We start from the raw sequence: 72,089 nt of genomic DNA on the forward strand, positions 1-72,089 counted from the left end.
CCTCTCCCCGATGTTATTCAATCTGTATATTGAGCAAGCAATGAAAGAAACAAAAGAGAAATTCGAAGTAGGTATTAAAATCCATGGGGAAGAAATAAAAACTTTGATGTTCGCCGATGACATTGTAATTCTGTCACAGACAGCAAAGGACTTGGAGGAGCAGTTGAACGAAATGGACTGGGTCTTGAAAGGAGGATATAAGATGAACATCAACAAAAGCAAAACGAGGATAATGGAATGTAGTCGAATTAAGTCAGGTGATGCTGAGTGTATTAGATTAGGAAATGAGACACTTAAAGTTGTAAAGAAGTTTTGCTGTTTGGGGAGCAAAATAACAGATGATGGTCGAAGTAGAGAGGATATAAAAAGTAGACTGGCAATGGCTAGGACAGCGTTTTTGAAGAAGAGAAACTTGTTAACATCGAGTATAGATTTGAGTGTCAGGAAGTGGTTTCTGAAAGTATTTGTATGGAGTGTAGCCATATGTGGAAGTGAAGCATGGACGATAAACAGTTTAGACAAGAAGAGAATAGAAGCTTTCGAAATGTGGTGCTACTGAAGACTGCTGAAGATTAGGTGGGTATATCACATAACTAATGAGGAGATATTGAATAGAATTGGGGAGAAGAGGATTGTGTGGCACAACTTGACCAGAAGAAGGGATCGGTTGGTAGGACATGTTCTGAGGCATCAAGGCATCACCAATTTAGTATTGGAGGGCAGCGTGGAGGGTGAAAATTGTAGAGGAAGACCAATAGATGAAATCACCAAGCAGATTCAGAAGGATGTAGGTTGCAGTAGGTAATGGGAGATGAAGAAGCTTGCACAGGATGGAGTAGCATGGAGAGCTGCATCAAACCAGTCTCAGGATTGAAGACCACAACAACAACAACAACAACGTTGACAATTTCGCAGAGAGTATTCCAGTCAGCATAGTCAAAACCTATCTTTATGCCTACAAATGCTATAAACGTAGGTTTGTCTTACCTTAACCTATATTCTTAGATAAGCTGTAGAGTCAATATTGCCTCGCGTGTTCCTACATTCCTCCGGATTCCAAACTGATCCACCCCAAGGTCGGCTTCTGCCAGTTTTTCCACCTTTCTGCAAAGAATTCGTGTTAGTATTTTGCAAACATGTTGCGTTGAACTGATAGTTCAGTAATATTTACATCTGTCAGCACCTGCTTTCTTTTGATTTGGAATTATATTCTTCTTGAAGTCAGAGTGTATTTCGTCTGGCTCACACATCCTGCTCACCAGGTGGGAGAGTTTTGTCATTGTTGATTTTCCCAAGGCTATCAGTATTTCTGACGAAATGTCGTGTAGTCCAGGGGTTTTGATTATGAGCTAAAAGCCTATATTACGAATTTTTAGTTTTATATTTTATTCATTTTGTTGTTTGTATGCAGGTGCACGACTGCAGTTTTCCCACACTTCGGATCTCCCTGCACCCGGCGGAGGTCCAAGTCCTCCCTCGGGCATTGGTGTGTGTGTTTGTCCTTAGGATAATTTAGGTTAAGTAGTGTGTAAGCTTAGGGACTGATGACCTTAGCAGTTAAGACCCATAAGGTGTCACACACATTTGAACATTTTCGCAGCACCACAGTGCTCCAGCATTCCGTTAGAGAAGACAAAGGCTAGTGGCTCAGAGCACTGATAAAGTAACGTGCAGTAATTCGTTTTGACCATTCAAAGGAAAACAACCCTGCAAAAATCCGTGCTGACTTGGTGGAAATGCACTACAACAATGCACATAAATATGACGCACATATTGCGTAGACGCTCCCAGTGTGGTCTGAAGACTCTCATTGGTGAAAAACATAGTGGAAAACCGTTTGTCTGTGAGGAACCGGTAACAACAAGAGAACCACGGTATCAGAATCGAGGTAGTGTTGGAAGAAATGCTTCATTTGGACATCTTGAACGAGACTGCGAACAACACAAAGGTAACCGCCCACTGTGTTCCGCGACTAATGACTCCCAGTCAAAACACTAGCCGCATCGAGTCAACAGCGGAAATATTAGGACTCTTTAAAACGGTCTTCAGAGCAACACACGTTTATTATACACTCATGCTCATAAGTAAACGATAATTGCAGAATGTGATGCCACACAACGTGGCACTGCACAAAACTGACGCTAATAGCATAGGCACATAGGGAGCACACACGACACAGATCTGAAAGTCCACGGTATTGGTGATGAGAAAAGCGTCCCGAAACACATGTGCTACGAAACGCCACTTTATCTGCGCATGCAACCCGACATCAATATGGGATATGATCACCATGCACATGTACACAGGCCGCACAATGGGTTGGCATACTCTGGATCAGGTAGTCGAGCAGCTGCTGGGGTAGAGCCATTCTTGCACCAGTGCCTGTTTGAAGACATGCAGCGATATGTCAACCGAGAGCATCCCAGACGAGCTCGATGGAGTTTAGGTCTGGAGAACAGGCAGGCCACTACATTCGCCTGATATAAGGTACTCCTCCGCGATGCAGCTCGGTGGCCTCGTGCGTTATCATCCATCAGGAGGAAGGTGCGACCCACTGCATCTCTGAAAAGGGGGACATTACTTGTGCAAAATGACGTCACGATACGGCTGACCTGTTTCAGTTCCTCTGTCAAAGACATGCTGGGGTGTACGTACACCAATCATAATCCTACCCCACACCATCAAACCACGACCTCCATACAGGTCCCTTTCAAGGACATTAACGGGTTGGTATCTGGTTCCTGGTTCACGCCAAATGAAGACCCGGCGAGAATCACTGTTCAGATAATATCTGGACTCTTCCATGAACATAACCTGGGACCACTGTTCCAATGTCCATGTACTGTGTTCTTGACACCAGCCTTTACGTGCTCTCCTGTGTGTAGGAGCCAGTGGAATGCACTTTACAGGTCTCCAGGCGAATAAACCATGTCTGTTCAGTCGTCTGGAGACAACTGATCCACTGGCTGCGGTAAGGTCCCGTGCAAGGCGACCTGCAGTACTCCGTGGACGTCTGCGGGTACTGATGGTGTGATATCGGTCTCCTTGTGGTGTTGTACATTTTGGACGTCCCGTACTGTAGCGCCTGGACACGTTTCCTCTCTGCTGGAATCGTTGCCATAATCTTGAGGTCACACTTTGTGGCACACGGAGGGCCCATGCTGCTACCAGCTGTGTTTGAACAGCCTCCAATCGCCTTAGTATTGTACCCCGCATACAGTCATCAATATGTGTTCTTTGAGCCATTTTCAACACACAGTCACCATTAGCACGTCTGAAAACGTCTGCACACTTACTCGCTGCACCGTACTCTGACATGCACCAACGCACCTCTGCGTATGTGGACTGCTGTCAGCGCCACCGTGCGACGACCGCAGGTCAAAAGCACCGAATGGTCATACCCCGAGGTGATTTAAGCCGCAAACCGCCCACCAGAGCGTTGTTTCACCATGTATCAGCGTTATCCATAATTTATGAGCATGAGTGTAGTTGGCAACCAATTTCAGTCTATAATTTAAATCATCTTCAGTCCGTAAGCACTGCCACACAATAATAATACATATACCAAGGGTTTATGTACAAATGTAAAATGTGTCATCTAGAATAGAAGCTGCTATAATTACAATATAAGACGGTATATTCATGACGTCCGCTGGAGGTGGCGGACGGTGCAAGATCAATGAGAACGAGGTCAACAGCTGAATAAGGCACAATTACTTGAGAAAATATACTGCAAGCTTTGCCATCTCGTCCGGTATTGCATCACTGACAGACAATCGTGTTATTATGAAGGGAGGTATGTTACACTAAACGGTTGGAATTTAGAAGAAAAATGGATACACGCGAAAAATACGTACATATCTACATTACACTCCGCAAATCACACTCACGTGCCTGGCACATTAATTCTCCAATATTGCATTCTCGATCAGCGCGTGGAGGAAACGAACACCTAAATCTTTTCGTTGGCGCTCTGATTTCCCTTATTCTATTATGATAATTATTTTGCATTTTGGTGAATGATATTTCATGAGAAGATTCCGCCGAAACGAAAAAGTCTTTCTTTTATTGTTGCGCCGGCCGGAGTGGCCGTGCGGTTCTAGACGCTACAGTCTGGAGCCGAGCGGCCGCTACGGTCGCGGGTTCGAATCCTGCCTCGGGCATGGATGTGCGACTGATGACCTCAGAAGTTAAGTCGCATAGTGCTCAGAGCCATTTGAACCGTTTAATGTTGCCCATCCCAAATCCCGTTTCATGCCCGTGATACTCTCTCCCCTGCTTTGGGATAATACGAAACGTGTTGCTCTTCTTTGGACTTGCTCGATGTTCCGCGTTAATCCTATCTGGTATGGATCCAAGACCGCGCACCAGTACTCCAAAAGAGGACGGACAAGCGTGGTGTAGACTAGGCAGTCTCTTTAGTAGATCTGTTCCGTTTCCTACGTGTTCTGACAAAGAACACACTCTTTGGTTTCCCTTCCCCGCAACATTTCCTATGTTTTCTTTCAAATTTGTTCGTAATTGAATTCCTAGGTATTCAGTCGAATTTACGACCTTTAGATGCACTGATCGTGTGACCGAACTTTAGAAGGTTCCTTTTAGAACTAACGTGTATGACTTCATCCTCTTCATGATTTAGGGGCAAGTGTCAATTTACGTACCGTTCAGATACCTTTTATAAATCGTTTTGCAATTTGTTTCGATCTTCTGATGAGTTTACGAGACATTAAAGGACAATATCATCTGCAAACAATCTATGACGGTTGCTCGGACAGTCTCCTAAATTGTTTATATAGATAAGGAACAGCAAAATGCTTATAACATCATGTTAGGGAACGCCTGAATTCACTTCTGTTCTACGCGATGACTTTCCGTCAATTTCTACGAACTGTAAACCCTCTGACAGGAAATCACGAATTCAGTCACATAACTGAGATGATGTTCCTTAAGTATACAAGTTCACTACAAGCTGCTTATGTGGTACAGTGTTAAGAGCCTTTTGGAAACCTAGAAATATGGAATCAATCTGAAGTCCCTCGTCTGTAGCACTCAACACTCTTTGTATGTGAAGAGCTAGTTGTCATTCATGCAAACGATGTTTTATAAACCCATGTCGACTGTGACTCAATAGACCGTTTTTTTTTCTTTTTGAGGCAATTCGTATTGTTCGAAGATAATACATGTTCCAAAATCCTGCTGCTTAACGACGTTAAAGATATGGTCCTGTAATTTTGTGCATTATTCATATTACTTTTCTCGAATATTTGGTGCGATCTGTGCAGTTTTCCAGTAGCTGGGTACGGATCTTTCGTCGAGCGAGCTGTTGTGTGTGGTAAATATGGAGCTATTGCATCAGCATTCTCTGAAAGGAATGTAAATGATATACAGTCGTTACCAGAAGACTTGCCTTTATTATGTGATTTAAGTTGCTTCACTACTCCGAGGACCTATACTTCTAAGCTACTCATGTTGGCAGTTATTCTTGATTCGAATTCTAATTGCTCACAGCAAGCCCTATCATAATCTACTTTGAAATAACGAAAGACAGTAACACACGATTTGTGCAGTTTCATGTGTAGACTCCGCTCTATTTGCATGTGTGTGAACTCGTGCAAAGTATTCGCCCCATAGATGATGTTATTGGTTGGAATAGCCGTGGCATGCCGATATCTGTAATCACGCTCCAGCGAGATCCTCCAGAGACATCGTGATAAGAAACTGAACGCCGAGGCGGCGGTGGCTATACATTGGCTTGGAAGTCGATAGTCTTGATTTCCATGTGATAGACGAGAGTTGCGCAGGAACTGACTAACACAATTCGGCTTACAGTCGTCAGAAAAAATAACTGGAGCGATCACTTGCAGATTCTGCACACTACTGCCGAAGAATGTGATTTCAAAGGGTTTACATAGATGCCCACAGAGGGCAGTCTACGTATAAAACTGTACAAATCATGTGCGTTATTACGTTTCATTACTTCAAGTAGATTGTCACTGGATTTATTGTGAGCAATGGCGTATGTATTTTTCCTATTTATCCACTTTCTTTCTAAGTTTCAACGATGCCATTTAGTGTAATATACCTCGTTTCATAGATACATGGTTGGTTGTCGATGATGTAATACCGCACGCGATGCTAGAGCTTGCAGTATATTTTCTCGAATAATTCTGCCCTGACGTTCGTGTTCTTACTAATCTTACTCCGTCCACTGTCACCAGTCAGCAGCGTGGGTACAACATATTATTTTGTCATAATAAATTAAAAGCACGTACTGAAAAAGTAAAAATTGAACAGTAAATAAGTAGCAATGGAGTAGACAGGATAACCTTTAACACAAAATAGGAACAGCATGCCTATATTACAGTCTCTATTGACAAATAAAACCAATAAAATAAAATAAAATTAGTGCTAGACAAGGCTACATCAGGAGGTACGAAACATGGAGAGTAATACACAAACCAATGAAAAGAAGACACGATTATAAATGTAACTATATGATACATAAGGAACTTAAGAAATATCAGTAAGATAAACAGGAATAAATAAAAGCACGAACATGGAGACGTTTGAGGGAACACACAGTAAATACAATCTTTGAAAGTACGGGGTGTACTGTATTTTAACATTAACATTATATTCAAAACAGTGGCTATGTAACAGTTTGCTTTAAATAAATGAACAAAGTACGAACAATATTTGATGAGACCACTACAAAGAGGTGTTAAACACGGACAGTAATGCAAGTACCGGTTAAAAGAAAGCCTTGACTATTGAAACTACATTCTATATAGAATACAAAGACAACTTATACCTGCTGGCTTTCAGAGTTTTGGCTACAGTCTATGATACCTCACCTAGAAATGATAGTGTACACCATTTCTTGCAAACAGTGGACGAGGAAGCAGGTGGGGCATAGAGGAGGGGTATAATTTTCCGTTTTTGTTTCCTGTGCAAGATGTGGTTAATAAAAACTAGACTGTAGCCATTGGCTGTGGAAATAAATTTTATAGTTTATTGTATCTAACTCTCCTTTAGAGTCATCTCGGGACATGGGGATAGATATGAGACGGTGTAACAATTAGTGGAAAGCTGCATGTTTGTGAGCTATGGGGTGATGTGAGCAAGAAGGTATTACCGTGTCTGTAGCTGTAGTTTTTCTGTAGATTTGAAATAATGTGTGTGTGTACTGATGTCAAAGCTGAGATCTAAGTAGTTTATTTACTTTTTGCCAGTCTCCATTGTGAACTGGATACTTTTATGTTCACTGTTTAGGTTTTTCAAAAATGTGTTGTCTCGCAGTACCAGTACATCGTATGCATATCAAAAACAGTGTTTGATATTTGCACTCAAAAGTTCGTTTTTTAGAAAATTTTCTTCAAAATGGTTCAGTCAACAGTGGACTAAGAGGGGAACCCATAGCTATGCCATCTAATTGTGTTTAAAGAGTCCCTTGGAACTGGAAATAGTTCTGTACCAAGCATGTCTGAGTGGCCAGTGTCAAGTCATTCAGTTCCACAGGATTAACATTAGACTTGTGCATCAGCTATGTCAGAATTTCAATGCATTCTACCACTGGTATCTTAGAAAACAAACTGCAGACATCAAAGGATACTAATTTATCACTGCGTGTATTTCAAGCATGGTATTTCAAACTCCGTGGACCTAGTAAATAAGCTAAAAGGTATATCTGTCTCACAGTCCAGTTCTAATCCTAAATGACCAGACACAGCTCAACACTTCCCTTCTCCTAAACTTCATATAATCATATATATTGTTCACTGCTTGGCACACTGTCTGTTCCTACATACTCCCAATTTCATGTATTCATCAAGTTCTTTTGTTGCATTGAACTTGTCTTTGTATTCCATATAGACTGTAGTTTCAATAGTTAAGGCTTTCTTCTAACTGGTACTCTCTACAATTTTAAGCAGCGGAAATGATGCAGCGTCATCAAGCCTACCCAGATGAATTCTTTAGCCGCCCAATCATCTCGGACGTGTGGTTGATGTATCACTATGACCAGGAGTGAAAGGAATAAAGCAAGCGGAGGAATCATGTGGAATCGCCACCGCCAGACAGGATGATAGTGAGTGTAATTTAGGTTTGCTGTGATACCCTGCTAACAGGATACGCTCCTGATGGGCGAACCGTTACGGAAGTGTACTACCGAGATCTCCTGACGAGATTCTTCTGATCATCGACATAAAGAATTGCCTGAAAGTTGCCTACAAGTGATTTTTGTGCGTCACAAAAAGGCACCAGCTCATTCTGAACAGGCCAGATTTTCTCTTTCTGCTTGTTTTGGCTACCAAATTTTGCCTCACCTCCCCATATTCTGCTCACATGGCACCCGATGACATCTTCCTCTTTCCTCAAATGACGAGACTACTCAGTGAATTCGAACATCTACGGTCAGGAAAAACGGTTGGTATTGAAGAGTGAGTATGTACAGACCGACTGACAGTGTTATCAAGCTTCATGTTCGCAGCTTTTATCGAGATGATATTTAAAACCTTAGGACTAACTCTTACGACGACCCTCGCCTGTGTAAGGGGCAGCCAAGTGAGAAAAGAACACCCGCCACAACGGGACCATGGAATGGCTCCATTCGAAAGTAATCGCCAAACACGTTGAGACACTTATCCCACTGGCTACGAGACGACCAAATACTGTTTCGTAGAACGCGAACGGCCGCTGATGGACCCACAACTGATACCGACGACCATGCATGTCTTTCTTCAGGTTGTTCAAAAAAATGTTCAAATGTGTGTGAAATCTTATGGGACTTAACTGCTAAGGACATCAGTCCCTAAGCCTACACACTACTTAACCTAAATTATCCTAAGGACAAACACCCACACCCATGCCTGAGGGAGGACGCGAGCCTCCCCCGCGACGAGCCGCACAGTCCATGACTGCAGCGCCTTAGACCGCTCGGCTAACCCCGCGCTCTTAATGTTGTCAAAAATGTGAAATTCACATGGTGAAATATCTGGGCTGTACGGAGAATGTTGCAGTATTTCCCAACCAATCTGGTGAAGCGTAGCCACCGACCGATGGGCAATTTGGGGGCTGGTGTTATCGTTCAGGAGGATGATTCCGTCTGGCAGGATGTCGACAGTCCGAGGGCAAACGGCAAAGCCGTCAGTGGAAGCATCCCACATCTCCTCCACCAAAGAAATCCAAAGTTGTTCCCACAAGTTTCGGTAAAGTCACGATGATCTTCTAGATCGACTGAAAGGGTCCTTTGCTCATAGGATTCTTCGAGCGTGCAACCACAGTCTTTGCGTAACGCTACTGAGAAGTTTTTGCAGAAATCGTGGCGCAACATGAAGCCAAAATGCCCAGGAATGCTGTCTGAAGGAATCATCTCGTTGCACGATGACGCCAGCCCCGGTAGTGTCGATCGATAGAACGTTACACTTCAGCGATTTTGGTTGGGAAACACTGAAACATCCTCTGTACAGGTCGGATCTTTCAGCGTGTGTTCTTCACATCTTTGACAATCAAAATAAAGACGTGTGTAGATGTCGGTTTCATTCGGACGAGGAAGAGCAAGAATGTATGCTGCTGTGGATTCGTCAATGGCCGACTGTTCTCCAGAACAGGAATTAATTGTCTAGTCTTCAAGAGGGATAAATGTCTTAAAGGCAGATATAGGGCAAAATTGCGAAAAAATTCATATTTTATCGCCTTATTTATTAGACTGATTCTTTAAGAATAACATCGCAAAGTTCCATAATCGCAATTTGGCAAGAAATATGGTTTAGAAATGTTTGATTGGGCGCCTATGCCTGCCACGCCCTCTCCTATGCTGTTATCCACACCTTCTTTACGCTAGAAATTTTTTGTGCGTTAATGTGTCATTCACAGAATCGAAATGAGCAACAGATGAGACTAGAAAGCTGTTAGAAAGTTTATATTTCGTTGTTCCTTTGTTTACAACGTGTTTTTTGGAAGATGGGAAGTCACTGGTAGGTTTTAACAGATTGACATACAAGGAAATTCACACTTTACAAAGCCGGCCGGTGTGGCCGAGCGTTTCTAGCCGCTTCAGTCTGGAACCACGGGACCGCTACGGACGCAGGTTCGAATCTTGGCTCGGGCATGGATGTCTGTGGATGTCTTTAGGTTTAAGTAGTTCTGAGTTCTAGGGGACTGATGACCTCAGATGTTAAGTCGCATAGTGCTCAGAGCCACACTTTACAAATACATCATGTGAAATCCATCAGCAGTAACTTACATAGTGTGAAAACAATGCAGGAAGCCATGTGGGTAATATCCTTTCACAAACTTTCCACAGATGATAATGCTCAACATTGCCTTTGTGACATATCTTTGTGTAAACATCGTCAGGGAGAGGCCAGTGGAAAGCCATATGCTCACAAACATGTTTTGACACGTTTTGGATGTCATAAGACCAACCTTCAGGTACCTAGCTAATATTTAACTACTGAAAAAATGTGTGCATGAGAGAACACAAAATACAAATGAGAGCTGCGGCCACCTTAAATGGATGCACTGTCCTAAAACAGTATTTGTGTCATCGATAGTCGTGAAGACAGCTGTTTGTGATGCCTGTCTAGTGGTCAATAGTGGAAATGTTGGTAGGATTAAGTGCTTGCGGAGACCAGGCTTCCATCCAATCGCATTTACATTGAAAAGGAAGCAGCCAACTAGAGAAAGCTCAGGCAGCATATGAAGAAATGCAAACGTTTACTACGCTAAGTTGGTAGGGGAAGTTACTCCAGGAACACGAGGAAGAGAATAAGGATGATATCGATAGCATTAGTCACTATCGGTATGGAAACACTGTCAAAAACTCTAATAAAAACTTTAAATGCGAACTGCCGTAAACTGACTTTTTTGAGCTATAAATACCTTTCCTCAGGAACTATAAAATCCAGCATCCTGAAATTTGGTATAGCTCTTAAGAATTACCTACTGAAAATCCTGTGCAGGACTTTTCGGTTATCTTGTCTCTGAAAAACATTCTCATTTAAAATTTGAGAAAAATACAGCAGTCCCGGGTAACACAAAACTGAAAAGTTGATTTCAAAGCAACTATGACTTTAAAGACAAATCTGTTCCACAAGTTCTCTTCGCCTTGTATGCAGATGTAAACAGTGAAATTCAAGTTTTATTACTTGATTAGTTTACGAGGAAGGTACATTATAGAAATAATGGTAATTAAAAATTCACGTCATTATAAAATGTAACTCGACGCGCATTTTCAAGAAACAAAAATAAAAAAAATGCACAGAGTATCAAGCATTATGTTGTACATAATAGTCACAAGTTATAATGATTTAGATGTAATATTTTTGGAGATATTTAGCTTTAATTACAAGAATGGATTTGGCCCTCTGTCTATCCTTAACGTGTGTGATGATTACTTTGAAATGGAACCATTCCGTGATACTGTTGTAACGGGTGTTGGGTTTTTATTTGACTGCTTCATATATTACTGCATAAAACAATTAAATGTACGAGCATGAGAAAAGTTTTTAATTTTTATCTATATGTAGCGCACCGTTGTAGCATTCGCAGCGTTCGAGTAGGGCAGCCAAAATACCCATGAAAGAAGAATTTTATTCTTGTGGGTCCACGTGTTCGGTTAAGATTCTTTCTTCTGTTGATTTATTAGCTGCATTTCACATATATTAGTTTTCATGTTTTCATATTGTCTTCAGATTTAGGACCTCTTCGATATAGTCAGTCACAATCACTCCACAAATCAAAAATTTTGATTTGTATAAAAAAAAAACTGTACGTAAGTTAAAACATGCAGCAGTGCGTAATTACAGTCGCAGGTTTCACTATACAGAATCGGTGAAATTAATTTCCTAGCACAAGATCATGAAATTAAAACTGTTCAACATGGCACTATCCACCAACAACTACATCGCACTCTCGCAAATATAAGACTTCCAAGTACTTACGAAGGTCAACAAAGATTACACATGTATCTAAGAAATTTTTTATATTATAAATGAGGAACTTATCGATCCCCTTTTGTTTGAAGTCATTTTAAATGGTTTACTCAACCATTTTAATGTCGATGGCTTCAAATGCAAATAAAAATCGAATAAGCAAAGTTCGAAATAAACCCGATGCACAAAAAAGTAAATGTTTTCTGAAAAGTAATGAAAATTTATATTATTGTTATCAGATCCATAATCTGAACTCATATTTTGTACTCAAGTGGAAAAACCTATTTTATTTGTTTTATGAAACTTGTGCTGAATGTGAAATTGCAATTTTCGTATTGTCCGTAACGTCCACGGAATTTATGGGGTATATATATTATTCTCTTTCTTGAGCTGTACCGACTTTTTCTATACGTAAGGAAAGATGAGCTACTTATCACTACTGCGGCTCTCTCTAGTTCCAACGACTCGTCTCCTCCTATCACTTGTATCACTTTTCTTCGTAACTTTCTTTGTTGATTATTCGGATACATTGTTCTGGAGCGGTCATAAAACATTAAAATACTAGTACCTGAAACTATCAGTGAATTTCAACAGCACTTTCTGCTTATGTTTGTAAAATACCTGAACATTATGTACTAATTTAGTTACGTGTAAAATGATTCTAAAGTATCGCTAGACATTAATGTACGGTAGGTCTTACTGTCAGACAGGCGCTGCTTGATTGTGGTACCTATGGTCAACAAAGAGAGCCTCCACCAGAGGATGTAGACCATATCCTGCGGATATGATCACATGCTGGCCGAGTTTGAAGGAGAACCATTTACGAGTATTCCTTGACAGACATCTTTCGCCACAGAAACATGACGCTTAATGTTGTGCATTCCTCAGCTACCGAACATTGGCCTCTGAAGGCAAAGTCTCTGAAAACGGCACCCGCAGCGGGGTACGCACTCTGCGAGCATACGTTGTGGACCAGAAAATTCTCAAGAAGTGTACTGTGCCTTCACATTCACGTGTCGTATGAAGACTGTGGTGGAACACTTGAGACATGAAAAGCTTCGGTAGAGTCCAACACATAAAACATTGGGGCACACCATTTTAAAACTTCATAAAAGACGAAAATTTAGAATATAGCCACCATTTTTACAACACGAATAAGTAGTCCGAAAAGACAAGAATTCTATAATTGCAGTGTTTTTGTTGTAACTTCTCAAAGATCTATGTTAAGCAGACTGTTACGGTGTCTATGTATAGACGGAAAGGAGCACCATCAGCAGTGTGTACCCGATACCTGAAAGTTGAGGTTTCACGTGCTGTAATAATGACCACGTTCGTTTCCACATTTTACAACACAAGTGAAATTCATATCGTTACCTTACTTTGTTTTCCCTACAGTCCTCAGTCCCATGATTTCGAGTCTGTAGCACACACTTATTTTTCTTTCTTTTACTACTGCCTTTATCCCGTATTGTGATCAGGGTCGGCAGGGTTAAGTACGGAATTTGCATGGTTAATTTTAAGGATGGCCGGATGCCCTACCTGCCACCACCCCATACTCCTGGGACGGAAGTAGTGTACCCCAGCTGTCTGTGTCTAGTGTAAATCGTGATATAGTGTGAATGTGTTGCAAATGTCTGCGAGTCGTGTAACTGAGGAGCGACGTGAGGACCAGCCCATTATTCACCTAGTATGATGTGGGAAACCTAAAAACCACATCCAGACTGACCGGCACAATGGCAGTCGTCGTGAATCCGCCAGGCGGACTCGAACCGGGTCCGGCACCCCGAGTCTAAGAAGCAGTGCGTTAGTGCTCTCTGCTATCCTAGTGGATCTTATGCGTTTCATTTAGATGTACTGTAAATATTGATCTCTATACCGTTCATATATAGAACAACTATCTGAAGCAAGAGGTCATCAAAGTGCTTTGCTCATCAGTTGTGAAAAATAATTACTTTGCGGAATACATAAGATTACAAATAATTACGGAGGAATTTGAGATGGCACTTACGGAAATGAAATGCGCGAAAGCAAATGGTCTAGATAAGATTTTTATTGAACTTATCAGAGGCTTATGCCGAGGAAAGGTGAAAATACCGCATTTTTGTAATATCATTTATCAGAAAGGAGAGTAGTCAAAAGACTTCGCAGAAACAGTGACGTGCCAATAACGAAGAATGTACGGAATATAAGACAAGAAGGTTGTTTCATCATATAGTGAAATATCGATTTAGAATACTGAAGAGAAATGGACAAACAGTATCTCAGCTTCAAAAGGAAAAGTGTTAAAAGAGATACAATTTGACCGTAATGAATAAGTGGGGAAAGTTACCTGCCAGAGAACAGGGACTCTTTTGAAGTTTTTGCTGTTTTGAAAAAAATCTTCGACAGAGTTCAGAGGACTAAATCCGTTAAACACCGTGAAGAGGATCGAAGGAAAGGAAGCTGACATGGATTTTATATGTCACAAAGTATAAAAGTAGAAATACGAGAAGTGTTGACAGAAGGAATTTAAATTCTAAGCGGGGTCATACAAGGTTATTGCCTTTCACGTACTCCGTTTAACAACTATTTAGATAATTTAGTTAATCCTCCAACACTGTGCTGGTGTTTCACACACCCCAGCTAATGTACTTCTCAACATAGTCAGGAGATGGCACCTGCTTTCACCTTGAACACTTCGGTAGCTTACTGTTAAAATCTATAGATGGCATTACTGTACTTCACGAAGGTTTGCCTTCGTTTGTGGAGGAAGATAGACACGTTTTTGGTCACTGGGGTTTCTCAAAACCCACCACTGCACTCTGGTTTAACAATTACGGTAAGCTGAAGTTGTAATATAGATTGCTTTAATGTAGTCTATGAATTATTTATTACTCAGCTGTTGTGGTTTTACTATAAAGGTGTCTCACGAAGAACAAGAAGAACATGTCAGAAAATTACTGCAAGAGGTGGAGGAGGAAGGATTTGAATTAGAAGAAGAAGCAGATGACTGGCCTGATAGGAGCGCTAGTAGTCATGACAGTGATACAGAAGAGGAAGCTGAAGGTGAAATTTAATCGCGAAGTTGGTAACCAGTGTCTTTGTAAAATGTTTTAGGAAAATAGTTGAAATAACCAAATACGGCTGTGAGAATTCGAGCCCATACTGTAATTTCCCATTTGACTGGACTCAAAGGAAACGCAAAAAACGTGAAAACAATTTTGGAATAATTACTGTTATTTATCACCCAACCAGTGCTTGAGCATACCTGAAAACACAAATAAGTTTATTGAGCAAGAAGCCTTGAAATATGATTCACCTCACTAATAACCTGTGAAAAAAACTGAGTACGAGGAAATACGTGTTCTGCGCTGTTTGCTGTATCTAGGTGGCTTATATAAATCAAAAAGGCTGAACCTATCTATGGGCAACTGACGGAACTGGCATAGAAATTTTCGAGATGACAATCTCCCTCTTTCGTTTTCCCCTTTTACTTCAGTGTCTTCATTTTGACAATAAGGAAACTAGAACAGAAATAAAATGACAAACCGGCTCCTATAAGGCACTATTTTCAATATTATGTGTCTAAATGTCAAACACATTACTCTATCGGAAAAAGTGGCGTTAGATGAAAAACTCTTTAAGTTCCGTCGTCGATGTTCATTTTGGCAGCATATGCCTAATAAGCCAAGCAAATATGGATTAAAAATATTTTCTCTGGTACATTCTCAGATATTTTAAACAGCAAATCTGGAAATAAATGCAGGGGAAAAACACGTGGGCCCCTTCAAAGTGAATAATTCTCCTAGTGCAAAAAACAGTTCCTGCTATTTCTGGTATAACACGAAATATAACTGTGGATCATTGGTTTTCGAATTTTCTACTCTCCACTAATCCTTTAGAGCAATGTAAGTTGATGGTTGTTGCAACCTTGAGATAATACAAACCGAAAAGTCCAGAAGAGTTTGTTGAAACACAGAATAAATAAGTAGCTTCTTCGTTATTCAGATTCAAAGCTAACACCACATTAGTTTGGAAAAATGATGGAAATGAAGTCCCATGCTTCTTTACAGAGCGTAGGGGAACGATGCGGGAGACCCGCACCGCCTTACTAGGCAAGGTCCTAATGGAGGTGGTTTGCCGTTGCCTTCCTCCGACCGTAATGGGGATGAATGATGATGATGAAGACGACACAACAACACCCAGTCATCTCGAGGCAGGAAAAATCCCTGACCCCGCCGGGAATCGAATCCGGGACCCCGTGCTCGGGAAGCGAGAACGCTACCACGAGACCACGAGGGCGGACCCACATTACTTTACTAAGTCCCAAAAAAAAGGGTAACGTTGTCCTCATATTATCAACTATGCATCATAACAAGAAGTCAGATGAAGGTACAGGAGATGCCGAAAAAAATTTAAAAAAATAAATAAAGGGAAATCACAATCTTCTATAGCTTGACTAAAGGAGGATTCGATACAGTTGACGAAATGCGTTCAAACTATAATGTTTCAAGGAGCTGAAGGAGCAAACCATTAACAGTCCTCTTTTGAATAATAAATATTTCTGCAATGAATGCACAGGTGCTACTGTTTTCAAGCACTGGCTCTAATGTGAAGGATAGAGATTTTGTAATGAGTCTCGTAATTCAGGTGGTAGAAAGTTACATCAAACGCAAAGGAGAGTCATCAAGTAGACTGCCGAAAGTTCTCCAATGGAGGCTGAAAAGGAAACATAACACAAATTCCTATAGAACTCATCCCAAGGAAACATCATACTTTATTTCAAAACAGGAACAAAACTTTTAGCGGGCGCACGCGAGCCTGTGTGTATGTGTGTGTGTGTGTGTGTGTGTGTGTGTGGCTGAAACACCTCTCGGAGGGACACATTTATAGAATCACGGACGGTAATGCAGCAGCAATTACGAAGGAGAGATACGAGTGCTACCTCTGTAATTCAGTTGCCGCCTCCTTCCTCCGGAATACATTCCTCACGGCGAGAAACCTTTCGTTCTACGGCCTTTTCCTTCCCTTCCAAGTCCGTGCGTTGGACCGCGGTTTCCTCTCGCAGAAAGGAGTCGTAATTATCTGCTGTTCGCCCAGCGGAACAATGCTGCTGGTGGAATTGCCGTCTCATTTCCTCGCCACGCCTTCTCTCAGCCACGGCTTAAAAAATCCAGCACTCTCGGCAACGTTATGCTTTTACTACACATCGGTTTTACTGCCTCTCGAGTATCGATTGATATAATGGAAAGTTAGGTTTTTTTGCAAGATACATCTGTTGTGCGCAAATAATACAGAACCGGATTACTTCCTAATTTATTTCATATGAATTAGAAACCCAAACTGACAGAGATATAGCATGTATCGTTTAGTATTCAGAGCTCTGAATAAGTAAACAGAATCCAAGATAATCCTTCATACTTACGACTATAAGCAGCTTTTTTTTAAAACGTAACTGCAGTTTTGAACATCTCGACACCTGTATCAAAAGCTCTGAAACTGTTGTAGGAATGGTAGAGTATCTTATGGAACGGAGGACGAGTAAAAGGGAATAGAATTCACAACGGCAAACTGTTGTGGTGGAATAATTAATTGAGTTCAATCTGTTCAGCTAGGAAGGCACTCCGTCTTCAGGCTACAAGTGGCCCAGCGGGACCATCCGACCGCCGTGTCATCCTCAGCTGAGGACGCAGATAGGCGGGGCGTGTGGTCAGCACACCCCTCTCCCGGTCGTTATAATGGTTTTCTTTGACTGGAGCCGCTTCTGTTCGGTCGAGTAGCTCCTCAATTGTCATCACGAGGCTGGGTGCACCCCGAGAAATGGCAACAGCGCATGGCGGCCCGGATTGTCACACATCCAAGTGACGGCCACGCCTGACAGCACCTAACGCCGGTGATCTGTCGGGAACTGGTGTATCCACTGCGGCAAGGCAGTTTCTTGTGAACTGAGACTTTCCGTATATACTGTTTGAAGTGTGGTTGGGCGTTTGAAGGGTTCTTGGGTGCCCAGCAGCGTACCATCGTCGAATGCTCACGACATTTCGGCGAACAGCCGTGATGCCACAATCAGGTGGTGCTGATGCAATGGTCGTCCGCTCTCTGCCGCTAGTATTTATCCGGGTCCAGGTGCACTTCTGTACGTCGACAGGCGCACAGCATCGCAACTTGACCCACGAGGGCTAATTACTAGCGGCAGAGAACGGACGACGATTGCATAAGCGCCACCTGATGATGGAGGAAGGGTCATTCGCCGAAATATTGTGGGCATTCGACTATCGTATCCTGCTAGATACCCGAGAATCATTCAAACAATCTTAATGTATGGCTTAGGAGATTTGTATGAATCGCAAGAGAAATGATAAAGTTCAGAGGAGAATATTTTAAGGCATCATTCATGGGTACAGTACCTGCACGCTAGTGTAACACGGAGCGCGGTACCATACGGGACTGGAAACCGAACCAGACCCGGATCGTATCAACGGGCATAATCTAGAACCCCAACAAGTTTAAGTGGTTACCCACGCTGTTTTAAGCAAATGTTGGGCTAGGTCACAATACCCGCCTCAGTAAATACGGTACACAAACGGTTGAAATACGGTCGTACAAAGAACAAAAGTTTACTGAATTCGCAGGCAGTGGGTGAACTGGACTCCCCTACCTCAGGTAACTGACGGCTATGGCGAAAGAAAGGGAACCGGCTGCAAAGTCAAATAAAATAAATTTGCCGAATCGTGAATACAGCGGGTCCCGTAGTAGACGGTATTATCGGTAAGAAAAAGATTACTGGCCCGCACAACACCTTTTGTGTCGTCTTAGCCATACTGTAGACTGTGTAACCTGTCAACAAGAACTAGTCGCAAGGTTTTCCAGCATAACATTTGGTAATGAGTGCATTCCTTCACATCTGCGTAGAAGTAACATAGAGGACAAAACAATTTTATCTGCACTCACAATCTCGGAAAAAATTTAACAGCTATGACCGGATTTGACACTTTGTTCATTCTCTGATGGAGTACCGGACATAGAGAGAAATCATCACTGCTACACCTTCCAACATCAAGGATACAAGAAAATTTCTAAATCAAGATAACATACTACTACTAGGAGCGAGGATATACCTCAATCGCCTTATACAAACAAAAAAAGGGTCTTGTATCACCTCGGTTCCGAGAATTACAGAACCTGTACAGAAAATTGGAATAGTCATGATACAAACATCATTCCCGCACCCCTCCCCCTGCTTTTTTTCCCTTATCAAAACCACACATTGCTTGTTGTACCACCTTACAGCGAGAACTTCAGAGGTGGTGATCCGGACTGCTGTACACACTGGTACCTCTAATACCAAGTTGCACGTCATCTTTCATTGAAGCATGCCTGTATTCGGCGTGGCATACTATCCACACGTTCATCAAGGCACTGTAGGTCCAGATTGTCCCACACCGCAACGGCGATTCTGCGTAGATGCCTCAGAGTGGTTGCCGGGTCACGTCGCCCATAAAGAGCGTTTTTCAATCTATTCCAGGCATGTTCGATAGGGTTCATGACTGGAGAGCATGTTGGCCAATCTAGTCGAGCGATTTCGTTATCCTGAAGGATGTCATTCAACAAGGTGTTCAAGATGGGGGCGCGAATTGTCGTCCATGAAGACGAATGACTCGCCAGTGTGCTACCGATATGGTTGCACTATAGGTCGGAGGATAGCATTCACGTATCGTACAGCCGTTACGACGCCTTCCATGACCAGCATCGGCGTACGTCGGCCCCACATAATGTCACCCAAAAACAGCAGGGAAGCTCCTGTGATATCGATAGCTACGATGCCACGGCGTAGGTAAATGTTCTTAGATTGGCACTTCGACACTGACAACGACGATAGCGCCCTGTGGCCGGCGCTGTGCAGCTCTACGAGCGCCGCACCAGATTCAGCCCATTTTTATTCCCAGTAGACGACCAAGCAACGTTGTTTCTATTTCATAGTGGGCGAGCCACTATAGATTTTCCCTGTGTAACTTTTGTGAGCTTTGATACATTCGGCTTCGCACCTACGTGCTCCTCAGTGCAAAATTAGGTATTCACGTTATTATGTATTAAAGTTAATATTGTTGTGATGTAGTAAAACCATTTCTAAGGGCGGTACCGAGCGATGTTTACCTCACCTGCTCCTACTCGCTTCCCTCATTCGGCCAACCCTTCACTTTACAGGAGCAGACCAACGCGCCACCTTCCAGGCGGGATACAAAACCTCGACCTTGCTGCACTTGCTGAACAGTGTATCTAAGGCGTTCAGCCTATCTGGGTTGCCTCCAAATACGTCTCCGACGGTTGTCTGGTTGAAGGCATATGCGGCACTCGTCGGTGAAGAGAACGTGATGCCAGTCCTGAGCGGTCCATTCGGTATGCTGTTGGGCCCATCTGTACCGCGCTGCATGGTGTCGTGGTTGCAAAGATGTACCTCGCCATAGACGTCGGGAGTGAAGTTGTACCTCATGAAGCCTATTGCGCACTGTTTGAGTCGTAACACAACGTCCTGTGGCTGTACCCCCACATGGTGGCGTTACTGGCAGGGTTCCTCCGAGCCATAATCCGTAGGAAGCGGTCATACACTGCAGTAGCAACCCGTGGGCGGCCTGAGCGAGGCACGTGATCGACGGTTCCTGACTCTCTGTATCTCCTCTGTGTCCGGACAACATCGCTTTGGTTCACTCCGAGACGCCTGGACACTTCCCTTGTGGAGAGCCCTTCCTGGCACAAAGTAACAACACGGACGCGATCGAACCGCGGTATCTAGCCATGGTTGAACTACAGACAACATGATCGGTGTACCTCCTTCCTGGTGGAATGACTGGAACAGAGCGGCAGTCGGACCCCTCCCTTCTAATAGGGGCTCCTCATGCATGGTTGTTTACATCTTTGGGCGGGTCTGGTAACATCTCTGAACAGTCGAAGGGACTCTGTCTGTGATACAATATCTATAGCCAACGTCTATCTTCAGGAGCTCTGGGAACTGGGGTGATGCAAAACGTTTTTGATGTGTTTATCCTTTCTGTACTCCGTATGGTGGCTTGATCTGCTCTACTCTCCCACAAGCTCTCATGTAATGCACGTACGGCAATTAAGCCTAACAGATTTCATCCTTCCTTACATAATCTTCTACATGTTATCCATCATCATCAGCGTCATCATTACTAGCCAGGTACCATTCACTGTTAAATACAAGGTTTTTTTCTTAACTTCTCTATACATTACAATCATCAGCTTCTCAGATCCTCGTTTCTCCAGCGTGTTTCGTCAAGTCGCCAATGCAGCTTCCATTCTGTAGTCTTCTATGTCTTCTCTCATCAGCTCAAACCATTTTCCATCGTGTTGTCTGTCCCATCCACTTAAGTTTCGGTATCTTCCGCAGCTCCTGTCTTCCCTCTTATCTGTAACAAAATATTTTTCTTCACAATGTTCCACAGCATTTATAAACAATGGAAATGGCACAAAGCAACAGAGTAAGTTGCTGTTCAGTTTATTTTTTATTTTGCGACTTGTTTCGGTCAGAGATCATCATTTAGCACCTGTTGTATACACGTAATGCATATCCGAAGATTTCAGGCGATACGGACGTTTAAAAATTGTGGTATAAATACGAGAAATACGTGCAGAAATTAGTTAACAGCATGTGTTCCTTACATACATCCAAAAACACAGTGTCAAAAACAAGGCAATAATAATGTTTCGCCATGACAAGACAGAATAATCCACTATCCGCTATATGATAGGAACACTGACACAGAACCGAATGCGCTGGGACACAGAACCGTGGAAAGTGGATAAAATTTTCAAACAGTTTATGAAATCTATAGAAATAAGATCAATATAAGCAAAAAAAAGCAGAATCCAATAACATTAATTGAAGAGGGAAAAAGTAATCGAAAATATCGCTAAGATATGTGAAAAGATTAGCTGCAGAATGAACTTCTCACTCTGCGACGAAATGTGCTCTTAAATGAAACGCCCTGGCAGATTGACACCGAACGCAGGAGCGAGATTCTAATTAGGGACCTTGGACATTCTCTGCGCGTACTTTTACCCAATGAAGAAATTCTTTGCGAATTTGTACTTCTAATATGTACTTTGACTAGTGTAACCCCTTCCAGCGTATTCCAGCATTTTTGTTGATGTTTACTATTCTTAGATGCCTCATTATTCACCTTAGAGATCTTGAATTAAATTTTCATTTCTGTAGCTTTTCTTTCTCTTGGTCGCTGTTTTTCCCACCATAGTTACCTCTGAATCACATTTCGAATTTGCAAGTGTGGTTTGATAAGACTGGTGAAAACCAAGGAAAAGTTTTTGTTTCGTAAACAACAAGCCTGTCTTCTTGACGTGGTCTGCTTTGAGGGATATTCACTTGGTCTAACGATTCATCCCACTGAGTTTCTCTGCAAAATACTAGTTGACTTCAACTATCAATTCCTCATTTCATGCAAATCTCTTTGCACCAAGCCAAAGTTTCAAGTTCTGGTACAGAAAGAAGTCACTTGGGACTACGTCTGGTGAAAAGGACGGATGAGGAACCTCACATCTCAGATCATGCATTTTCGCCATTGTTATCGCTGATGTGTGGGACGGTGCAGAACTCTTCTGAAGGAGCTCTTCTTAGCGTGTCAGCTGGGGTCTTTCTTCAGATGATGCAAGTTACAAACGATGTAACAGTGAAGCGTAATAGGGTGCAGCCATTCTTCTGTCTTCTTCCGAGTAATCCATGAGGATTATACCTAGGGAATCCCATAACAAAGTGGCCATCGTCTTGCTATATGACAAAATTGTCTTTGCTTTCTTCAGTGCAGTTCCACCAGCTTTTGTCTATTGTTTTGACTGCCGGTGTGACTACGGCGTATTGTGATGCATCCAGATTTAATCAACAATCACAAATCGGTGCAAAAGGAATTGCACATTGAGATTAAACATCGCAAGAAGTAGTCTTAAAATCTTGTTCCGGATACCCTTTTGGTCGATTGTGAGTTGTGAGTTGTCACGACACACACCACGCACCCAGCTTTTTCACAGCCAATTCTCTGTGTCCTCACTCAGGATGCTATAACAAAAATTATTTTTGTAAGATTTTTGGGAATATAAAACTTAGTTTTGTGTTACAAATATACCAAAGATTTGGCTACAGATATTTAAGATATTCTAGAACATGTCAGTAGGTTTTGAGATGTGACTGAAAGGCCATTGTTGATTATCTGAACAGATAACGGTGCATACTTGGCGACACTGCAGTTATAAAAATTCTTAAGTAGATGAAAGTTTCTCTAATATATTATTTAGAAGTTGAAGAATTATGTATGATTATTAACAGGTACATTTTTGTACTTTGAACATTGCAGCTCAGTCAGCAATCGTGATAATAGGCGACGCCATTCAACGAGCTCCATGAGAAGATTAATTTTACACTTGAAAATGAATCCTCTAACAGATCTTTAAATTATTTAGATCCTACCCTCCCTATAGTCACATTGCGCTCAGCATTTTTCATAAAGGTACATACTCTGATAGTATCCAACAGGCCGATTCCGCCTATCCGTATGCTCATAAGTTAGCTTTTCTTCATTCCAGTATACATCCTGCCCTGACAATTCGCCTGTCTCCAGATGCTTTACAATCTGAATTAGTAACGCTGGAGGAAATTGCTAAATGGTTAAAAGGCTGACTTGGTGAGGCAAATGTACAATAAGAAACCAAATAAAAGAAATAACACGTCATCGACATTAGATGACGGGGAAGAAAGTTAACCTGCTGCCATTTTATCTATTCCCTTCATAGGCAGGGTTTCTTGCAGATTAGGCCGAATGCTTAAGAATCATGGGTTTAAGGTAGCATTTTGAACCAATAATAAACTGTAAAAAACTTTGGACCATACATTGCAAGCATCACATGACAAACTATTTCACTCTGGGGTTTATAAAATCAGCTGTGGGAATTGCCCGAACCACAATATAGGTCAAACAGGCAGAGCCATTTGCTACTAAATATGAAGATCACATTCCAACCAACAGTGGTGACGGCACACGAGGTTCCTCCTTCGCCGAACACCTGATCCAAATGGCACATTTACCTAATCCCCTAACCAGCAAGGAGCTACTTCATCATGAGATTAATGGTACTGGATTAGACATCCTAGAAGAAATGGAGATCTTGAAACATCTGCAATTTCGTAAGTATCACCTCCATCTTCAGTTAAAAAAAAAGAATTTTTTCTATATTTTATGCCATTATTTAGAATATCATGACCAGATAATGGTTCATTGGCAGGAGCCGAGCAGTATTTCGGTGGCGGTGTGACACAGATTGTCGGTGTTTGATGTACTTTACTTTAGACATCCCTGAAGGTAGTGGCTAGCATGCGTGCATTTGAGCACGTCTCATTTTGGTATATGATTCCCCTCAGGTGGTCTTTCCACACACGGTGCTTACATAATGTGGCACACATAGTTTTTAAATAATTAAGATGCCCGCCTCTATCCCATAGACAATAGTCATATTCGTTTGAGTGATTACTAGCACACGAGCGGTGAAATGGAGCCTCAGGTGAGAGGATGAAGTTTAGCTGGTACGTCTCGACGTTTTAGGATTTAATTCCCTTTATATTTATTTGTGTTGCAATCCAGAGATGACTTCATCCTTGTCCATTTATGGCATGCACATGGGCATATTAGTAGCTATCTTTTATTTCTTTTTAATTCTTCCCTGTGATGAGCATGCTATTCTCCCATGACAAGTGTCCATAAAAATTTTCATGTGTGTCTTTTCGGGTCACGCACGTTTTATCATGTCATATCTATTTAACAATAGCCTGTAATATAAGAGGCGATAACTTGCTTTTGTAACGCGTAGTGAAATTGGCCTCTGTCGGGCGATGAAAGGGCGTTGCAGGTCCGTTCGCGCGATTACCACATTTTTTACACGTGAAACATAATTTGACCTATCTGGTCATTTGCTGTTACATGGCGATGAAGTTGCGTTGTTCGTTCACTCACACGTTATTTTTAGCAATAAGATAAAAATTTTATCTTGACACTATTCTTCATTCAGTGCGTGTCAGCAATAAGTAGCATATCTACATCAACTTATGAAAACACCTACCCGACCATCTGTGTACAGGCCAACCGAGATTATTGCATTGTGGCGTTCACATACTACAGTTTCGCTGTTTTATGTCTTATGTTATCTCTCATGAATAACGATGGGTGCATAATGCAGCATTCGTTGTGAAAGGGCCAATATATTCTAATAGTGTAACTCGGGGTAGTGTGTTCGAAATTATATAAATCTATGCATAGTTTGTCACATTTTAGTGATAGCCTGGTGCAGAGGCTCTATGTTGAAGATTTTCAACCTTTCTACACTCCTGGAAATGGAAAAAAGAACACATTGACACCGGTGTGTCAGACCCACCATACTTGCTCCGGACACTGCGAGAGGGCTGTACAAGCAATGATCACACGCACGGCACAGCGGACACACCAGGAACCGCGGTGTTGGCCGTCGAATGGCGCTAGCTGCGCAGCATTTGTGCACCGCCGCCGTCAGTGTCAGCCAGTTTGCCGTGACATACGGAGCTCCATCGCAGTCTTTAACACTGGTAGCATGCCGCGACAGCGTGGACGTGAACCGTATGTGCAGTTGATGGACTTTGAGCGAGGGCGTATAGTGGGCATGCGGGAGGCCGGGTGGACGTACCGCCGAATTGCTCAACACGTGGGGCGTGAGGTCTCCACAGTACATCGATGTTGTCGCCAGTGGTCGGCGGAAGGTGCATGTGCCCGTCGACCTGGGACCGGACCGCAGCGACGCACGGATGCACGCCAAGACCGTAGGATCCTACGCAGTGCCGTAGGGGACCACACCGCCACTTCCCAGCAAATCAGGGACACTGTTGCTCCTGGGGTATCGGCGAGGACCATTCGAAACCGTCTCCATGAAGCTGGGCTACGGTCCCGCACACCGTTAGGCCTTCTTCCGCTCACGCCCCAACATCGTGCAGCCCGCCTCCAGTGGTGTCGCGACAGGCGTGAATGGAGGGACGAATGGAGACGTGTCGTCTTCAGCGATGAGAGTCGCTTCTGCCTTGGTGCCAATGATGGTCGTATGCGTGTTTGGTGTCGTGCAGGTGAGCGCCACAATCAGGACTGCTTACGACCGAGGCACACAGGGCCAACACCCGGCATCATGGTGTGGGGAGCGGTCTCCTACACTGGCCGTACACCACTGGTGATCGTCGAGGGGACACTGAATAGTGCACGGTACATCCAAATCGTCATCGAACCCATCGTTCTACCATTCCTAGACCGGCAAGGGAACTTGCTGTTCCAACAGGACAATGCACGTCCGCATGTATCCCGTGCCACCCAACGTGCTCTAGAAGGTGTAAGTCAACTACCCTGGCCAGCAAAATCTCCGGATCTGTCCCCCATTGAGCATGTTTGGGACTGGATGAAGCGTCGTCTCACGCGGTCTGCACGTCCAGCACGAAGCTGGTCCAACTGAGGCGCCAGGTGGAAATGGCATGGCAAGCCGTTCCACAGGACTACATCCAGCATCTCTACGATCGTCTCCATGGGAGAATAGCAGCCTGCATTGCTGTGAAAGGTGGATATACACTGTACTAGTGCCGACATTGTGCATGCTCTGTTGCCTGTGTCTATGTGCCTGTGGTTCTGTGAGTGTCATCATGTGATGTATCTGACCCCAGGAACGAGTCAATAAAGTTTCCCCTTCCTGGGACAATGAATTCACGGTGTTCTTATTTCAAATTCCAGGAGTGTATATTCTATTTACAATACTTGTTTACTAACAAAATTGAGCCAATGAATTCACGGTGTTCTTATTTCAATTTCCAGGAGTGTATAAGTTATTTGTTTTAAGATATAACAGCCTTGGTCTTTATCTTTGACAGTCATGGTCTCAGTGAGACATGCGCAATGTCCCCGCCATGTCGATTTGCTGCGCGTTATCTACCCCCCTACTTAGTTTCACGTGAGCTCCCGAGGCCCACCGCACGGCGACCATGCAGACGAGGCGCACGCCAGAGCTTAAGCCTTGGTGTTGACTTAGTACTTATGTACCGCATTTCTAAAATGTGACTACGCCTATTCAGGTTGTTTTAGTTTTACTTGTAGACCATGCCCTCTTAGACAAATTATAAATTCAGGTATATCATATAAAGCCGGCTCAATTACTTGGGCTGAAACCTAGTTAAATGTTGGTTACTTTACTGCAATCAAGGCTGATAGTTTCTTATATATTAACAAGTACCTTTATTTATGGTACACAGTCATATCGAAGTAACCCAAGCACAACCGGAAAGCTTATAAACACCCATTCATTTCATAGTATAGAGATTTTTGTTAATATAGCACCTCTACTGCTTTGAGGCTGTGACGCTTAGGACGCCTTCGGTAATGCTCTTAATGGACCACAGTTTGGCTCAGCGGCAGAGCAGACGACCCGAAAAGCAGGTCAGTTGGAGCTGCTGCCACATCATCGGGTCAGCATGGACCATGCGAAGCAGTTCATCGTCCATCTATGCGGGGCGATGGGTCACTGCCATTACGTTAACTGCGTGCCCCCTGTTAGACAGCTCAGTCGACATGAGTCATGCACCACACTAAAGTCAGCATTTAGCTGAGGCGCCGGAACCACAGTCGTCGTTGAGAGAGGCGATCGTGTAATGAGCCACTGCTCGGGCGATACAGTTCTCTGTTGGCATTGCCGGATGACATCACACAGGAGCCTGCTTTATTTCACAGCCACACCGCCAAATCAACAGTGCCGTTTACTTGTTCGTTTTCCCATCTGTTTCTGTTTGATCCAGCTTGCATATTTGCATTACTTGTTGAACAGCGTTCAATTTTAGAACCCTATGACTATTTATCGTCCATACTCTACTTCCGTAAGGTAATACCGGGAGTATGCATTGTTTTGTGACCTTTCCGTTTAAACTCACTTTGGGAACTTACTTCTTATTTAGCATTTAATTTCCCAAATGTACATACAAACTATTTTAGTCTTCTGTTTGCATTTTAAATAAATTTCCGAATGTCGTTTTGATTTGTGTTAAGTATACCAATTCGCCAACAGTATCCACAGATTTCTTATTAATATTTGCTATCTAGTACTGTCGGTCTGGTAGTACGTTAATTTGCTCTTACTCTAATCAATCTTCAGGCCCACTCTCACATTTGTTCTATTCGTTCCATACAACATTCACTAAAATGAATGTTACTTTTCTATATGGGTATTGTTCAGAAGAGATTCATTTTTGCGCATCTTTTCTTCATCACAGTATAATAACCTCAAGACTTTCTTGAAGGCTACAAAAACATTTTTCGTAAAATGCAATCACATTACCAAACTCGTTTTTCATATATGAACTTTTCACTCGCTTGTATTCTGGTGGAATCTGTAGCCTTCTGCTATACATTCTTCGATAAACTAACGTAGACAATTCTACTGTTTGGTTCACAGGTGCCGCCCTCATATATGTTACTATGACAGAGTGAAACGCTTTCTGACACTTTATACACTACACAAAAACTGGCAACTAATACACACTGTTTATAGATTGTTTATAGCTTCGTTGTATTATAGCAAGTTCTAAAGCACACTTGTTCGTTTTTCTTCCGATTAGACAGATATATTGAGAAAATTTTGTTTATCACTAACGAAAGAGTAACTAGCCTACAGTTCTTCACATATTCTGTCCTACCTTTCTTGTGAATTAAAACTATTACACTACAGTTCCCGTTATCTGAGGTTGTCATCAAACACGAACTTCCTGTGAATAACTGTGCAAGATTTGATTTTAACACTTTCCGCTCCTGCTTTTTTGATTCCAGTTGTTGTCCCATTTTTCTCAGGGGTTTTCGCCATATTCAGGTGCTGAAACGCTTTGTGTAGCTCTTACGGTAGTATTTCACGAGTCCACTTATTCCCCTTTTGCACACATTATATGTTTCGAACAAACGTTCTGTGGTTGTTATTTACAGCAAACATTCGAATATTACCAGCATTAGAGAGTAACTTCTAACTTGAGCTTTGTGTAAATGAAATTTCGTTGAAAAGTCAGCAATGTTAATTAGTTTATTAAAGAGGATGCGATCAGAATAAGCAAGGGGTCTTTTTTTATTGTCTGTTGTCACTATCATAGGCACTTCCCTTGTCAAAAATTTACTATTTAAAGAAACATAATTAGGTCATGTTAAATGATCAGAAATGGTCTGCCATAAAGCATCCGTCAAGAAGGCACAATGCCGCATAAAACATACGAAAAGGCAACCTCATGGAAGCGACGACAGGCATAGCAGCGCAGAACTGGACCTCGCGCGCAAAACGTAAGCTACAGCGATCCCAGAGGCCGGTCCGCGTCTATACAGGGTGTTAGACTAAATGTGTTTGCCTCCGTAACTTACGAAGTAATAGGCGACGGAAATACTTATCGCGGTAGGTCATCATAAGAAACACTGTCTGTGCAGCTACGAACGTAGTTTATTGTGCTATTATCCAAAGAGTTACTGCAAAAACATACATTTTTTAAAATGGAACTATAGTTGTTTCTATCATGCACTGTAATCAGTAACACCAGCTATGTACACATCAGTTTAAACTATATTCCTATCACTTTTAGTTTGGAAGCTACAATCCTTCAAAATTACAGGGGCATATACCACACGCTGTACATAATACACTCCTGGAAATGGAAAAAAGAACACATTGACACCGGTGTGTCAGACCCACCATACTTGCTCCGGACACTGCGAGAGGGCTGTACAAGCAATGATCACACGCACGGCACAGCGGACACACCAGGAACCGCGGTGTTGGCCGTCGAATGGCGCTAGCTGCGCAGCATTCGTGCACCGCCGCCGTCAGTGTCAGCCAGTTTGCCATGGCATACGGAGCTCCATCGCAGTCTTTAACACTGGTAGCATGCCGCGACAGCGTGGACGTGAACCGTATGTGCAGTTGACGGACTTTGAGCGAGGGCGTCTAGTGGGCATGCGGGAGGCCGGATGGACGTACCGCCGAATTGCTCAACACGTGGGGCGTGAGGTCTCCACAGTACATCGATGTTGTCGCCAGTGGTCGGCGGAAGGTGCATGTGCCCGTCGACCTGGGACCGGACCGCAGCGACGCACGGATGCATGCCAAGACCGTAGGATCCTACGCAGTGCCGTAGGGGACCGCACCGCCACTTCCCAGCAAATTAGGGACACTGTTGCTCCTGGGGTATCGGCGAGGACCATTCGCAACCGTCTCCATGAAGCTGGGCTACGGTCCCGCACACCGTTAGGCCGTCTTCCGCTCACGCCCCAGCATCGTGCAGCCCGCCTCCAGTGGTGTCGCGACAGGCGTGAATGGAGGGACGAATGGAGACGTGTCGTCTTCAGCGATGAGAGTCGCTTCTGCCTTGGTGCCAATGATGGTCGTATGCGTGTTTGGCGCCGAGCAGGTGAGCGCCACAATCAGGACTGCATACGACCGAGGCACACAGGGCCAACACCCGGCATCATGGTGTGGGGAGCGATCTTCTACACTGGCCGTACACCACTGGTGATCGTCGAGGGGACACTGAATAGTGCACGGTACATCCAAACCGTCATCGAACCCATCGTTCTACCATTCCTAGACCGGCAAGGGAACTTGCTGTTCCAACAGGACAATGCACGTCCGCATCTATCCCGTGCCACCCAACGTGCTCTAGAAGGTGTAAGTCAACTACCCTGGCCAGCAAGATCTCCGGATCTGTCCCCCATTGAGCATGTTTGGGACTGGATGAAGCGTCGTCTCACGCGGTCTGCACGTCCAGCACGAACGCTGGTCCAACTGAGGCGCCAGGTGGAAATGGCATGGCAAGCCGTTCCACAGGACTACATCCAGCATCTCTACGATCGTCTCCATGGGAGAATAACAGCCTGCATTGCTGCGAAAGGTGGATATACACTGTACTAGTGCCGACATTGTGCATGCTCTGTTGCCTGTGTCTATGTGCCTGTGGTTCTGTCAGTGTGATCATGTGATGTATCTGACCCCAGGAATGTGTCAATAAAGTTTCCCCTTCCTGGGACAATGAATTCACGGTGTTCCTATTTCAATTTCCAGGAGTGTACATGGCTGTGTGGCGGGTGATGGACGTTCTGGCGGTGGGAAGTTAATTTAAATGAGATGTTCAAATGTGTGTCCATGTTCCTGAATGCACAATGCAATGTGCATTCTAAAGGATCTGCGGACGAGGTGTAAGATCACCGGTGTCACGGAGCAACATGCGTCCTCGATGCGCCGTTTTAGATATCTGAGGATGTGGGCTCAGTGACAGAAACACGATCCTTTAGATATCTCCACAAAAAGAAACCTAATGCATGCGGAAGGCAAAGGTTCCGAGTTCGAGCCTCGGTCCTGCACACAGTTTTAATCTGCCACGAAGTTTCATATCAGCACACACTCTTCTGCAGAGTGAAAAATCTCATTCTGGAAATCTAATGGTGTTAAGTCAGGCGACCTTGCGGGCCATGAATTAGGAGCATGGGGCCCCAGCCACCTTTCTGCAAACCTGTTGTTTAGCTCTTCCACAACATCACACGCAGAATGGGCAGGGTGACCATCGTGCTGCATCCACATATGGACTCCTGTGTGTAGACACACATGTTCAAGGAGACCACCCAAACTGTCGATTATAAACGTGCGATGTCAGTGTACGTGGGAAGTAGCGTGGACCAATGATTTCATCCCCAAGGGTCCCACACCATACATTAACAGACCACCTACGTTGGCGGTCGACAGGTCGTACCCACCAAGGATTGTCTGCGGCCAAGTAGTGCACGTTATGGCGATTCACTGCACCATAATTTCTGAACGTGAACTCATCAGAGAACACAACACTTTGTAAAGACTCTAGCGAGAAATTATTTATGGACCATTGTCAGAATGTAACTCTCGCACGGGTATCGTTACCATGCAGCTCCTGGGTCAGTGACAGGCGGTACGGGTGGAACGTGTGCCCGTGCACTATACGCCACACACATGTGAGACTGACACCAGCGACTGCAGCAACGGCTCGTAAGCCTGCATGAGGATCGTGGTGTACTGCCACTAAGATAAACACCTCCATCTCCTCACTTCTTGCAGTTCTTCGTCTGATACTGTGCCGCATCACCAAGCTGCCTGTTACCCGAATTCGTTGTTGGGCACGTAAGAACGTAACGGCTGCCGAAGCTCTTCGCCTAGGATGTCTCACGGCGTACGCCATGGCTGTTTCAGTGGCACCGTGTCGGCACTCGCCGAGCATCAGCAACATGTCAACGTACTCGTAGTTCGCGTATGCCATCTTCACCCGATATCAGTAACTGTGGTATATTGAGCCCCGTTTGTTTGTGTGGCTCGAACTGTTGGGTATACGTGTGCGGCGACAGTCGGCAGTCTAACAGTGCATCGAGGAATCTTCTCGCGGCGCATTGCTCTATGTGCAGTGTGTGTGGTATCTGCACCTGAAATGTTGAAGGGTTGTAGCTCCCAATCTAAAAGAGATAGGAGTGTAATTGAAACTGATGTTCACAAAACTGGTGTTACTGATACCAGTGCATGATAGAAACAACTATTGTTCCATTTAAAAAATTGTATCTTTTTGCTGTAACTCTTTGGATAATAAAACAATAAAATATGTCCATAGCTCCGCAGACAGTGTAACGTTTCTTATGGTGACCTACCGCATAAATATTTCCGTCGCCTATTACTTCGTAGGATACAGAGGCAAACACATTTAGTGAAACACACTGTATATAGTATACATAATTACGTATAGTCTATGCGAAGACATTGTATGATGTTGTAACATAACCTGTTGATGCGCTATCCGGGTGAAACGCGATGTTCTTAAGTTAATAAAGAACATTCTCAACCTACGACCTTTTTTTAAATAGTAGCAGTAGAAGGTTGATGTAACACCAGGCCAAGGTGAAATAAAACAATATTTATCTTATAATTTTTTGTGGTATCTAATGATTCGCTCATTCTTACCCTTAACTCGACTTTCTAGTTCACGAATATTCTTGTAAGTGTAATTACCTATCCTTCCAAAGGGAATGTGTTTGAAGACTTTTGCTGTTTGTAACTCAGATTTAGCAAATTTGTGGAATTGGTTTCTTCTGTGCTCGAATTATTTTAATTGCCTTTAACGATTTACCATCACGTCTATGCAGTTTTTCCTGAAGCTACGGGTGTGATGGCTTATTTGATACGTTAAATAATTTAGGTCTTAAATTCGATATAGTTTTCCTGCGTTCCAGTTTCACTGATTTGGCTAAAAGTGTAGCGAACAAAATTCTTTTTCGTTGGGCATAAATACGGCAGAGTCTGCAGAAGGTCGGGTCTCCTCATAATTACCAGCAATTTCTTATTATTAAAGAAAAACGACTTTATACAGCAAATATCCGTACCTTACTAGAGAATCGTTAGTAAACTGTCCTGTAATGTACCTCCCAGACCCATTAGGTTATAAACTACATATTCTTTTCTGAAAGGAAACAGCACTAAATTTCGCGGTCAAGTTACGGATTACCAAAAGTACTGCCCTGCAAGCTAACTGTGGGCTGTAGCTATTTAAAAGTTGCTGCAGAAATTGTTCAGCAAATTACGTAAAAAATTTGTCAGTAGAAGGAAACGAAATTTAGTTCACGGAAAGAAACCTCAGTTTTCTTTAACGTTGCAGTCACTGCTAGTTTTTTAAAGTCAGAATTTACAGAAAGTTAATATTTTCATTTCTCAGTTATTTTACGTAACTTCAATTCATTTAAAGAGAGGTGGTGACGTTAAACATAGATATGATTGTCATACAAAGGTCATCTGAAATGACCTGAATAATTTTTGCCTCGTCTTCGTGTTAAAAGTCAATTTAATATTGATCTCGCTTCATTTAACACTATGTTTGTACATTATGAAAATGTATTAACGTGGATATCTATGTCTACCGTTTTAGCAATTGAAAATATTGATAGAACATAATATAGCGGGAGCAAAGAATTGACGTATGCTTGTATTTCAAAACTATCTGTTTGAAAATAAGCTTTGTGTTGCTCTCCTGGGCGTACAAACCAACAAACCGCTGATTTGTTGGAATCAGTAGTTCTCCCCTTCCCTCACCTTGCCCCCTTAGCATTACCCGTTTCTTTAACCCTGCTACTATACTCGGTTCATCATAAGAATAAACCTCATGCAAACATTACACTATGTAATCATCCGCGCTTGCTGGAACCACATTGGATTTCGTTTCACGTGCAGTAGAACCCAATCTATCTCGAGTACAATCAAGTACGATCATGGGGATACGTTTTATGCTGTGCGTTACGCGTGCATCCACTCAGCAATAATACGGGACAAGAGCTTTATCCCCACATTTAACTTGGAAAGCATTGGCCAGCCACCTGGTCCATCTAACCTGCAGTGGTGTGAACCGTTGTAGTAAAGACGGAAATGGCATTTAATTTTTGAACAGAAGGAAATTATGCTAAAACTCAGGCGATACGCTTTTCAGGTGATCTCAAGGAAAACAAGCGCTCGATCTTAGCTAACATACTATTGTAATTATAATAACAAGAAAGAAGAAAATTCGTGACGTTAACAAGGGTAATTTTTCTGCTTGAGCTACGTGCGGCGTAAAAGTGCACTGCTGGGATCTCACCATGAAGTTAAATATTGAAGCTACTGAAGGTATTACAGTCAGTCGTCTGGTAATCTCTGAACTTCCACATCGGACTCCGAGGAATGGGGTAAATTTCAGTACTGCTACGTTGATAACGAAGCGATCAACAACAGAACCCCAAGCCACCAAAAAGTCCACATTTCCTCCTGCTCCTCTTCTTTTGTGCCGCGCTGTAATAATGGAGCATTTGTTCAGAGTGCCTGACACCGTGAAAATTTATTTTCCGTGTTCCTACGACGCTTATCACTCTGGCTTGTGTCAGACCACATCTGTCCTATAAACCAGTTAGCATATTCGAACAAAGAGTATTTGATTTCTCATTCTTCTAAAAAAAATTAATTGTGTAATGTTTTCTTAGCTTCCAAATCTGTAACTATCTTTTATAATATATCGATAGTCAAAAACGTGTACTTGCCCCGAAAACCAGAATCCTGCGTGTGATACGTAATTAGAAACCAGAAGACATGCAGTTTTCTTGAAAAAATGATGGTTAAGTATGCATTAATTACCACATATTGATAAACTTTGTATTTAAATGATTTAGGTATTGAAACGAAACAAAAACAAATTATTGGTCACAACTGGTTTCAAACCACCGTCCACCAGCCAGCTGTATTAGGAAGCAACGATGCTACCGATTACTCCAAGACTACAACCAACAATAAATTGTTTATATTTATTACATCATGTTTCTCAACAAACGTCACAGCTTATTCTTCTCTGTAACGTTGTGAAAAATATTAGAAACAACTTCTTTCTAGCCATTAACGGTGTTCCTCGCGCGTGTTTCACTACGAAGCAGGAAGCAGTGTCATCCATTTTCGCGGTACTTATGAACAGTGAGACCGTGGGCTACGTAATTCTTATTTCAAAAATGGTGTACAGACACTGTGACTGTACACCATTTTTGAAATAAGAATTACGTAGGTAAAGTGTGATTAAGAAAACCGTTGATGGTTGTTAATACATCAGATTGTCTCAAAGTTTCATTTACAGTGGCATAGTAATAAGATGCCTAATACATAAGTTGGACCTACTTCCAAGAGCAGAACAACTACTGTCCAGTCCCCAGACAAAATTTTTAATAAGCAATACTTGTCAGGTCAAAGGAAAGGAGACTGCACCAAGAGGCAAAAGCCCTGACATGAAACTTTCCAGTATACGTAAGTGGTAACATCGAGTGGAAACCTAGACGAGAAATCGAACATTAAAGTGTTTTCGTGTCGAAGGAGCTAGCTGATGGAGATACCATGAACGGCTATTATAAAACGTTAGCCTTGACTTAGAACGGTATATAAGCAAGAGATTCTGAGAGAGAATTCAGAGAGCAGTGGTATGACCGACTAGCGAGTGGCCGCTTTGAGGAGCCACCGTGTAGCTACGCCAGGCAACAGCAGCAGCAGCAGCAGCAGCAGCAGCAATATTCTCAGCGAGAAGTCCGTGATCAGATGTGGTGACACGCACATCAACTGCAAGATAAGTAATATCTGTCTATTCTGGGTACTAGCTTTGAACGTAGACGATCTGTCTTTGTCTCAAGGAATAGATAGCATATGTAGTTTATTAATTAACAAGAACAATTTACGGAATAGTAGTTCTCTCTTATAAGTTTAGGCGAGTGGCCTGTTGATAAGAATAAATTGAGTCTGACATTTATTAAAGAAGGGGTTAGGAACTGGCACCTCTTTTGTAAGTTATCAAAGAGGTAACAAATGAATTACTTTAATAAATACTGAACTCTTCAGCATACCCATCCTGCCATTAATCCTAAAAGATTCCCACTGCAACCAATAACTACCCAGTTCCACCTCGGAGAGCTTTCTCCCTCTCATCTCCGAAAACAAAGGTGGAAACCCCAACAACCCTCAGATTGTCGTCAACGTTCCTATAGCACTACAAAACCGTGCTGTGACGCGACATAAAGTATATGGTGTCAGATGCGGGGTGGTTTGGGAGATAATTTATAGCTGATTAATTGGTTGGTGGGCAAGAATTGATGAATGAAGAATTAAGTGGATAGTCAGATGCGGGGTGGTTTGGGAGATAATTTATAGCTGATTAATTGGTTGGTGGGTAAGAATTGATGAATGAAGAATTAAGTGGATAGTTGAACATTAGAAGCAGGAAATAGGCAATTGCAGTGGTGTCCCAGAATTTCACCTCAAGAAGAAGAAGCCATTTACGAACAGCAGAGCCCAAGATTCCAGAGAGACCAGCAGATGGCACGAGCAGATACTCCCAAACGCAGCAGATTAAGAGGATAACAAGAAGATCCAGCCAACAAAACAGGCAAGCCAACACGACGAATTATAATAAGGTCCTTTGAATTTGTAACACGATGACGTCCTCCAGTAGCGATAACATAGGCATAAGTGCTAAGGATGCGGTAGTATTGATTCCGAAAACTTCGATGGGAATAAGAGAGAATTTCAAGAGTTCATAGAAAAAGTTAAAGCTGCTTTCGAAGTATTTAAAATCGAGGAAGCAAAATTACTATTTCAATACGTAAAATCTAAAATCACTGGGGATGTGAGATCAAAGTTAATAGTACAGGACAACATAAAAAATTGGGCGTAATTAAGAAGCGTGTTAGAAGAAAATTATTCACATAAAAGAACTATTGATTTCTATGCTTGTCATATGTTTAAAGCAACTTAGTATGCAGGGAATCAATTGCCTCATGCGATAACAGGATAGACGAATTTTCAAAATCTTTCAGGGTTGCTGTAACTAGGGTAATGGATAGGGAACAGCAAAAAGGGGCTTTCGAATTAGTATACGCACCAGGGGGTGCATGTTTTATTCAAGAGTTAGAAGAGAGAATTCTAACTATTGTGCGCAGTAGAGGAGAAAATGTCAATTTAGGGGAAGCAGTAGAAATAGACCAACAAGAAGAAAGTGCTATTATGTCAATGAAGGAAAAGAATCAGGCGTCGAAGGGAAAGAATTAGCACGCTAGCAGAAAGAAATCGCTAAGACTAACGGAATGTTACTAATGTGGAAAAATAGGACATGTATCCAAACACTGTCGTAGTACTACGTACGTCAGATGGGTAGCACCACCCTACAAAGCGGAAGAAGCTCGTAAATTTCAATATTATTGTTATCGCCAGGATAAACCAGGGCATACAGATGCAACATGTGAGAAGATAATTATATGTCAAAAATGTAGAAGGACGGAAGATTGTCGATCTCCCAGTAGTAAATAGGGCATACAACGTTTAAATGTGTAAAAAACCGTGGAAGACAACCAGGAGAATGGCCGGGAAACGAGGCAGGTGGCACACAAATCAGTGGCAAGTAACCACCTTGAAATTGCCCAAAGTAAGGGTAGTAGACTGCGTGGCAGAAAATGATATAATTACGATATAGTGCAAAGGATTCAGAACGAGGCTAATTTTTTTTAATCGACACAGGTGCTCATATAAGTCTGCTCGAGGAAGAAGCAATAACTGCGGAAATACCTGTGAATTAGAGAGAAATAAGAAGATTGAAACAGGTTACGAAAGGTACACTGAACACAATGGGCATAGTGGAATTGAATTTAAGACTAAACGGAAAAGTGTTGGGCAAGCAACATTCCATGTATTACGCAAAGGAACAGATGTTCCACATGACAGACTATTAGGAACTGATTATTTAAAATGGCAGAGAATTGTTATTGATTACCACAGGAGACAACTCAGAGTGAATGGACATGACATTCCGTTAGTAACAGAACCAGAAGGACAGCGATCGCAGGCAGGGCCACGGGCACATGAGTAGGTAGATATAGAGCTGGCAAGAGAGTTACGTGACTTCAAGGGAGCATTAGTTGTGGACGGACAGATAAGAGGTAAACAGAATGGCACGTTAAGCTCACAGCACAGGAGGACACCAGGTCTGGAGCGCCCACAACACAAACATACGGAAATAATCGGACATAGGGAGGAAAGAGTAATGATAATTAGATTAGCTGAACACAAAAAAATTCCCGAGGGAGGAGACGTACTACTACCGAAACAAAAAGCACTTAATGGTGTGTTCATTCCAGAAGCAATAGTGAAAAAGATTCAAGGGAAACGTATTATTAATATGTTAAATACCAGTTAAGTAAAATGTGATGTGAGTTTAGTATGATTAAGCACAGAACCATTGTACGTGGAAGCAACAGTAAGGATGGTGAAAGAAACGCCAGAACAGGCAGTGGATCACAAGAATCGTGCAGTGTAGGTTAGAGACGCATTACGAGTGTGTCATTTAAACATGGAAGAGAAATATGAAGTGAAAAAACTGTGCAGTGAGTACTTTTAAGTTTTCCATTTAAAAAGAGATGAAGTATCATTTACAGAGACGGTGAAACATAGACTCCCGATACGGTCAGAGCATGCAGGAAAATCAATCAATGTCAGACCATATAGGATACCAGAATCCCAGAAAGAAGCATTACGAGAGCAAGTAGAAAAAATGTTAGCAGACGACATTATTGTAGAACCAAAGTCCATGGAATGCGCCGATTCTTTTAATCCCTAAGAAAGCAGATGCCAGTGGACACTTAAAATATATATTGGTGACGGATTATCCTAAAGTAAACGAGATATCAGTAGGGGAAGCCTTCACAATCCCGAATACATCGGAAATATTACACCGGCTAAGAAAAGCACAGTACTTTTCGAAATTTGATTTAGCCAGCGGATATCACCAGATATTAAAGGAACCCAAGGACATGGAGAAAACAGAATTTAGCGCTAATTATCAACATTATGAATATAAGAGGATGCCTATAGGTTTAAAAGGAGCGCCTAGTACGTTTCAGACGTTAATGAACTTAGTGTTATCAGGATTACAAGGAACCAAGTGTTTAATGTATTTAGACGACGTATAATGCAATGGTATTTCACGGAAAGAACATAATGAAAAATTAAGAGAGATTTTTGATGGATTAAAAGAACACAAGCTGAAGCTACAGCCAGAGAAGATAGAGGATAAAGGAGTACAGTCAGATGAGAGGCATGTAGGAAAGATCATGAAACTCCCAGTACCAAAGACAAAGAAGGAATTAAAGGAATATCTAGGTCTCGTAGGATACTGTCCCAAATTTCTAAAGAATTTCAGTGAAATTGCAGCATCTTTACATAAATTATTAAAGGATGATGAACAGTATGAATTGGGAAGGGCACAGCAAGAAGCATTTGAAGAATTAAAAGAAACATTAATCAGTCTTCCTATTCTGCAGTATCCTGATTTCGAGAAACCCTTTATTATTACGACAGACGCAAGTGGAGTAGTACTTAGTGCAATACTGTCACAAGGGAAAATTGGAAGCGACCTACCAATCGCGTACGTCTCCAGAACATTAAATAACGCAGAAATAAATTATTCAGCCACTGAGCTGGAATGTTTAGCATTAGTATGGACAACAAAACAATTTCGACCATATGTGTATGGACGAGAATTTAAAATAGTAACAGATCACAAGCCTTTAACGTGGATTTTTAGAGTGAAAGATGCATCATCCAGGTTATTAAAATGGAGATTAAAAATAGAAGTATACAGGGTGGTCCATTGATCTTGACCGGACCAAATATCTCACGAAATGAGCGTCAAACGAAAAAACTACAAAGAACGAAACTTGTCCAGCTTGAAGGGGGAAACCGGATGGCGATGTGGTTGGCCCGCTAGATGGCGCTGCCATGGGTCAAACGGATATCAACTACGTTTCTATAAATAGGAACCCCCATTTTTATTACGTATTCGTGTAGTACGTAAAGAAATATGAATGTTTTAGTTCGACCACTTTCTTCGCTTTGTGACACATGGCGCTGTAATAGTCACAAACATATGGCTCACAATTTTAGATGAACAGTTGGTAACTGGTAGGTTTTCAAAATTAAAATACAGAATGTTGTGATTTGGCAGGAGCCAATTCACGGAGTTTGGAGAAAACCGAAAGGCATGCGATTAAGCTCACGCAGGCTGGCGTAAGGTCTGGAACAGGTCAGAGAAATAAGACTAGCAAAACAAGAGTAACTGGTAGAATACTTAACTTTAATCCACAATTGGTGAACATCTCTCGTTACTGTACAGGCTTCACAATAATAATTTTCAAATGCTATGGCGCCTTGCTAGGTCGTAGCAAATGACGTAGCTGAAGGCTATGCTAACTATCGTCTCGGCAAATGAGAGCGTATTTGTCAGTGTAGCATCGCTAGCAAAGTCGGCTGTACAACTGGGGCGAGTGCTAATACGTCTCTAGACCTGCCGTGTGGCGGCGCTCGGTCTGCAATCACTGACAGTGGCGACACGCGGGTCCGTCGTATACTAGAGGACCGCGGCCGATTTAAGGGCTACCACCTAGCAAGTGTGGTGTCTGGCGGTGACACCACATTCCTCCCCCGCAAATCGGCGAACGGTGTTGTTATAAGGCTTCCGCCCGCCGTGGGGAGGACCCCATGTTGACGTATGCGACGAGGTGGGGAGCCTAACAACAGGCGAGGCTGTGGCACCCGCACCCGGCCATACGGTCCGAGGGGGGCTAGGAAACGCCTGAAAACCTAGTCCAGGGTGCACGCCAACATGCGGTTTATGCGCCCGTAGATAGTCAGGAGGGAGCACCCGACGGGCGAAGACATCTGGTCCGGAGCGGGCAAGAGTTCCATGTCGGAGGACAACTGGTCACGGGAAGCGATCGGCGGCGCGTGACCCAGGGAGGCGCCCGGCGGTTGCAGCGACGCGTCCACTGCGGGTGGCGCCGGCGAGAGAACAGGCGCCGGTGGCGGTAGCGGCGCGTCGCCATGGGGTAAAATGGAAGGCAGCGTCGGTAACACCTGGGGCTGAGGCGAGCCAGTAGATGGGTCCCCAGGTCCCTGACCGGACGGCACCGTCGCTGAAAGCAGACGGGGAGCGGCAGATCCCGTGCGACGACAGAGGCGCAACTGATTGAGATGCCGACGCACCTCACCAGAGGCCCCCAAACCCAAATACATCGCGCAGCCGAGGCAGCGAAGAATGCGCCCTGCGAGCCAACGCCGCGAACCGCGATAGTTGCGATAGTATACAACGTCGCCTGGGGCAAAAGCAGGTGTCTGCCGCTGCACAGGAACCTGATGCGGCGGATGTCACAAAGACATCAAGGCTCGATGAGGGCGACCATGAAGCAGCTCAGCCGGCGAGCGACCATCTCGGGGCTGAGAGCGATACGAGGACAGAAAGAGCAATAACGCGTCCTCCCGAGAATGCGACTCTTTCAACTTCAACATCTGGGATTTGAAAGTCCGGACCAATCTTTCAGCGGCACCGTTTGACTGAGGCGAAAACGGCGCGGATGTCAGATGTTGAATACCATTGGCCTTGCAGAATGACTGAAATTCTGCGGACACGAATTGTGGGCCATTGTCGGAAACAATAGTCTGTGAAAGACCTTCTATGCAAAAGATAGCAGATAACGCGTGGATGGTGGCACAAGACGTCGTGGAAGACATCCGGACAACAAAAGGAAAATTACTGAATGAATCGACCAGAACCAACCATCGAGCATTCCAGAAGGGACCAGCAAAATCGATGTGTAAGCGTTGCCAAGGGAAGTGGCTTTTGGCCATGCAAAGAATTTCCGCGGTGGTGCGGATTGTTGTTCGGCACACGCCATACAAGAAGAGCACATATTCGTAATCGCAGCATCTATTCCGAAACAAGTACAGTGCTGACGAGCAAGTTGTTTCGTTCGCACTATACCCCAATGTCCTTGGTGGAGAAGCTTTAAGCCAGAGGACTGTAACGAACGTGGGACCACGACCCTGAACTGATCATTATCAGAACACAACAGCAAAACACCACGTCGAACAAAAAGTCTCTCTTTGTGAGCAAAAAATCGGCGAACCAACGGATCCTCGATCCGTGACTTTGACAAGGGCCATTGCGTAGCAATAAAACGCAAAACGTTAGCAAGGACAGGGTCAGCAGCTGTGGCTGTAGCTACACGACGAAAATCAATCGGAAACGATTCGACCACGTCATCGGTTTCCGCATCAATGAACATGCAAGCAAGTTCGGAGGAATCGAATGCTCTATCCTCAGCAACAGGCAAACGGGACAACGCATCGGCGTTGCCTTGTTGAGCAGTGGACCGATACAGGATATCGTAGCGGTACTGCGAGAGGAAAATAGACCAGCGAATGAATTTCTGCGCTGTACGTGGAGGTACCGGCTTGTTCAGATGAAAAAGCGATGTCAAAGGTTTGTGGTCTGTGATGATGGTAAAGTGACGACCATACAAGAAATCATGAAACTTCGTAACACCAAATACGAGAGCCAAAGCTTCTTTCTCGATCTGTGAATAATTTCGTTGCGCAGACGAGAGCAATTTGGACGCAAAGGCAATAGGGCGATCATGCGATCCATCTTTGTGCGCAAGCACAGCACCGATCCCGAAATCCGATGCATCAACCATCAACAAAAGGGGTTTCTGGGGATCGAATGGCGTAAGGCAAGTATTAGAAAGCAACGCCAATTTCAACTAGCGAAAGGCGCGTTCGCATTCCGTCGTCCAGACGAACGGAACACCTTTACGTCGTAAGCGATGAAGCGGACCTGAAATGGAAGAGGCATGGGGGATATAGCGATGGTAATAGTTGATTTTTCCCAGCACACTCTGTAGCTGCTTCAAATTCTGCGGCGAAGGCAAGTCTTGTATGGCACGGAGGTGCTCTGGACTGGGATGTATGCCTTGGGCATTGAGTACATGTCCCAGATATGGCAAATCACGAGCAAGAAACACACATTTGTCCTTCCGCAAGCGAAGACCATTTTGTCGCAAGACCTGAAATAATGTTCTGAGATTGGCTAAATGGTTTTCTTCCGTCTTTCCGGAGATCACAATATCGTCCAGATAGTTTGCTGCAGTAGGGACCGACGCACATATAGTTTGTAAATATTGCTGAAACAATGCAGGGGCGGATGCACACCCGAATCGATACAAACCAAGATGCGTGTTAACCACCAATACGCGCTGGGATTCTTCGTCCACCGGTATTTGCAAGTACGCATCTGCTAGGTCCAACTTTGAAAAATATTTACCTGGGCACAGTTTGTCAAAAAGATCTTCCGGGCGGGGTAAAGGAAAAGTTGCAGTCACTAATTGTGGATTCACTGCTGCCTTGAAGTCCACGCAAAGTCTCAATTTTCCGGAAGGTTTTTGCACAATTACTAAGGGTGATGCCCAGAGAAAAGCCTGCACACGTTCAATTACACCTTGTGATTCCAAATCGTTTAATGTTGTTGCGACCTCATCACGCAATGCGTGGGGAACATTGCGTTTCCTGAAAAATTTCGGTTGCGCGTTTACTTTCAGTTCCAAATGTGCTTTATAGTTCTTGGCGCAACCGAGGCCCGGTGCAAAAATGTCTGCAAATTCTTCACATAGACGAGAAACACTGGCTGAAGGCACAGTCGGGTTCACTGAGAGGACCTGATTTACGATAGACAAGTTAAACAACTGAAATAAATCTATACCAAACAAGTTCACCGCAGAAGAAGAACGAAGGATGTAAAATGACACAAGTTCTGTTTGTCCCTTGTATGTTGCAATAAGGCTGCACTGTTCTAACACAGGGATCTGCTGTCCCGAATCACTATTTAACTTAACATTTGCTGCACGCAATGGAGGTGTGCCCAGTTGTTCGTACGTATCGTTATTGATCAATGAAACTGCAGCTCCGGTATCGAGCTTGAATGGTATCACGTTTCCGTCAAAGTCCAAATCTACAAAAAGTTTATTGTCCTGCTGACGACAAAAGCGACTGTCTCGTGCAACGTGAACTGTTTCTGGGACAGAAGCACTTGCGACTTGACGGGATTTCCGTCGATGTCGACGCACACTTTTTGTGGGACGAACACAGTCACTGTTAGAGAGAGTGGCACTGGGCGGAGTGGAATTAACTACATGAATTTCCATGCGCGAAGGTTCATGAGCCCGAGTATTCTTGGTTCGATTCCGGCGCGGAGCAAAGGGCCTGGAATGGGTGTGAGTGTCCGTTCTGAGCTTTTTCTGGCAAACACTTTGAACTTGACCTTTTTTATTACAGAAAAAGCAAAGAGCCTGGCGTGATGGGCAATTCTCACGCGAATGTCTAGCAGCACACCGCGGGCATAATTTCACTGCATTTGCGTGCTTGCGCGGCACACGTGGCTGCGCAGAAGGGCGCGAGGGCTGTTTACAGGTCCGTGCAGCTCGCCCGGCGGGCCGGTTAACGTGACACACGGCTGGCGAAGTTTCAAGTGATTCCTGAGCAAAGTCAAGTGTGTCTTGCCTATCGAATATGTCCATCACTTGTTGAAGGGAGGGATTGACTAGTTTCAAAATCTGTTCCCATATACGAACATCAGAAACGTTCTGTGCAATTGCATCACGCACCATAGTATCTGAATAAGGGAGTCCACATTCACACTCAAAAGCACAATCCCTAGTAAGGCCTTGCAAAGTTGCAACCCACTCCCTATTAATTTGACCGGCCGTACGTTTTGTACGAAAGAAGGTATACCTTTTTGTAACGAAATTGACTGATTCTTTGAAATATGCATCTAATGCAGACAAAATTTCTTCGTAGAACAGAGTTGCTACGTCGCGTCGGGGAAACAATTTCACTGCCGCTCGTTACCTTGAATTCTGTAGGCTGCCAGATGAAATCCAAATTGGCGTGACCACTCCGTCCAGCAATCCATTGCAGCATCAAACGGACGAAAAGGTGGTGCAACTGCGTTTTGTGGCTGCAGTAGCTGTGGAGCGGCGGCGGCCGCATCGGTTTGCATCACACGTCGATCCTGGACGAGCTGTCCAATGGCATCCAATAAGGCCTGCGTCTGCTGATTCTGCAAGCTATAATATTCGGACAGTACATCTGGACATTGTGGCGAAGCCATGACACAAGTAAATTAGCGCAATATTTGGTACAAAGGCGATTTAGCTCGTCGCCAATGTTGTGATTTGGCAGGAGCCGATTCACGGAGTTTGGAGGAAGCCGAAAGGCACGTGATTAAGTTTACGCAGGCTGGCGTGAGGTCTGGAACAGGTCAGAGAAATAAGACTGGCTAAACAAGAGTAACTGGTAGAATACTTAACTTTAATCCACAATTGGTGAACATCTCTCGTTACTGTACACGCTTCACAATAATAATTATCGAATGCTATGGCGCCTTGCTAGGTCGTAGCAAATGACGTAGCTGAAGGCTATGCTAACTATCGTCTCGGCAAATGAGAGCGTATTTGTCAGTGTAGTATCGCTAGCAAAGTCGGCTGTACAACTGGGGCGAGTGCTAGTACGTCTCTAGACCTAGCGTGTGAGGCGCTCGGTCTGCAATCACTGACAGTGGCGACACGCGGGTCCGTCGTATACTAGCGGACCGCGGCCGATTTAAAAGCTACCACCTAGCAAGTGTGGTGTCTGGCGGTGACACCACACAGAAGGTAGGTACGTTCGAACATTTGATTTCCGTTGTTCTAATGTGATACATGTACCTTTGTGAACTTATAATTTCTGAGAACGCATGCTGTTACAGCGTGATTACCTGCAAATACCAAATTAATGCAATAAATGCTCAAAATGATGTCCGTCAACCTCAATGCATTTGGCAATACGTGGAAGACATTCCTCTGAACAGCGAGTAGTTCGCCTTCCGTACTGTTCGCACATGCATTGACAGTGCGTTGACGCATGTTGTCAGGCGTCGTCGGTGGATCACGATAGCAAATGTCCTTCAACTTTCCCCACAGAAAGAAACCTGGGGACGTCAGATCCGGTGAACGTGCGTGCCATGGTATGGAGCTTCGACGGCCAATCCACCTGTCATGTAATATTCTATTCAATACCGCTTCAACCGCACGCGATCTATGTGTCAGACATCCATCATGTTGGAAGTACATCGCCATTCTGTCATGCAGTTAAACATCTTGTAGTAACATCGGTAGAACATTACGTAGGAGATCAGCATACATTGCACCATTTAGATTGCCTTCGATAAAATGGGGGCCAATTATCCTTCCTCCCATAATGCCGCACCATACATTAACCCGCCAAAGGCGCTGATGTTCCACTTGTTTCAGCCATCGTGGATTTTCCGTTGCCCAGTAGTGCGTACTATACCGGTTTACGTTACCGCTGTTGGTGAATGACGCTTCGTCGCTAAATAGCACGCGTGCAAAAACTCTGTCATCGTCCCGTAATTTCTCTTGTGCCCAGTGGCAGAACTGTACACGATGTTCAAAGTCGTCGCGATGCAATTCCAAGTGCATAGAAATATGGTACGGGTGCAATCGATGTTGATGTAGCATTCTCAACACCGACGTTTTTGAGATTCCCGATTCTCGCGTAATTTGTCTGCTACTGACGTGCGGATTAGCCGCTACAGCAGCTAAAACACCTTCTTGGGCGTCATCATTTGTTGCAGGTCATGTTTGACGTTTCACATGTGGATGAACACTTCCTGTTTCCTTAAATAACGTAACTATCCAGCGAACGGTCCGGATACTTGGATGATGTCGTCCAGGACATCAAGCAGCATACATAGCACACGCACGTTGGGCATTTTGATCACAATAGCCATACATCAACACGATATCGACCTTTTTCGCAATTGGCAAACGGTCTATTTTGACACGGATAACGTATCACGAAGCAAATACCGTCCGCACTTGTGGAATGTTACGTGATACCACGTCTTTACACGTTTGTGACTATTACAGTGCCATCTATCACAAAGCGAAAAAAGTGGCCCAACTAAAACATTCATATTTCTTTACGTACTACACGAATATGTAATAAAAATTGGGGATTCCCATTAAAAAAAAAAGCAGTTGATATCCGTTTCACTTACGGCAGCGCCTTCTAGCTGGCCAACCACAGCGCCATTTGGTTTACCCCTTCAAGCTCGACGAGTTTCGTTCTCTATAGTTTTTTAGTTTGACGCTCATTTCGTGAGATATTTGGCCCGGTCACTATCTATGGACCACCCTGTACATATACAGGATTGGATATAAGCCTGAGAGCTTAAATGCCAATGCAGATGCCTTAAGCAGAATGAGGCACAGCGACGAAGATGCACAGATTATCGAAAATCAAGAGCCTTTTAGAAGAAAAATTCATGACACGTAATTAAATGAAGACACCAAATAGTTAAGCGAGGAACAAAAGGCCGACATTATGAAAGAAGTGCATGACAATCGATTAGGTGGGCATCAAGGAATACATAGGACACTGGATCGTTTAAAAACATACGGCTCAGAGAAATGAATGAAAGAAGATGTTGAGGAGTGTCTTAGAACATGTGATAGATGCCAACGGAGTAAATTTACGCAGGGAAAAACAAAAATGCCATTAGTTACTACGGACACAGCAGAAACACTATTTGGTGAATGTCATATGGACGCAATTGGTCCCTTAGACATAACCATGGAAGGGAACGGATATATTTTGACTTTTCGGGACGATTTAAGCAAGTTTACTGTAGCAATTTCAACAGAGAGACAAGGTGCGGACACATACCCGAGAAGTTCATAGAAGAAGTTATTTTGTAGTTCGGTATTATTTCAGTATTATTGACAGATCAAGGATCAAATTTTCTGTCAAGTGTTCAAGAGAATATGCAAATGATGAAGGATTTAGAAGATACAATCGACCGCATTTCATCCGCAGACAAATGGGGCATTGGAAAAAACGCACAGGACTCTAGTAGAGTATTTAACGCACTACATCTAGGAAGATCATAGTGATTGGGACAAGTGGATATCGCATAGTTGTTTTGTATTTAATACGACACCACATAGCAGTACAGGATATACCCCGTTTGAATTAACCTACCAGGAATATTGCAAAAGGAAACAGCGACAATGGGATATGATTACGACGGCTATGTATACAAATTGAAAGCTAGGTTGCAAGAAGCGCATCGAGTAGAGAGAGAAAAAATAAGAGAGGCCTAAGAAGTAAGCATTATGACAAAACAGATCATCAGACAGCTTTTTAAAGCTCTTCAAATAGGCGACAGAGTACTATTGCATGACGAAACAATACGACGTGGGACGTCCAAAAAGTTACATTCTCAGTTCAGAGGTCCATATGAGATAGTGAAAGTGGAACTGCCCAATGTAATCATAAAGACGAAAAGGCGACAGGAATTGAAAGTGCATGCAAATAGATTAAAACAATATTACTAAAGAAGCTAGACGGGTAACATATGTTAATTTGAAAACGTTAGATGACAAATTCCAAACTGTAAAAAGAGTAGGATTAAAAATGATACAACAGTGCACAGAGAGACAGGAACAGTTAAACATTAGTCATGAAGAGTAATATGTTGACTAACGGGTTAACGCACCATATAGAGCAACTGAAAGAAACCAAGTCCCTCATAAATCAATCAGCCAGACCAGTGAGAAGGCAAAAGACAGGAGTTCTAAATTTTGTAGGGGAAATAAGTAAAATTTTATTAGGAACATTAGACGAGGCGGATGCTGCATATTATAAAACGCACATAGATAATATGGAATTTAGGTCTGAACAATAGTTAAAATTATCTAAAGAGCAAGTAGCAGCAGTCAGAGCCAAATTGTCAGGATTGAATAAAACAGTAGACACAATCGCTATCAATGAACAATTGCTCAAAAACGGAATTAATAAGTAAGAAAATTTTAGTAAATATTCTCTGAGGACCATAGATTATCGCCTCAAGAAAATGGCTTCATTCACGACACTCAATGAACAACGCTTACAGTTACAAATGGAATGTACTGAAATAAGTAGAAAATATGAAGGATTAGTAAGTGCAATAATTTATGCGCAAAACGGTATTCTTGCACTTCATATTGTTAATCGAGTACAGATTGTCACGTATCTGAGAGAAATCCAGAATGCCTTAAGAGAAGTCAAATTCTCGAGCCCCTTAATGGAAAAATAGGGATATATATTACTGAAAATTATGGATCTCGATGTATTCGTAACTAATGGAATATTGGGCTACGTTATTAGCGTAGCACTTACTGTATACAAAGATTTTAATCTGCACAAAATGTAACCTGTACCAATTAAATTAGCTTCAGGTGCAGATCAATATGCATATATACAACAAGAAAAGGAATTCATACTAGTAGATTGCTCTAAGAAACTATATGCTAAGTTATCACGGGAGGAACTAAATTGTAAAGAGGTAGATGCACAAAGAAAGATATGTAAGCAAACGTCTGGATTAATTTCCATCTACAATCAAGAAGAATGAGTGGTAAAAGTGTTACAAGACAGTAGTATACCAACTAATTACGCCAAGAAAATGATTTCATTAGAAAGAAGTTCATGGACTAGTTTAAGTACTAATGAGTGGTTATATGTAATCGTAAGGAGGAAGCAATGACAGTTTTGTGTAGACCATATCCGGCAAAATATATTAAATTAACTGCAATAGGTATATTAACGTTAAAGAAAAATTGTAAGGGTTGTGGATCACATGTGTATACTAAAGCAGACAAAGTAATACAGACAAAATATGAATCTAGATTGATGTATGGAAACGGAAACAAAAATTAATGAATCAAATATACAGTTTGACTTACTACTAAAACTCATCACTTCCAATTTAGACGATTTAAGAATAGCGGGAAAGAAATTGAAGATATTGATAAATTCATAGATGAAAAACTACTGGAACTAGAGCGAGTAAAGAAAGTACACAATTATTCCATTGTTACTTATTTAAGCATATGTTTAACCATAGGTGTTTTGACACTTGTATGCTGTGAAAAAAGTAAATACTGCAAGTATTTATAGAAAAAGTTTTTTGATGATCCAAAAGATGGAAATTTCTCTCGGTCGCTTTGTATCAAGACGACAGTCGTTCAAACTCCTGAAGTAAATAGAATTCCTATAAGATCAGCGGAAAGAGAAGAAGGTATCGTAATATACGAAAGAAAGCCCAGAACACAGATGACTGAGTAATAGTTACCAATAGACGATAAGGTGCTTGCTATCAGGTATGAAATAAGAACTATGTTAAAGGGAAATGTGAAACCCTAATCTTAAATTAAATGTAAAAGTATATAAATGTAACACGTTTGTTATTTTATGACAAATTTTCTTGCAAATGAATAAATGTTTACATGTATTAAAGGCACTCTAAATAGTGCACACCAATGAATTTTGGGAGGGAGGCGACAAGTCCCAAGAAAAAATTTTAATAAGCAATACTTGTCAGATCAAATGAAAGAAGACTGCACCAAGAGGCACAAGCCCTGACGCTAAAGGAAGTTTTCCAGTATACGTAAGTGTTTTCGTGTCGAAGGAGCCAGCTGATGGATATATCCCCAACGGCTGTTATAGAATGTCAGCCTCGACTTAGACCGGTATATAAGCAAGAGATTCTGAAAGAGGAGGCAGAGCGAGAGCAATAGTGGCCGCTTTGAGGAGACACCGTGTAGCTACGGCAGGCAGCAGCAGCAGCAGAAGAATGGAGGAGTAATATTCTCAGCGACAAGTCGGTGATCAGATGTGGTGACACGCACATCAACTGCAGGATAAGCAATCATTATCTATTCTGGGGAATAGCTTTGAACATAGACGATCTGTCTTTGTCTCAAGTAATAGATAGCATTTGTAGTTTCGTAATTAACAAGAACAATTTACGGAATAGTAATTGTCTCTTGCAAGCTTGGGCGAGTGGCCTGTTGATAAGAATAAATTGAGTCTGACATTTATTAAAGAAGGGGTTAGGAACTGGCACCTCTTTTCTAAGTTATCAAAGAGATAACAAATGAATTACTTAAATAAATACTGAACTCTTCAGCATACCCATCCTGCCATTAATCCTAAAAGATTCCCACTGCAACCAATAACTACCCAGTTCCACCTCGGAGAGCTTTCTCCCTCTCATCTCCGACAACAAAGGTGGAAACCCCAACAACGTTCCTATTGCACTACAAAACTGTGCTGTGACGAGACACACCAGTGTACGAGAGCTACAGCTGCTGACCAATCATCGGGGTTGTCTTTGTTTACATCAGCTTTACTCACATAATCAACAGAGTATACCAGGATTTTTTAAGGTTAGTACCATTTGTGTCACATAGGTCCCAAGTGATTTACGCTGGATGTATTAGCAGTATTTTAATGAACTAATATAGAATTATACATTAAAGTTGTTCAATATAACAGTAATGAGTCTATTTTCGTAAATATTACATTCAAGAAACAGAAATAAATTTGTATTGGGGCCATGTTGAGTCACATATCATTCAGTGAAAAATCAATGAACAAGTTTCAATGTGTTACAAACTTAAAACTGAGCAAACCATCACTGGATGCAATTGACTGAGAGACAGAATGTCATATACTTTTCTAAAAATGCATTGGAAACGAGGGAATTATGATTTTCCAGTGCATTTATGGAGTCATACGTGTATTTATCCCAGTGGTAATAGGAAGGGTAGAAATAAGTTCATGCAACAAACCCTGACAATTGGTACATAAACAAATGATAAACATTTTAATTCGCATGGGAATTTTGTATAACAGCTCTTCAAGATAAAATTCACTATTCCATTTTCATAAATTTCACATTTAACACACGAACAAAAATTTAAGTTGAGTCATACTGTCTTCAGTGCCACTCATTGATAAAAACTGTGAATAGATTCTAATGTTTTGCAAATATAAAAATGAACTAAACACCATTGCATGGAATTTACTGAGAGCGAGAAAGTCACTTATTTTGAAAATGATAGTTTTTCAAAACAAGAGAGATATATATTTTCAGTTTGCATATAGGATGATATAGACCCCAGTGATGCTAGGATGGTTAAATAAATGAAATCCCATGTGCAAACCGACATTTCTCTTGAACTATGTGTCGTGTAGTGCTATAATTTTGCTGGCACATCCAGCGACATATGCAGACACTGAAAGCAAAAGTTGTTGCGAATACAACTCATCGTAAGGAAGTAATAAATTAAAATTTCTTGCCTGATGCTTAATTTTTGCAGCATGAACAGCAAGAATGTAATAAGCGACAAAACTTCCTTCTTTCAGTTATTTTGTCGTCGGTAACAGAGACAAAAGCTTTCGGAGAGGAAGGTTTGAAATTATTTATGAAGTTTCTTGGAGGTCACTAAGTGCTCGAATTTTCATTTGCTGGATGAATATATTCTGTATAATTTGAGCACTGAGCTACGCTGCCGCAAGACGTATGCACTGTTTTTGATTTTAATATTTCACTCATTGTGTTGAACCGTTAACGTAAGATTATACTTCTTCGTAAGTAGAATTTTTACAGGTTTCTAAAATTTTAAAATCGGTCAGTATTTATCTAAAACTGAGAAAGTCCAATTCTTGTTTCCCCTGGAAGCAGTTCCATAGCCAACATAGGCATCTGCGATTGAGTGACTGTTTCAGCGGTTTAGAAAAATAGAAGAGTGCCATGTGAGGTGACCCTAAGGAAAGTCAGGAAAACCAGAGTTCCAATTCATGCTCAAACCTGCTCATCTACATATATGGTCTACAAGCTACTGTACAGTGAGTGGCGGAGAATACTTTGTACAAATATTAATGGCCACCTGTTGTTGTTCTTTCGTATATCGATCGAGATAATGACTGCCTATATACCACTGTGCACGACCTTACCTCTCATACCGTATTCTCACGATCCTTAAGTCGTAAATGTGATTGTAACAGAAGAATTGTCACACAGTCTTTTTCCAACACAGGTTCTGTAAGTTTATCGGTCAAGCTTTCCTAAGGACGAAGTCGCCTACCTCCCAGAGATTCCCATTCATGTTCCCCGGGCAGCTCAGATAACACATCCGCGGTGGTTATATGATCTCTCAGGATGGTAGTAGCCTGTAATTCCTATTTGACGAAGATTGTAAAACTCGGAACAATACTTCAGAATCGATCGCACTACGATCTTGTATGCAGAGTTGCACTCCTCTTTTCTGGAACCGTTCCAATAACTCTGCCTTTTTATGCAGATCTGTCTATGCATTGCCGTCCTAAATGAACACAGATGAATTGCAGAATGTTTCCTTTGAATTGTCTACTAGAGGAGAGCAAACTCGTTCACCTTTGGGAACTACACTCCTGGAAATGGAATAAAAAACACATTGACACCGGTGTGTCAGACCCACCATACTTGCTCCGGACACTGCGAGAGGGCTGTACAAGCAATGATCACACGCACGGCACAGCGGACACACCAGGAACCGCGGTGTTGGCCGTCGAATGGCGCTAGCTGCGCAGCATTTGTGCACCGCCGCCGTCAGTGTCAGCCAGTTTGCCGTGGCATACGGAGCTCCGTCGCAGTCTTTAACACTGGTAGCATGCCGCGACAGCGTGGACGTGAACCGTATGTGCAGTTGACGGACTTTGAGCGAGGGCGTATAGTGGGCATGCGGGAGGCCGGGTGGACGTACCGCCGAATTGCTCAACACGTGGAGCGTGAGGTCTCCACAGTACATCGATGTTGTCGCCAGTGGTCGGCGGAAGGTGCACGTGCCCGTCGACCTGGGACCGGACCGCAGCGACGCACGGATGCACGCCAAGACCGTAGGATCCTACGCAGTGCCGGAGGGGACCGCACCGCCACTTCCCAGCAAATTAGGGACACTGTTGCTCCTGGGGTATCGGCGAGGACCATTCGCAACCGTCTCCATGAAGCTGGGCCACGGTCCCGCACACCGTTAGGCCGTCTTCCGCTCACGCCCCAACATCGTGCAGCCCGCCTCCAGTGGTGTCGCGACAGGCGTGAATGGAGGGACGAATGGAGACGTGTCGTCTTCAGCGATGAGAGTCGCTTCTGCCTTGGTGCCAATGATGGTCGTATGCGTGTTTGGCGCCGTGCAGGTGAGCGCCACAATCAGGACTGCATACGACCGAGGCACACAGGGCCAACACCCGGCATCATGGTGTGGGGAGCGATCTCCTACACTGGCCGTACACCACTGGTGATCGTCGAGGGGACACTGAATAGTGCACGGTACATCCAAACCGTCATCGAACCCATCGTTCTACCATTCCTAGACCGGCAAGGGAACTTGCTGTTCCAACAGGACAATGCACGTCCGCATGTATCCCGTGCCACCCAACGTGCTCTAGAAGGTGTAAGTCAACTACCCTGGCCAGCAAGATCTCCGGATCTGTCCCCCATTGAGCGTGTTTGGGACTGGATGAAGCGTCGTCTCACGCGGTCTGCACGTCCAGCACGAACGCTGGTCCAACTGAGGCGCCAGGTGGAAATGGCATGGCAAGCCGTTCCACAGGACTACATCCAGCATCTCTACGATCGTCTCCATGGGAGAATAGCAGCCTGCATTGCTGCGAAAGGTGTGTATACACTGTACTAGTGCCGACATTGTGCATGCTCTGTTGCCTGTGTCTATGTGCCTGTGGTTCTGTCAGTGTGATCATGTGATGCATCTGACCCCAGGAATGTGTCAATAAAGTTTCCCCTTCCTGGGACAATGAATTCACGGTGTTCTTATTTCAATTTCCAGGAGTGTAGTTCACTAGTAATCCTTTCATTTTAGGGACCGTTGATTTCTACACGTTCAGTGTTGAATGTCTATCTAATTGTACACATTAGGTACATTTTAGATAAATTTACAGCAAAAAATGAGTGGCGTGCAATTATTACTTCTACGCGATACATTCATTGATGGCCTTGTGCAGACAGGTTATTTCCTTCGACTTCAATATGTCCTTAGAAAACATCACATTACTCGGCTGGTGTGACGGTCCAGTGGCCGCAAGCCAGTAAAGAGAGGCCCAAAGCAGGCTGAACAGAAGTACGGATTACGGAACCTGTTTACGACCCATTCTGGGCCACCATAGCCGTCGTTCACTTCGAAGGAAAGCTCGTAATTCTCGTAGGTACCGTACAGTGTCTTCGTTTTCCGTTCGTTTACAGAAAATGGCATATAATTTTGTCTGCTTTACTAGCTTAAAATATCAAACTGTCATATGTCCATACAACACTAACAATTTTCTTTTACATTGTGCTGGTGTGTAAATTAACTGCACATCAAAGTACATATTATATATGTGGGAAGTGAGGATTTATTAGGAAAAACCACGAATTCTGACGCATGAGTAGAAAAATTGCATACTAAAATTCGAAGCGTTGGGTCAAAACTTCCTAAATGAAAAGAAACAAAACTTTTTTCCTCAAGACCCTCACCACGTAATACAGTCGTAAAAGTAACCACTTTTTGATCAGTCTCTAGCTGAAAGGGACGCCAAGGTTCGTACATCGAATCAGTCATCAGTTATTTGAGAAAGAGTATCTCTGAGTGAGCGCAGGCAGATACCAACAGAGCCAGAATGAAACGAATATGAAATTGAACTATTCATTAAGTACATATTAATGCGCTTAAAACATAAATTTTGTACACAAATGTATTTTAAAATGAAAGAAAGTTATAGTTCACTACCACTTCAGTGCTGATAATCTTACACATTTCGTTCGTTTAAATAATTAGAGAGAAGGGGAGAAAACTCCTGCTGAATGGCATTTTAGTTAATCATCAATTTCTGTCACAAAAGCATAAGATACGACAGCTTCCAGAAGTGCGTGTGATTTGATTGAAAACATTTTAGAAAAAAATCTCTTGTATTTACCTTGCAGATATCGTCATCATCATCATCATTTGGTTGTCTGCCTTGCGGTTGGTTTTGACTGCGTAGTCCTCCGCGCTTCTCTGTCTTCTGCGTTCTTCTTTGGTACTCTCCTTGTGGTCTGCTGACATCATTCACCATCTGGAATCTTCTTCTGCCCTTCCCTCTCTTTCCCGGAACTAGAAGGCAATCTCTTCTTAGATTGTGGTCTATCCAGTTTAGTTTCCTGTTCTTCACCGTTTGATTTATCGAGGAGTTTCCTGTCTGATTTGAAAATGTTGAAGAACAAACAAATAATAGTAAGTAATGATAATAGTACGTCATCACTTTATAGAAACTTTTGGCGCTTGAGAATGGATTTTTACGTAAGGTCCGTTCATTGTAAGTTTGACCGTAATTTGTTTTTCTGAAAATATCGGACTTCGTAGTTTGAATAATTCCAAAGCTTTGATTCGTACCGCACCTTTGATATAATTTGTAACACGGAACCTTCCACCTTTCCAAGACGCCGTTTAAATGGAACAATATCTTGCAACACAAATGAAACACAAGATTAAATAATATCACTGTATTCAGAAAATGTTACACTAAATTAAATAACATAGTCAGTTACTTTAATTCTGTTGCTGTGTGTAACTATGAGTACGCCTAGTGAGATTGCGTCTCAATATATATAATAATGGCGGTGTGCCAAATAATTATCTGCAACGACGGCTGATATGCGTCCGATCCAGAACAAAAAAGGTGGCGTCTTCTCGGCAAGACAACTGAACTGCGTAATTATTCTAATGTTTCAGCTGTTGCACGCCACAATCGATATAACCGCTTAGAGTTATTAATATCTTATGTAATTCTTTATTTATATTCTGAACGTACATCGACGTTTTTGCTATGTATCCACACCCATCCTGCCAATATGCCTTTAAAACCATGAGCAGCCTCCTCCGATCTTCTCCAACTCTCCTCAGTACTTTTTCATTCCTGACTTTATCAGTCCAGTTGATCTTCTCCATTCTACGCCGTGTCTACATTTCTAAGAGACTGTACTTTGTTGTATTCTAATTTTCCTTACCACTATGTAAGTGATAGCATGGTCCTCTGTTACTTCACAAGCCAGAGTACTGTATTTGGATTTTAGAAATATTCCAAAACTTTTTATACGTATATCAGATCGACGATAATGATACAGCATGTGTGGCTTTGCAAAAACTGAAAATCCTTTATGAGTCCTGTCCCCTCTTCTGTCTCCTTAATCCACTGAGTAAAATATGAAAACTGTAAGGACACTGAACCCTTAAGCATAAACAACATATGAATATATCAAGAATAAATTCTGGAAAGACGACAATCTCTTTAGTGAATGGAATTCTCTAGGACAAACACATAACAACTGATAACAAAATAAGGATTTTTAAAACAATAGTTAGGAGCATTATTACATATGGTTCAGAAGTGTAGACAACAAAATGGCAACTGAAATCAAAATTATTAGCCACAGAAATGGATTTCTGGAGACGTTCAGCAAGAATATCAAGACGAGAAAGAATAAGAAATGAAGTAATCAGAGACAAGATGAAATGTAAAAATTCAATTATTGATTTCATCGAGCACAAATAACTTAAATGATATGGACACATCAGACGAATGGAACAGGAAAGGCTACCAAAATGCATAATCGACTGGGTACCAATTGGAAGAAGAAAAAGGGGACGACCACCTGATACATGGAAACAGGGAGTTCAGTCAGCAATGAGGAAGAACAACATTCCTGAAGATTTATGGACAAATAGAGAAGAGTGGAGAACAATAATTAGTGACTTACTGTAATCTAGAATAGGTGCTGGAAAAATGTACTCACATTGTAAATCCAGAATAATAATAACATATGAATATATGCGTAACGATTTAAGTAGGAATCGATCAAATCTCAAAAATTATGTCTACTGTTAGTAAACAGTTCGTTTGTAATAAAATAAGAGTATCTTCAAACAGATATGATTTGAGTGACAAGTTGTTAAGACTGATTCTTCACAGTGGCATGAAAACGAGAATGTCATCAACCTTCTACACCTAGTTACCAAACTAGAAGTTGTAAATTATCCGGGTGATGGAGGCGCTAAGCTCTTGGAACACTGTACTATATCATTTACAAAAAAACAGGAAACCGAAGCTGTTTACGTATGTCTTAGGTTGGGTCTGAGTATTCCCATTAGGTTCCAGGACAAAAGCGAAACTTCATCGTAGAGTAAGTAAGCTTTTTTCGTCATATTTACCTCACGAAGTTTGTAAACAGTAGATTTACAGGGTGAATTATTAAAGATAATGCAGCAATAAGGTTTTAGTAATAGAGCTGAAAAAAATTGTCAAAAAGATTCTTCTGAACAACATTTTTTGAGATGGAAAGTATATTCAATTTCATCCCATTCTAAGACTTTTTTTTACTGGTGAGGCGCAGTTTCCATTCTTCCCACTGAACCGAAATCATACACAAGTTTATTTTTCTGCAAATAAAGCAAACAAGGTAGTACCCCACTTGGAAAATACCTTCAGGAAAAATGCCTTAATGTTGCAAGTTTTATGCAAACTTTCTAACACTACCATAAAAAAATTATTAAAAGTTAGATGAAACTTAAGGTACGAGTAAAAAAGCAATGGTCAAACAAAACAAAATTTGACCCAAACGACGAAGTGATAAGCAGATTTCTCTTTGTTACCTGCAAACAACGTATGTATTATACACAACTTAAATTTCATATGATTACAAAATACTGGAACAAGTGATGTACAAACAAAGAACGAAACTGCCCAGCTAGACAGAGGAGGGAACGGAGGAGAAGGAACTAGACCGGCCGAGGTTTACGGTGAACGACCGTTTCCAGGAACGACACTGACCTCGACTGACCTCGACTGCAGTGAACTATGAACGACCGTTCCCTGCAACGAGGCCACTAGCGAATGAAAGGACGGGTGAACGACCGTTTCTTAAAAGTCGTCATAGAGTTTTTCGTTCACTTCAGCGAACCGTTCTTTTGGACCCGTTCGTTTGCAAATGCACACCTCTATTCTTTAAAATTGTTCAAATAGCTCTGAGCACTGTGAGACTTAACTTCTGAGGTCATTAGTCCCCTAGAACGTAGAACTACTTAAACCTAACTAACCTAAAGACATCACACACATCCCTGCACGAGGCAGGATTCGAACCTGCGACCGTAGCCGTCACGCGGTTCTAGACTGTAGCGCCTAGACCGGCCTCTATTCTCTACGACTGGTAATGTTCCATTATCGTTGTTCAACTGACTGGGTGCAGATAACGAAATTTATTATACACGGTGGTTATAGTTCATCTCCATTATAATTATCCGGGCTGTTACGCCGTGGTCGGTTATAATGGACATGATATTTCCGGCCGTGAAAGACTACATTTTAGTATAGTTCATCTGCTGCTTGAGCCATTGTAGACAGAACACTTACAGCATACTGATACACCACTATACTGGGTGTTTCGGAAGAGATGGTCAATAATTCACACATGGAAAGTCCAGGGCAGAGTGTCGAATTAATTTGAGCTTCGAACCAACGGTAAATGTCCCAAGATACCTCGGCATTTACGTTGTTATCTCAAGGTTTGGGATCGACTATCTGTTGGTTTGCTACTTACCTTTGCCCGTCGGTGGACTGTGCCGTACCAGCCTCACACTCAGTTACAAGCGTGAAGCCACCATGGACAGAGGATGTCCCCATGAAGAGTACGGCAAAGCGAATGGCATCGCCCTTGAGATTGCGAGATTGTATGAAGGAAATTTTCACAGGCAGCCCGACAGGCGCACATTTCGCCGCTTACATCAGCACCTTAGAGAAACCGTAAGTTTTGCACACGATGTACGAGAAGATCAGTCCAAATCCATAACACCCGATGTTGAGGAAAGGATGTTACGCGTTGTACACGAACGTCCGAGTCCTTCATCAACGAGGATTGCTACCCATGAGCGTCGTAGCAGTGTGTGGTGAGTTTTACATCGGCAAGTACTCTACCCATATTATCTCCAACGAGTGCAAGCCCTCAACAATACAGGCTTCCTCCTAGAGAGAATTTCTACCAATGACAGCAACAGTGTACTGCCCTGAATCCCCTGTTTGCAAACATTGTTCTGTTCACGGAAGAGACTGGACTTACTCGTTATGATATTCGTAACTACCGTAACGTCACATTTGAGCCGTCAGGCCTAATGTAAGACACGTATCAGGGCACCACCAGCGTTATACGTTGAACGTCTGGGCAGGAGGGCTCAGAGACAGCATATCCTGACCACACTTCCTACCACAGAGACTAAATGGACAAAAGTAAGAGCGGTTTATGCAGACAGTACTTCCAGATGTACATGATGATGTCCAACTGAACCAACGGCTGAACATGTGGTTCATGCGTGACGGTGTCCAGCACGTTTCCTTTTACGAGTCCGCTGGATTCTAACTCGGACGTAAATTGGATAGAGAAGAAGGGCCTGTGCCATGACCCCCAACGTCTCTCGCGATTTAAATCCCATGGAATTCTGTGTGTGGGGTCATGTCAAAAATCTCGTCTACGCTACCAAGGTCAATTCTCTTGAGCAGCCTTCCAGCATTTGCAGAATTCCCCAGGACTGGCAGAGACGATTCCCAACTTATTTCACACACGGGTTAAATGTAGCATTCAGACGCATGTACAACATTTCGAACACCTACTTTAACGTTAAGAGATGCCATGTGTTCCTAGACATTGATGAACCGCAGCAGAAAATGTGTTGTATCTGGATAACGGTTGATTTGTAGGCACTTGTTCATTGGAGCTTTTTAGCTATTCTCGGTCTGTACTTCCCATGTGAAAAGTATTGATCATCGCTTCCAAAACACCCTGTACAAGAATGATGTTCACACTGAGCGCTGAAGGATTTGTGTTATTGATGATGTTAGTGTCATGACTTGCTGTAGGCGGCTGTACTGGTGTGGAGACGTAGAAGAAACATGGACGTCAGTGACCATGGACAAGCAGCGTGATGCCAACGTCACTATGATCTGCTCCACCAACAAGTAATCCCTGCTCTACGGGAGACAGGTGCTTCGGATTCAACTGCTTTGATGGACGATGGAGCGCCACCTCACATTGCTCGCGAGGTCAGTCGGTTACTCTGCAACACATTCGGGAGAAACCATATCACTGGCCGATCGTTCCAAATTGATCACCAGAATCGAACCCGGGTGATATCTGGCTGTGGGCTTCCCTGAAGGACAGAGTTTATCAGTGGAACACTACCACACGCTGGAGGCTGACAATCAATACAGCGAGGCAGGTAGTGAGCATCCCAAATGCGACGTTCCAGGCAACTGTAGAGTAAACGCTAGTGCTGTTCCAGGCTGCGGTGAATGAAAATAGTCGTCACACTGAGCAAAGCTTGTAACCTGAAACGTAAACATGGTGCAGAATTAACACGTTACCCTCTGAAGTGAAAATTAAAATGTGTTCCTTTCAATGGTTTATTCATTATTTCTCATCTGCATGTCCATACAAATAATTCCACCAAGTCTCATTGTCTAACGATAAATCGATTGTCGTGAGGGCCCTCCCAAGTAGCTAAAATTTAATTAAAACTACCCAGTGCAAATATGTATTAAAAATAGAAATACGTGATTCTATCTAAACGGCCAGATTTAAGTAAAAAAGTTATATAACAGGAGATACATGGAGACAAGGAAGGGTCTAGCCAGAGACAAAACAGCGGAGGATCTCGGAGACGGACGACCCACGCCCTTGCGGTAATAAAAGAGAATTATTCATCGTCCGTCAGGTTAAGTCGGCGAACGATAATGTCACAGCAGGAATTTAATTAGCGACGCTTCTCCCGGAGCGAGTATTATCCTACTAGACTGAAAATGTAATTACTTTTGAAATTATCTGATCTGCAAGAAGCGGGAGAGAAGCTAAAAGGAAAAGTCGACAAGCAGAATGAAATTTATTGTTTCAGATGAAGAAGGATGATACAACGACCCCAGAGAATACATTAACTGCGTAGGAATGCAACAAAGGGGCGCATTGAACTCTATTCGCTACCGTTTTAATTGCAACTGAGACATTTTCTGACACAACTGAAACAATGTAATGCTTCTCTGTGCATAATAAATGCGCATCATACTACGTCATTCTGAAAAATGTTCGACAAATTTACGTGTTTTCGAGTCTCAGACAAATTTGGCAAATTTCTTCTGTGATAACGTAATCTACACTAATAAACGTACAGTTAAGTGCAGCAACATTTTGGTAAGTTATTTCTATCATTTTCTGTAATATTTTAGATTTGAGCATTCTTCTTAACCGCAGAAGAACTTATATAAAACAGAATATTAAAGCAAGTTCTTGAATATAATAATTTACAGAGAGATGAGAATAATACATTGTTTTGAAATGTTTTATGGTGCTCGACGTAGGCTACAATAGTCTCTCCATGACAGTCACTTCCAACGGAAAAACTGAAAAAACGGGAAAATTAGACCCCTGTAAAAGTTTACATGATAGTGAAGAATATGAAAATGAACCAGACGAAGTAATCTAGAACGTAAATCTGTTTGGGAGACTATATGAGGCTGTTACAGACGAATAAGCTTGCAGAAGACAATAAATTTACTCGTACTGGGCGTTTTGCCACTTATCATAATGTATTCTTTGATGTACTGCAAAGTGGCTGTTCTGGATATCTAGTGAAGATATTCCTCCAATCTTATCGCCGTCGTCTTGCTTTGTGTGGTGGGATGCATTTCAGTTTAATGCAACACAGTTTGTAACTGGCACCAAAGCAACAAAGATGCACAGCATACACACAATTCTACAGGGTGATAATAATTTAAACTATACACCCAGGCAGGTTGCACTGGACACCAAAACAAACATTTTTTTTTGGAGTATCATAATTACCAGTGAGGATTTCTTAGTCCACTAGAAGGCTTACTCACTCTCAGCACTCAAGCAATTCCGCCTAACCTGGGGACGAATGTGAGAAATTCCCTTTACGAGCAGTTGTCAATCCAGTTGAGTTACAGCGTGTATGCATCATGAAACAAGGAGGTTATCTACTTGGAGCACAGTCTTCGCAGCTGTACCTGGAACAGTGTCAAATGCACGTAGGCCACAATTCAGTCCTCTGTACTGTTCACAGGTGAAGCAACGTTCGGGCGTAATGGGGTCTTCACGGTTCACAGATCGTATGATTCGAATCAGGAAATCCACACGCCATATTTACTAGCGCTCATAAGATGCGACTCTACGTAAATGTGTGGACAGGTATTGTTTGAGACTGTTTAATTGGGCCCTTAAATGACAGGTATTACTACAATGCGTTGTCAGTGTTGCTGTATGACACACCACATCTGAGTCGTCCCGTGCGTCAATTCTTGGACCGACAGTTTCCAAACAAGTTCCCTGGCCATGCTGGTCCTAAAGCATTTCTTTTTTTTTTGGTCATCAGTCTACTGACTGGTTTGATGCGGCCCGCCACGAATTCCTTCCTGTGCTAACCTCTTCATCTCGGAGCAGCACTTGCAACCTACGTCCTCAATTATTTGCTTGACGTATTCCAATCTCTGTCTTACTCTACAGTTTTTGCCCTCTACAGCTCCCTCTAGTACCATGGAAGTCATTCCCTCATGTCTTAGCAGATGTCCTATCATCCTATCCCTTCTCCTTATCAGTGTTTTCCACATATTCCTTTCCTCTCCGATTCTGCATAGAACCTCCTCATTCCTTACCTTATCAGTCCACCTAATTTTCAACATTCGTCTATAGCACCACATCTCAAATGCTTCGATTCTCTTCTGTTCCGGTTTTCCCACAGTCCATGTTTCACTGTTTCGCTGTACTCCAGACGTACATCCTCAGAAATTTCTTCCTCAAATTAAGGCCGGTATTTGATATTAGTAGACTTCTCTTGGCCAGAAATGCCTTTTTTGCCATAGCGAGTCTGCTTTTGATGTCCTCCTTGCTTCGTCCGTCATTGGTTATTTTACTGCCTAGGTAGCAGAATTCCTTAATTTCATTGACTTCGTGACCATCAATCCTGATGTTAAGTTTCTCGCTGTTCTCATTTCTACTACTTCTCATTACCTTCGTCTTTCTCCGATTTACTTTCAAACCATACTGTGTACTCATTAGACTGTTCATTCCGTTCAGCAGATCATTTCATTCTTCTTCACTTTCACTCAGGATAGCAATGTCATCAGCGAATCGTATCATTGATATCCTTTCACCTTGTATTTTAATTCCACTCCTGAACCTTTCTTTAATTTCCATCATTGCTTCCTCGATGTACAGATTGAAGAGTAGGGGCGAGAGGCTACAGCTTTGTCTTACACCCTTCCTAATACGAGCACTTTGTTCTTGATCGTCCACTCTTATTATTCCCTCTTGGTTGTTGTACATATTGTATATGACCCGTCTCTCCCTATAGCTTACCCCTACTTTTTTCAGAATCTCGAACACCTTGCACCATTTTATATTGTCGAATGCTTTTTCCAGATCGACAAATCCTATGAAAGTGTCTTGATTTTTCTTTAGCCTTGTTTCCATTATTAGCTGTAACGTCAGAATTGCCTCTCTCGTCCCTTTACTTTTCCTAAAGCCAAACTGATCGTCACCTAGCGCATTCTCAATTTTCTTTTCCATTCTTCTGTATATTATTCTTGTAAGCAGCTTCGATGCATCAGCTGTTGAGCTGATTGTGCGATAATTCTCGCACTTGTCAGCTCTTGCCGTCTTCGGAATTGTGTGGATGATGCTTTTCCGAAAGTCAGATGGTATATCGCCAGACTCATATATTCTACACACCAACGTGAATAGTCGTTTTGTTGCCACTTCCCCCAATGATTTTAGAAATTCTGATGGAAGATTATCTATACCTTCTGCCTTATTTGATCCTAAGTCCTCCTAAGCTCTTTTAAATTTCGAATCTAATACTGGATCCCCTATCTCTTCCAAATCGACTCCCGTTTCTTCTTCTATCACATCAGACAAATCTTCACCCTCATAGAGGCTTTCAATGTATTCTTTCCACCTATCTGCTCTCTCCTCTGCATTTAACAGTGGAATTCCCGTTGCACTCTTAATGTTACCACCGCTGCTTTTAATGTCACCAAAGGTTGTTTTGACTTTCCTGTATGCTGAGTCTGTCCTTCCGACAATCATATCTTTTTCTATGTTTTCACATTTTTCCTGCAGCCATTTCGCCTTAGCTTCCCTACACTTCCTGTTTATTTAATTCCTCAGCGACTTGTATTTCTGTATTCCTGATTTTCCCAGAACATTTTTGTACTTATTAATTGGCGACTCCATGTTGTCTTGTGCACTACGACCAGATAACAGGTATACTTGAAAAAAGAGACAGCATTGGTCGTATATTTTTACTATCGCAAAATCGATTTTCTGTCACTGAGTGACCATCTTCAGTGCTAGAAGTTAAAAATTTTTTTCACATTACGATCAGAGAGTATAACATAGAAAATCACAATTTCATCTGCATATGGACATAACACTTGTTAGAAACAAACCTATATTGTATAACTTAAATTAGGATGCACTGTTGTCACTAAGCTTTACGGCAATCACATAGACTGAGGTCGCTGTTTACCTGCACTTGTTCAGCAGACCTCGGTGTGACGGGGCTTGACACGCCCTCTATGTGACATGTGTCACGTGAAGACTTAGTATTACTGTTTTTGCGAATTATTAATACTAAATAACTCTTGTACTTTTGTGAATGGTGTATTAATACAAATTTAAAATGTACGTACAACACATAGCAGACGCAGGGGAATATCTAAAATACATTGGCGTTTTTTTTTTTATAAACCCTAACACATAAAATAGATCGATGATAAGTTGTTAGAGTGCAGAACATATAAAAAGTAAAATATAATGCAAAAGAATAATAAATGAATAACATAAAAAGAGGCGTAACACAGGTTTTTTAAAAAACATAATACCCACCATCTGGCGTGGGAAGTCAGAAGTACAACGTTCGTAATTTATGTAACAAACGTTAATACCAAGGAGTCAAATATATAAAAAATAATAACGTTAATACCAAGGAGTCAAATATATAAAAAATAATAACAGTATACAACTGCCGTTACTTAATAATTAAAATGCCGTGCAAATATAAGGTGCGAACAAGTAGTATACATCAATCATCGAGAAACCATCACGAGGAAGGACAAGTAATAGTGTCACTTATACCAAAATATACATCGTGCTTTAGAGAAATTAAACATAGACTATGCACGATATCCAGCACTTATTCAAATAGCAAAGGAATAGTTAACATACGTTAAAATTAATTACGTAAAGTGATAACCGGTTTGTATTACTTTGTGTCAACGCCTACGAGATGTCGACTGTAGTAAAATTATGTTCAGTAGGCGTCCATAAGTTCTGGAAATTACAGAACAAAAAAGGAAGAAGCATCTTTTAAAAACCGAAATTAGTAATGTTATTAAAACAAACTGAAAACATGTGTGTCAATGTGTTGAGATAGTTGAAATAGCGGCCATTATACGTGTTCTCGTAGCGACTATGACTGAGGCGTTGTATATAAGGGATAACAAGCCGCTGGCTATGAATTGCTAATTGTGATGATTGACCACAAGTTGACTTCATTTCATAGGAAATCGGAGAAGCATTCCCAAAAATGTGTGCTTCTCGATATCGTTTGCGTACTTCAGTACAGTAAAGCCTTTAATATGTTCCGTTACAAGATGAAGCGGGCCAACGCAACTTGTCGACACTCTGCGAAGCTTGTTGGGTTACGACAGAGGTACATGGGGAGCGTTATCACGTTGGGAAACAGTCCCTGGAATGCTTTTCACGAATGGCAGCACAACACGTCGTATCACCAGACCGACATAAAAATTTGCAATCTGGCTGCATGGGATAAGTAGATGCTGGGCAGGAATTCGCGTCCGTTAAAAATGTTACGTTATGTAATTTAAAGTTGATATTTGCTAACTGATACTGTCCAAAAATGAGGTATATAACCCTCTTTATGCCTAGTCAGGAATGACTGTTAATTTCCGTCAGCCACGAAATCTTAGCCTGCATGACCTGGGTTTGAATCCATACGCAGGACGAGGCGGTTCGTCGTGTCATTTGAAGTTCATACATATTCACAACTAGCTGCTCGTGATAACGTAATTTTTAATGACATTTTGTGTTAAATAACAAGTATGGTATGTTACTTTGAAGAGGAAATCATGAATACGACGAATTTACTACGTGCATTACCTAATGACGCAATAATGAGAGTGTTAACATTTCAGGTATGTCATTTATTGCAATAAATTTGAGCTTACAAGCCTTATGGACAGTCTTATGCGTGATGAGGTGTTCCCTGATGTTTGTAGTGTCGTGGTATTACTTCACATCTTGAGTTATTGCGATACACAGCAGTGTTTTCTAGTGGTGACTTGTTGGAACGATTTTCAATAGTCAAACGACTGTACCAAGGAGCGATTAGAGGACCTGCTAGACATCTACGTTATGTAGGTTGCATGGGAATCAGGCGAGGTGCAATTCAGGTCGTTCGGATACTTTTGAGCACGACTGTCCGTACAATTGATTAAAAGAATGCAGAAATGCGTATTATCGAGCAGAGAAAGCTCAAATCGTATGCCCTATATTTTGCCACATTTAAATGAAAAGGTAGTTAAAATTTTGTTGAGTGACAGTTCTCCCAATTCCTGAAATTTCTTCACACGCAAGACAGAATAAAGCGAATACATTCACCATTAAAACCTACAGATTGTGCCCAATACACTCAAGGAACTTAACAATCACTTTAAACTTTCTCCTGAATGTTTTTGGTAAATAAGAGATAAGAAGCCGACTGAGAAAGTTGGTATCCAATACTCAAGAATTTCTTCATAAAGTCCAACAGAGATCGCAGTCAAATTTGTGACTCATAAACAAGATATGCCTGACGTCAGCTTCTGAGCAAATAAATTATCCGCCACATCTGTGTTCTGCGAATATATTCCGAAACCAAATGCAAGATATAGCAGATAGTTGTTTCGTTCCAACTCCGATGTTGAATTTTTTGAAGAACGCTTTGAGAGTTAGACGCAAATAATGTCTGGGGAAAGGAAGTGGAAGAGAAAAACTTAAGAAATTCCAGAAATGTTAGTGTCTGGACCGTAAATATAGAAGCACTTGGGGGGCAGTTGGGAGGTTTTCCGTATCTGAAGCTGGCGGCAGTGACATGCTCATTCAGTTCACTCTTTCTGTGGACTTTTGGATGCATCGGTAAATAAACAGAGAACACCAGGCCAATGAGCTACGACGAGACGACTGAATCCACTGTCGACATCAGCACTTTCCAAAGAGTTTGTATTAAAATAATTGAATGGAATATGACAGCTGAGTGTATCAAGATCATAGTCAAAAAAAGGCAAATGCGATGAACTTCACATAGTACGTAAGAGAGATGACAAGGTGTGAGAGATGACAAGGCCGGAGCTTTATTCCTTCTGTAGGAGTCAGTCCATTGTGGGTAAATGCAGTCTCTACCTTGGTAGAGAGAACTGTCTATAAAGGCCATGCCTTCAATGTGGAATTTATCCAATAGTAATTGGCGTCTAATGCTCAAGGGCGTCTCCCCTGCTTCCAGTACGCCAGAATGCATACTTAACTGCCTGCACGGTCATTGATTGAGTGCGTTCAGAACCGGCCGAAGGTGGACATCTTTCCTCTAGGACATCTCATAAAGACAACTCAGAAAATTTACACTTATATATCGATACCTGTTTCACAGCTTCTTTGTACGCAATCAGCAAAGACAAATTCCCGAGTTACAGAAAGAAGTATCGTTGAAACGTCGACAGTGTCGTTTGACGGGTAACTTTGAAACGTCCCCTTAGAACAATTATACACGACTGTGCTTAACCTGACACACAATACTTTTAGCGCAACGCAATCTGACTTTCAAAAATCCCTACAAAAGAATGGCCCTGACTAACATTAACCTAAACCTTTCACAAATCACTTACCTCATAAAAATCTTCATAACTCGAACTACTGCAATACAGCGAGCGCCACTACTGCCAGCTAAATAAAAGATTCGAACTACTGAAGGCACTAACTACTGATAGGGATAGTTAGCAAATGAAAGATGATAATAGAGAACAAACACTCTATTTACCTTAACAGTCATTATATATATAGTAGTTCATAATATCCAGTATTACAAATTATCAAAACTCCGCCATCTCTCTCCCCACATCCACCACTGCTGGCGGCTCACCTCCAACTGCGCAACGCTACGCGCTGTTCACATCCAGCTGCCGCTGCCCAACACTACGATGGCAGACAACAATGCAAACTAGCCACAGACTGCACACAGCACAGCCACTGATTTTCATATAGAGCGCTTCGTAACGTTGCCAATAAGAAAACATAAACAGCCTACTTACATAGGCCACTACTGCCAGCTAAATAAAAGGTTCGAACTACTGAAGGCACTAACTACTGATAGGGATAGTTAGCAAATGAAAGATGATAATAGAGAACAAACACTGTATTTACCTTAACAGCCATAATATATATAGTAGTTAATAATATCCAGTATTACAAATTATCAAAACTCCGCCATCTCTCTCCCCACATCCACCACTGCTGGCGGCTCACCTCCAACTGCGCAACGCTACGCGCTGTTCACATCCAGCTGCCGCTGCCCAACACTACAATGGCAGACAACAATGCAAACTAGCCACAGACTGCACACAGCACAGCCAGTGATTTTCATACAGAGCGCTACGTAACGTTGCCAATAAGAAAACATAAACAGCCTACTTACAACTTTAAACTGTTCGATATGCGTTCGTGCCTCACTAGTACAAGTAATGAGTTCACGGCAACATTCTGTCTCTTTCTGTAAAGCTAGCTGCAGCTAGACTAGGAAATTACGATACCATGCATAGGCTTCTGCTAACGTCACAACATAAAAAGCTGCGTTGGAGAGGTGTTGTGGCCGGGGAGCATGGGCTGCCGCCGGATGGCGTCGCACTGTGTTCAGCGATGAATGGTGGTTCAGCACCACCTCAGATCATCATCATCATCATCATCGTCATCATCATCATCATCATCATCATCGGTGAGTACGGCGGCGACCTAGGACAGGTCCCATTCTTTCAGTGTATTTTCTGAGAGGCACATCAGTGTTAAACCGGACGTCATAGCGTGTGAAGCTACTGCGTGTGACGTCAGATCACGGCCGGTGGTGATCGAGCAAACTCTGACGTCACTGTGCTACCTCACGGCCGTCCTGCATCCTCGTGTGTTACCTCACATGTGCCTATCGCAGTACTATTTTCCAGCAGAAATATACTCCTCCACTCATGAGATGCATCTCTATGAACTGTCAATGGGATGTTGAGGTACTCTCGTGGCTGTCAAGATCCATAAACCTGTCCCTCGTAGAACATCTGGGTGACCATCTCTGACGTCAAATCCATCCCAATGCCAGTATTCAGATTATCAAGGAACAGTTACAACTATTGTGAGTCAGCTTGGTTCAGGGCACACTTCAACAGCTTTCAGACGGCATTTCCAACCGAATCAGGGTGTGTGTAAACTCGAGGGGCAGGAGATGCAACTGCGTGCTGGTAGGCGGGCTCATACTGGCAAGATTTTTTACATTTTTTTATTTGGCTCGATTTTGTAATCACTGAAATAACATCACATACTAGTTCGACACATGAAGCTGCATTTGGTTTCCTCCTCCGCATCTTGGGGCTCTAGCTATTTTTCCGGGCAGTGTATATACACCGACGGAAAAAATCGCAGTACCAAAAACAAGCTGAGTGACGTAAACGACAGCTGATATGTGTGTTTCTACATCTGAAAGATGATGTATGTTCAAAGTTCGCGCCAGTCGGTTAAGGGTGACGCTAGTACTAACACTATGAGGATGCAAATCACGTTTACTTAAATGGCTCCGGAAAGGCTCAAAATCATGAAAAGTTCAATTTTTACTTTTTTGTGTTTTCTGAATCTGCAGACTATTACCTTTTAATAGATATATAATTTATTCAATTCCGAAGACTACAACTATTTTTAATTTTTTTTTTTTTGAAATGTGTTCTACATGGGCGTGACCCACTGTGGCGCTGTTAAACTGCTGTCAAATGATGTTATTATTAACGTCCGTGTCCATCAGGTACATTTTAGTGATGTGAGATAAAGTATGTGTTGTGGCTAACCTGTGATGGTTCAATATATATCGCTGGTGTGATTGTCGATTGTTTCATGTTTATTTACTCTGTCGTTATATCGAAAATATTCGTTATTAATTCTGTTTCTTGAGTCTCTGATTTGTTGAAGTATAATAAGGAGTAAAAGTAAAGTATGCTGTTGCGACTTTCAATGATGGCAACATTGTAAGGTGCAAGGTATTTAGAAATATGGGAATGAAGACAGGTTCTAACATGGTACGAGCGATGCTTGCTTTAGGCAAGGAACGCCTTCGGGCTGCAGACAGGGCTGTAAAGAGTCTAGAAATACAATCAAGAGTAAACAGGAGGAGGAACAAGAGGAAGCTGGAAGAGTAGTTTGCTGAGGATGAAGATAATCCATCCTATGGACCTGGAATGCACTAAAAAGTTAATCCAATCTTTGTCGCTCGATTCCCAAAACTTTTATTTTCTCATACTAATTACATGTTTTCTAAGGATCTTCCAAACATATTTGTTTCAAACTATCAGTAAATATTACACAGTACCTTCTGCATAATTTAACACAGCTTT

The sequence above is a fragment of the Schistocerca cancellata genome, unplaced genomic scaffold (assembly GCF_023864275.1).
Source record: "Schistocerca cancellata isolate TAMUIC-IGC-003103 unplaced genomic scaffold, iqSchCanc2.1 HiC_scaffold_718, whole genome shotgun sequence".
NCBI classification, from domain to species: domain Eukaryota; kingdom Metazoa; phylum Arthropoda; class Insecta; order Orthoptera; family Acrididae; genus Schistocerca; species Schistocerca cancellata.